At 42.2% G+C, this 60948-nt stretch overlaps 3 protein-coding genes across 6 annotated transcripts; 1 reads left to right on the plus strand and 2 right to left on the minus strand.

Annotated features, from left to right (window-relative positions):
* Positions 1-1538: 1538 nt before the first annotated feature.
* Positions 1539-18671, minus strand: LOC133610576 (G-protein coupled receptor 20). 3 transcript variants are annotated; one of them, XM_061966966.2, is made up of 6 exons: positions 18568-18671; positions 11532-11629; positions 2952-3123; positions 2622-2878; positions 2433-2565; positions 1539-2368 (listed from the first exon to the last, which is right to left on the minus strand). In XM_061966966.2, exons 3-6 carry the CDS (start codon positions 3111-3113, stop codon positions 1790-1792), a joined length of 1131 nt encoding a protein of 376 aa, XP_061822950.1. In that variant the 5' UTR covers positions 3114-3123; positions 11532-11629; positions 18568-18671; the 3' UTR covers positions 1539-1789. The 3 variants fall into 3 exon arrangements, with proteins under 3 accessions (XP_061822950.1, XP_061822949.1, XP_061822951.1); XM_061966965.2 differs by lacking the exon at positions 18568-18671 and adding an exon at positions 17170-17311; XM_061966967.2 differs by lacking the exons at positions 11532-11629; positions 18568-18671 and adding an exon at positions 11450-11505.
* Positions 18672-18764: 93 nt separating this feature from the next.
* Positions 18765-31053, minus strand: pogza (pogo transposable element derived with ZNF domain a). Of its 2 annotated transcripts, none has more exons than XM_072914111.1 (25): positions 30705-31053; positions 29928-30006; positions 29736-29842; positions 29582-29636; positions 29360-29485; positions 29139-29276; positions 27517-27593; positions 27303-27437; positions 26956-27224; positions 26728-26864; positions 26554-26654; positions 26293-26439; positions 24871-25005; positions 24722-24799; positions 23230-23321; positions 22849-23001; positions 22682-22741; positions 22491-22606; positions 20714-20762; positions 20425-20617; positions 20029-20340; positions 19650-19952; positions 19393-19590; positions 19192-19322; positions 18765-19101 (listed from the first exon to the last, which is right to left on the minus strand). In XM_072914111.1, the coding sequence occupies exons 2-25, from the start codon at positions 30001-30003 to the stop codon at positions 18885-18887; spliced, it is 3405 nt and encodes a 1134-aa protein (XP_072770212.1). In that variant the 5' UTR covers positions 30004-30006; positions 30705-31053; the 3' UTR covers positions 18765-18884. The 2 variants fall into 2 exon arrangements, with proteins under 2 accessions (XP_072770212.1, XP_072770213.1); XM_072914112.1 differs by having other exon boundaries at positions 20029-20337; positions 30705-31051.
* A 1057-nt stretch (positions 31054-32110) lies between these two features.
* On the plus strand, positions 32111-45858 carry vps45 (vacuolar protein sorting 45 homolog). Its single transcript, XM_061966963.2, has 15 exons — positions 32111-32346; positions 32469-32603; positions 32704-32764; positions 34206-34285; positions 34366-34434; positions 34499-34636; positions 34710-34820; positions 34902-35036; positions 35417-35530; positions 43943-44110; positions 44189-44347; positions 44479-44586; positions 44657-44778; positions 44855-44986; positions 45059-45858. Exons 1-15 carry the CDS (start codon positions 32254-32256, stop codon positions 45138-45140), a joined length of 1707 nt encoding a protein of 568 aa, XP_061822947.1. The 5' UTR covers positions 32111-32253; the 3' UTR covers positions 45141-45858.
* Positions 45859-60948: the final 15090 nt, after the last annotated feature.

A 60948-nucleotide genomic window follows, 5' to 3' on the forward strand; every position in this document is an offset into this window, starting at 1 on the left:
GGCGTTGAGGGGATCTGGTTTGGTGGCTGCAGGATTAGGTCTCTGCTTTTTGCAGATGATGTGGTCCTGATGGCTTCATCTGGCCAGGATCTTCAGCTCTCACTGGATCGGTTCGCAGCCGAGTGTGAAGCGACTGGGATGAGAATCAGCACCTCCAAGTCCGAGTCCATGGTTCTCGCTCGGAAAAGGGTGGAGTGCCATCTCCGGGTTGGGGAGGAGATTTTGCCCCAAGTGGAGAAGTTCAAGTACCTCGGAGTCTTGTTCACGAGTGGGGGAAGAGTGGATCGTGAGATCGACAGGCGGATCGGTGCGGCGTCTTCAGTAATGCGGACGCTGTATCGATCCGTTGTGGTGAAGAAGGAGTTGAGCCGGAAGGCAAAGCTCTCAATTTACCGGTCGATCTACGTTCCCATCCTCACCTATGGTCATGAGCTTTGGGTTATGACCGAAAGGACAAGATCACGGGTACAAGCGGCCGAAATGAGTTTCCTCCGCCGGGTGGCGGGGCTCTCCCTTAGAGATAGGGTGAGAAGCTCTGCCATCCGGGAGGAGCTCAAAGTAAAGCCGCTGCTCCTCCACATCGAGAGGAGCCAGATGAGGTGGTTCGGGCATCTGGTCAGGATGCCACCCGAACGCCTGTTTAGGGCACGTCCGACCGGTAGGAGGCCGCGGGGAAGACCCAGGACACGTTGGGAAGACTATGTCTCCCGGCTGGCCTGGGAACGCCTCGGGGTCCCCCGGGAGGAGCTGGACGAAGTGGCTGGGGAGAGGGAAGTCTGGGCTTCCCTGCTTAGGCTGCTGCCCCCGCGACCCGACCTCGGATAAGCGGAAGAAGATGGATGGATGGATATATATATATATATATATATATATACTATATTGCATACATATACAGTATATGGTCAAAGGTTTACATACACTTGTAAAGAACATAATGTCATGGCTGTCTTGAGTTTCTAATCATTTCTACAACTCTTATTTTTTTGTGATAGAGTGATTGGAGCACATACTTGTTGGTCACAAAAAACATTCATGAAGTTTGGTTCTTTTATGAATTTATTATGGGTCTACTGAAAATGTGACCAAATCTGCTGGGTCAAAAGTATACATACAGCAATGTTAATATTTGGTTACATGTCCCTTGGCAAGTTTCACTGCAATAAGGTGCTTTTGGTAGCCATCCACAAGCTTCTGGTAAGCTTCTGGTTGAATTTTTGACCACTCCTCTTGACAAAAGCAGTTGGGTGTTCCAACAGGACAATGACCCCAAACACACGTCAAAAGTGGTAAAGGAATGGCTAAATCAGGCTAGAATGAAAGTTTTAGAATGGCCGTCCCAAAGTCCTGACTTAAATGTGTGGACAATGCTGAAGAAACAAGTCCATGTCAGAAAACCAACACATTTAGCTGAACTGCACCAATTTTGTCAAGAAGAGTGGTCAAAACTTCAACCGGAAGCTTGTGGATGGCTACCAAAAAAAAGTGCCTTATTGCAGTGAAACTTGCCATATATATATATATATATATATATATATATATATATATATATATATCCAAATGGTCCCCAAATGCTTTATTTTCAGTATGCGGCCCTCAGTGGGAAAAAGTTTGGACACCCCTGACAAAGTACAATATATAATGGTATACTGCACTCTAATGGATGATCTTGGAACATGTTTCATTCTCATGGTCCTGTACTTTGAGACAGACCGTTCCTCAGTGCTCAGATGACTTTAGTGTGGAAGAAGCCCAGGAAACGCAGCAGGTGACCTTTGACCTCACTTCTGTGTTATTGGACAGTTCCCACAGACACACAATTGTGTGCATGTTTGTGATCCACGACGGCGGTATCGGGGGATGTGGGCGCGCTGGTCAGCGTGAGCGCAGCCACCCTGTGAGCAATCGCCACGGCCGCGCCCGCGCTCTTGCTAAGCCCCGCCTCCCCTCCTCTCCTGCGTGTTCTCCACACCCTCTTGAAGCTGTCCGTCACCAGGCAGTACACCACCGGATCCAGGCAGCTGTTCAGGCTGCTCAGCGTCACAGTAATGTGGTAAGCCAGCACGTGCCCCGTCGCCGGGAGACCCTCGGCTCCCACGCGGACGCCGGAGTACACCAGCACCTGGCGGACATGGAATGGCGTGAAGCAGACGGTGAAGACGAGGAGGACGGCGGTCAGCAGCTTGACGGCGCGCGCCTTTCTCGCCCTGCTGTGCTGGTGCGCCGTCAGACCCCCGCCGGTGGAGAGGAAGCAGGCCACGCGCAGGGTGAAGCCCACCACGGCCAGCAGGGGCAGCAGGAACTCCAGGATGGTGACGTACAAGAGAGCAGGAAGGACCACGCAGGAAGTGCTCAGCTCAAGCGCCGTTGTCTGTAACAGGGTTAACAATTATTGGAATCTTTATTGACTTGTGAGTGTGTTCGCGTGTGTTGACCTGGAAGGAGTAGGTGACCACCACTGCTAGCGTCCACACGACTACACTGACACACCTGGCCGCACCTGTGCTCCTCCACGGAAGTAGCGTGCACGACGCGTGCACCACGGCCAGGTAGCGATCGATGCAGATGCTGCCAGGAGACAGCGATGACGAGGCATGATGATACTGAGGTACGGTACCACCCACCTGGTGAGGAAGAGGATGCTGCAGTACATGTTGACAAAGTAGCTGAAGGCGTGCACGTAAGCGCAAGCCTCGCAGCGCCCGCCGCTGTGGTACAGGGCTATGCGGGCGGGCAGCGACAGCGCCACCAGCAGGTCGGCCACAGCTAAATTCACCGTGTACACCACCGACGCCGACTGCGCGTGGTGCGGGCCGCAGAAGACGTACAGAGCCAGGCCGTTGAGGACCACGCCCAGCACCAGCATCACGCCGTTGCACACCTGCCAGGTCAAATCATTATGTAAATATATGCAAATGAGCACACATTCATGTTTTGTTTCTCCATGGCCTCACCATGAGGGAGACCCACACAGCGTAGAAGTCGTAATACAGCTGCATGTCCAGGTGAGCTAACTTGTGCAGGTAGGGCGCCCCCCACCCGCTGCAGTTGGCAGTGTCAGAGGTCACGGGGGTCTCAGACATAGAGGTGGCGGCGGTGTCAAGAAGAAGCTCCATTGGGAGGGAGCTGAGGAGGAACACTTTATTAAGCGTAGTAGCTTAGTATATATTAGCTATTTACTACCTTTGTAAAATGAAGATCATTTCTTCAAGGCCTAAATGTATATCAAACAATAATGTAAAAATACCAATTTATAAGAATAATAAAAATGTTTTAAATAATGTGCGGTACTGAATAATTGTATCGCTTTATTAGGCATCAAACCATATTTTGTCATTTCTAAGATAGAGTTCACTTCATATGTACAAAATGTAAACATATCAAATAATTATAATAATATATGTTTAAAAAAAACAAGTACGGTGTTTATTCAGTACCTTTTTAAATTGCCGTTCACTTCTTCAAGCCAAAAACTATACCTCGTAATAATGTAAAAATATGAAATATTAAGAATAACAAAAAAATAAATAGTAATGTAGAATTGTAACACTTTATATTTGCTACCTTTTTTGAAATGTAGCTCACTTCTTTAAAGCCAAAATTATATCAAACAATAATGTAAAAATATCAAATAATAAGATTAATAAACATGTTTAAAAATGTACAGTATTGTATACTGCTATCACTTTTTTAACATGGTACCATATATAATAATAATAATAATGTAAAAATATCTAATAAGAGTATTAAACGTGTATAAAATCTACAGTATTGTATATTTTTATCATTTTATTAAGCATTGAAAGTGTATTTGGTTAAGAGCAAAATATATTTAATAATGTAAAATGTATAAATAATAATAAACATTTGTTTTTAAGTTGTATCACTTAATCAAGCATGGAACCATATTTGGTATCTTTTTAAAATGGCGTTCACTTCTTCGAGCCAAAAACTAAGCCTAATAATAATGTAAAAAATATTAAATGTTAAGAATAAAAATACAAATAAATAGTATTGTAGAATTGTAACACTTTATCGAGCATGGAACCATATTTGGCACATTTGGCGCTGACTTCTTTACAGCCAAAAATATATTTAATGATAATGTAGAAATATCAAATGAGATTAATAATCATGTTTGAAAAATGCACAGTATTATATAATGTTTTCACTTTTTTTAAGCATGGAACCATATTTGGTAAAGGCCAAAGTATATCTAATAATGTAAAAATAATAAATGATTATAATAATAATAAAAAAATATATGTTTAAAAAAAGAAATGTACAGTATTGTAGAACTGTGTCACTTGATCAAGCATGGAAGCATGTATGGTGCCTTATCGAGTAAAGCTCACGTCTAAACCATCAATATACATGATAATAATGAAAAAATACATAATAAAATATAAAATACTAATATAAAAATTCAATATACAATGTAACGTAATGTCAAATTTTAACTTTAACTGGCAGGGAATCAAAATTGGTAGATTTTTAAAATGTCCCTCACAACAGCATGCTTTTATTAGAACTATTTCATTTCATATATATATATATATATATATATATATATATATATATATATATATATATATATATATATATATATATATACACAGTATATGCCGTGAAACTCCAAACATGTGATTATCGTGCAATTCAACTTCAAATGTGACACATATATATATTGATATAAACTCATTACATGTAAAGTGAGATATGTCCAGTCTTTCTTTATTTTATTTTCATTTTGATGATTCTGTTTTACATTTATTTAAAACCCCAAATTTTCCAAGATTTTATGTTTTCATAAGCTGTAAGCCATAATTATCAAATTTATATAAAAAGAAGGCTTGAAATATCTTGAGTTGCATTGTATGAACCAACAGTGCAGGCGGAAAGTATCACAATGCTTTCCCTTTTCCACATTTTGTTATGTCATAGTCCTATTCCAAAATTTGATATATTTATTTTTGTCCTCAAACTTCTACACACAATACCCCCCAATGACAAAGTGAAATTTTTGCAAATTAATAAAAAAAAATAAAAAATAAGAAATCACGTGTACATAAGTTTTCATAGCCTTTGCTCAATACTTTGTTGATGCACCTTTGGCAGCAATTACGCCCTCAAGTCTTTTTGAATATGATACTACAAGCTTGGCACACCTATCTTTGGGCAGTTTCGACCATTCTTCTTTGCAGCACCTCTCAAGCTCCATCAGGTTGGACGGGAAGCGTCGGTGCGAAGCCATTTTCAGATCTCTCCAGTGATGTTCTATCTGATTTAAGTCAGGGCTCTGGCTGGGCCACTCAAGGATATTTACAGTTGTCCTAAAGCCATTCCTTTGATAACTTGGCTGTGTGCTTAGGGGGGTCATTGTCCTGCTGAAAGATGAACCGTCGCCCCAGCCTGAGTTCAAAAACGCTCTGGAGCAGGTTTTCATTCAGGATGTCTCTGTACATTGCTGCATTCGGCTTTCCCTCTATCCCGACTAGTCTGCCGGTTCCTGCCACTGAAAACATCCCCACAGCATGATGCTGCCACCACCTTGCTTCACTGTAGGGATGGTATTGACCTGGTGATAACCGGTGCCTGGTTTCCTCCGAACATGATGCCTGGCATTCACGCCAAAGAGTTCAATCTTTGTCTCATTAGACCAGAGAAGTTTGTTTCTCATGGTCTGAGAGTCTTTCAGGCGCATTTTGTCCTTCTGGAATGTTCTTTTCTCTCCACAGAGGAATGCTGTAGCTCTGACAGATGACCATCGGGTTCTTGGTCACCTCATAGGGCCCTTCTTCCACGTTCGCTCAGTTTGGACGGCCAGCTCTAGTAAGAGTCCTGGTGGTTCCAATTTTTCTCCATTTACGGATCATGAAGTCTACTAGTACTCATTGGGAACTTGAAGGCAGCAGATATTTAACAAAACATATATAAGTCGCACTGGAGTATAAGTCGCATTTTGGGGGAAATTTATTTGATAAAACCCAACACCAAGAATAGACATTTGAAAGGCAATTTATAATAAATAAAGAATAGTGAACAACAGGCTGAATAAGTGTACGTTATATGAGGCATAAATAACCAACTGAGAACGTGCCTGGTATGTTAACGTAACATATTATGGTAAGAGTCATTCAAATAACTATAACATATAGAACATGCTATACGTTTACCAAACAATCTGTCACTCCTAATCGCTAAATCCCATGAAATCTTATACGTCTAGTCTCTTACGTGAATGAGCTAAATAATATCATTTGATATTTTACGGTAATGTGTTAATAATTTCACACATAAGTCGCTCCAAGTATAAGTCGCACCCCCCGGCCAAACTATGAAAAAACTGCGACTTATGAAATATACGGTATGTGGTATTGTGTGTAGAATTTTGAGGACAAAAATGAATTTATTCAATTGTGAATACTTTCCTGATGCACTCTGTCATATATTAGTTTCACTACGTATATATATAATTGCTGTAATAAACCTTTGCACAATATTCTATTTTTTTTTTAGTTTCACCTATATAAGGAAAAACGTACATATTATAATCATTCAAGAATCACAAACATTTACTGTAAAATATCATGTTTATGTTTTGTTAGGATAGGCCAAAATTGGTCCCTCTAAAATGGAGCAGATGAACGCATTATTTTTTTTGGATACAAATAAATAGGAACATCATAAACAAAAAGTATTTGCATGATGAAAATAATAAAACATTCAAATCAAGTGTTAAGGGTTACACTTTTAACATTTTATAGGAACTAAAATGTATACGATTTAAAATGGAGGTAAAAACTATCCCCCCCCCAAAAAAAACCCTGAAAAAATACAATACTATATAAACACACCCCACTATACTATACTACAAGTAATATTAACAATAGTTAATGAGTCCTAATAGTTAAGATTAACCTTGAGTTGTGTTTCAAGTACTGTATAATATTATTATTCCCTAATATGAATTAATATGAGTGGCATAGCAATATACATCATGGCTAGAGAAAGAATAACATTGCACTGTCAGGTGCATGTTGGGTGCTCTGAACACTGCATGAATGCAGAGGCAGAGTGAAGTGAAGTGAAGTGAATTATATTTATATAGCGCTTTTTCTCTAATGACTCAAAGCGCTTTACATAGTGAAACCCAATATCTAAGTTACATTTACTGGGAGCAGGTGGGTAAAGTGTCTTGCCCAAGGACACAACGGCAGTGACTAGGATGGCAGAAGCGAGGATCGAACCTGCAACCCTCAAGTTGCTGGCACGGCCCCTCTACCAACCGAGCTATACCGCCCTGAGTGCATCAGATAGGGACGCAAAATTAAACTTTGACGAAATAAAAGCATGTTTTATGGTCAATTTATGTTAGATTATTAGATTAGATTAGATTAGATTATTTCAAAGGAGACAATGCGATTTCATAAAACACATGACTACACATGGTTAAAAAAGCCAGAATTAGCCAGAAGGCTAGTTTTCATCTGTAGTCCCCTGGCCATGATGTAGAAAAGGCAGTGAAATTACAATTTAAAAGAAAAAGAAAAGAGAGAGAGAGAAAAAGAAAACACAGCACACAACACATATACAACATGTTAAAAAATAAAATACAACATCACAACATAACATTTATCTTAGCATCAAAACAGGCTGGTCTTTTAGTGCAGGCAGCTGTAGGCATTGATAAGCCACATTTTGAATGTTTTTGTGAAGGCCTTGTAAATTGTGACCAGTTTAACCTCCTCAGGTACTGAGTTCCACACATTTGCACTCCTTGCTGATCAGGCCGACTCACTGAAAGTGCTCCTGCGCAGAGGAATATAACATTCGCCTCTGACAGAGCCTCCAGTGACACGCTCATGGCTGTTTCTTTGGCTGATGAACTCTGCCAGAGGATCTGGAGCCAATTCATGCAGTACTTTATAGGTCACTTTTAAGTCTGCAAATGTGTGAAGACTGTCCCAGTTTAAAATACTGTATTTTCTTTAAATGGCAGTGATGATAGCGCCTAGGTTTTGTATCCATAACCTTAATTGCTTGTTTTTACAAGATTTCTAATAGTGGTTTTTTTTTAACTCTGACCAGCCTGAGACCAGCTGGTAAGGCAATAGTTGAAGTGGCTGAAAATCATCGAATGCAAATACAATTTTGCAGCTTCAGTTGACTTTTCATTTCGAATTGCACGAAAGGATTAAACTTGATTATTTTACACAATTTGCCAATATGGGCTTTAAAGGAAAGCTCTGAATCAATTATTAACTCAAGATAGTTATATTGGCTGAAAATGTGTATTCTTTCTCCATTAATATATGTCAGATGATCCTTTTTTTGTTTTAGTTACATACATGCCCACAGTTTTAGAAAGGTTTAGCTGCAGACAGCACTCCTGCAACCAAGTTGTCATGTGAGCAAGTTTTAATGTTGTAAATGTGATGTTTTATGTATTTGTTTACTGTTTTTAATGTAACCTTGCTGCTGCCCTCTTGGCCAGGTCTTCCTTGGAAAAGAGATCTTTGATCTCAATGGGATTTTACCTGGTTAAATAAAGGCTAATAAATAATAAGTTGTAACATAGGACATTGTTTTAGGGAGTTTAGCAGCAACAATGTCTTTGGTGTGACCATGAAGGAAGAAAACCGAGTCGTCTGCATACATTAAGCATTCAGCTTCAGGACAAACAGTGGGCAAATCATTAATATAGAGGCTAAATAAAAGGGGGCCTAATATTGACCCCTGAGGGACTCCGGAGGTTAGCCTAAGAGAGTGAGATCTGCAGTTGTTAACTGATACAGATTGTGTTCGATCATGCAGATACGATTTAATCCAGTTTACAGCATTTTGAGAGAAGTTAAATTTTGAGAGCTTGGTAAGAAGAACAGAATGATTTACTGTATCAAATGCTTTCCTGAGGTCCAAAAACAACACCCCTTCAACTCCACCCTTAGCAAGAAATAATTGTGTTTTCTCAATAAGGAGGCATGTAGCCATTTCAGTGGAATGCTTGGATCTGAAACCAAACTGCATGGTGTGGAGGAAGGGGCAACTGCTGATTAAGTGATGGACAATCTGCTGTGCCATCGATTTTTCCGCTTATTAGGCGGTATTTATGCAGAGAAGTTGAGTCACCGGATATAAATACAGGGGTAACAATAGCAGATTTCCAGGTCTTTGGAAAAAATTGAAAGATTAATGATTGAGGCAATAGGAGTGGCAAGAGCTGAACCTAGATCTTTGAGCATGTTGGGGTCCATTCCAAAAACATAATTTGCTTAAGATGGTTTGAGTGATTAGTCTCAGTGATATTTGTAATGGTAAAGGACTGCGTTGCAGACAATGCAGGGTATTCACTCCTTTGCTTTAGTGTCAACTTATCAGACATTTCTGACACCGAGTCAATGAAGTAATTGTTGAAAGCATCAGCCATCACTTGAGGTTCTGTCAAGACATTTCCATTTAATTGAATTTGCATTAGTGTTGTTTTTTGGGGGAATTACCCAATAGTTTTTAATATAATTCCTGGTTATTTTAGAATTCCCCCTCGCACTGTTCAAGGCAGATATGAAAAAGTCAGCATTAGATTTTCTTATTTCTCTCACTACCCTATATATCAATGAAATAAATTGTTGTCTGTTGTGTCCTAGTTGGATTGACAACTTCAAAGAGTGATCTCGTTCTTTCATGAGTTTCAGAATAAATTCATTTAGCCAGCAAAGCCATTCTTTTTAGCTTTTAGTTTAATTATCCGTGCAAATTGTACAATAATTTATTGTATTTTGTTGGCCATATTAGAACAGTCCATATCTAAATGTTTGCCAGTGAGCAATTCATCCCAGTTTATTTCCTTGATTGAATCTTGGAAGTTTTGCTGTTCCTGTTTTGGTATCCTATAGAGTTCAGTAGCGGCCAAGGGTTTGAAGCGCTTTTTGTTTAATTTTCTTGTGACCATTATAAGACTGTGATCAGACATTCCTGTGAGCATATTGAATGACTTCAAGATCCTTTCTGGCCTATTAGTAAAAGTTAAATCAATCCGGGTGCTGGTGGAGTTTGTAATTCTTGAGTCATATCCATATCATTCATAACCTTTTTCAAACTTTTCCTAACATTGTTAACTTCCCAATTAACATTTAAGTCACCCATTATCATCACGTCTTTTGCAAGAATACGAAGGTCCTGAGTAGTCTTGGGTTCAATCCCGGGCTCGGGATCTTTCTGTGTGGAGTTTGCATGTTCTCCCCGTGAGTGCGTGGGTTTCCTCCGGGTACTCCGGCTTCCTCCCACCTCCAAAGGATAAGTTGATTGGCAACACTAAATTGGCCCTAGTGTATGAATGTGAGTGTGAATGTTGTCTGTCTATCTGTGTTGGCCCTGCGATGAGGTAGCAACTTGTCCAGGGTGTACCCCGCCTTCTGCCCGATTGTAGCTGAGATAGGCTCCAGCACCCCCCGCAACCCCAAAAGGGAATAAGCGGTAGAAAATGGATGGGTGGATGGAGTTGTTTCAATACAATTTCCAGCTTTTCAACAAAAAAAAAACACGTTTGAAGGAGGAGGCCTATAAATAACTACAATAATAAAAGACATTTGCTGTATGTTTAGTACTGCATTTAGATTTATTATCTCGGTTTATTTTGTCAGGCACTCTAACGTCAAAACGACAGCAATTGCATGCTTCCGGACACAGCCGCACACGTCCTTGGTAGCAAAGATGGCGACTCTCGTTTAGTTGGCCATACTCTGCTCTGGCAATTTAGTGTCTACAGTGCTCTCAGTGGTTAAATGAAGAAGAACACATCTATTCAGCATCCTTTCATACAATTGTTATTTCTTTTGAATTATTATAACTGTGATGATGCCAAAAAAGTAAATGACTGAGGAATGACCCCTCTTGTTTGAAAGGACTTCAGAGGGAAATAATCCAGACTGAGGAATTCTGAGATGTATAAACAATGTGCTCATCAATCTTTATGTGCTGGCTGAAAGGATGTGACACTTTAAACAACAGGAGGTACATTATGCATTACTTTAAACAGCACACGTACAGTCCTCAGAGTAAGAACCCCCATCCTCCACACTGCTGACTTAAGGAAGATGTTTGAAGTGCCAAACTATAAATAGGGCAATAAAAGTTTTGCCGTCGCCAAATACAGCAGGACAAGTTGCTTTCTTGCCGAAGTTGACACTATTAAAACGTATCTAACATTGTCCTGCACTGCATCATGCTCAGAAGTGTCACTCGTATTGTACATGCCTTATTTAGTTACCTTAGGCAAATTACATTAATAAACACATGAAAAATGAATTAAAAATGTTGAACATTTCTGCACAGGCACATTAATTTTGAAGTGTGTACAGTTACAGTACATAATAAAGTGGCCAAGCAGTGCACAGTAATTCTTAAAAAGTCAACAAAGTCCAGAAAAAGACCAAAACATGAAGTTTCTTACCCGACGGACAACTGAGAAAAGAATTAGTCAGACGGGATGTGAAGCACGTAGTCACATTGCTGAAAAGATGTAATGTACTCACCCCTCACTCTCTCCTCCTTTTCACTCCCCAAGCAAGCGAGTGTTAAGGTGACGTAAGACCAAATACAGCCTGGTATTGGCTCCCGACTCCCAGCAACCCTAACCAGAGAAAGTGGAATATAAATTAGATGGATGTAATGATCACATCACATTCTAGCCCTTAGCCCATGGTCAGCTGGGAGAGGCTTCACCTTCCTGGCGACCAAAAAGAAAAGAGCCATAGATATTGGATAACTGGAAAACAATCTGATTTAAACAAAAATAGAGTCCTTTGCTCAGTAGACTAGAACGGTTTCAGCTTGTGACCCTGAAGATAAGTGGTTTCTACAAATTTGATGGAAAAACCAAATTAAGTTGAAAACCTGCTGGGTTAGGCTCCAGTTTGTGGTTCTGAACCGGATTAGCAACATAGATAATAAATAGATGGAAAATGGGACATACAGTGCATCCGGAAAGTATTCACAGCGCTTCACTTTTTCCACATTTTGTTATGTTACAGCGATCCATTTTCTACCGCTTGTCCCTTTCGGGATGGCGGGTGGTGCTGGAGCCTATCTCAGCTGCATTCGGTCATTTTTGTCCTCAAAAAGTCTACACACAAGACCCCATAATGTGATTCTTTTATTTTATCTTTTTAGAAATGTTTGCACCAGGACTCTTCGTAGAGCTGACCGGCTTTCTAAACTGGACGATCGGGAAGAAAGAGCCGTAGTCAGGGAGGTGACCAAGAACCCGATGGTCACGCTGTCAAGAGTTACAGCATTCTTCTGTGGACAGAGGAGAACCTTCCAGAAAGACAACCATATCTGCAGCAATCCACCAATCAGGCCTGTATATGGTAAAGTGGTCAGACAGAAAAAAAACCTTAGTAAAAAAGCACATGGCAACCCGCCTAGAGTTTTCCAAAATACACCTGAAAGACTCTCAGACCATGAGAAACAAAACTCTGTGGTCTGATGAGACAAAGATTGAACTCTTTGGCGTGAAGACCAGGCATCATGTTTGGAGGAAACCAGGCACCGGTCCTCACCAGGCCAATACCGTCCCTAAAATGAAGCATGGTGGTGGCAGCATCATGCTGTGGGGATGTTTTTCAGCGACAGTAACTGAGAGACTAGTCAGGATAGAGAGAAAGATGACTGCAGTAATATACAGAGACATCCTGGATAAAACCTTCTCCCAAGCACTCTTCATCAATCAATCAATGTTTACTTATATAGCCCTAAATCACAAGTGTCTCGAAGGGCTGCACAAGCCACAACCACTGTAGATTAACTACGATCAAAGTATTGGACAGGACGTCGAAAATGTGTAATAAAGTTGTACTTTATATAAGAAAAAAATGGCATACAAAACGGTACAAAACGATCTCTATATCTTGTTATCTGTCATTCATTCATCACCCGTGGGCTCGTAATCCTCAATCTCAACAACCACAATGCACCTGCTCCCGGTCTTTTCTAACATCCGGTTTTGCCGCAATGCATTGTGGAACATGCAGTCTTTTAGTTAAACCTTTGTTAGGCTATTGAGTAGAAACAACTCAATTCAGTGTCAGTGTTTCTCAAATAATCAATATCAAATACATGTATAAATCAAATCAATTCCCTTTTAACTCTTTTTAGCTGTAAATAATAATAGATCAATTTATCAGCAATTAAATCAAATGATCATCACACATGAACTATATAACGCAAAAGTTACAACATCCTCCCCCCATGAACTACGTTCATCTAAATCTCAAGACAGTACAGTAACTGAATAGGTCTTCTTAACAAAGTCCCTGAGGGAGTGCGGACTATGCACGACCTGACAAGTCCATCTCTGCCGGTAAACAGTTCTGTGATTCTTCCCAGTTTCCAGGTTTGTCTGGGGGTGTTGTCCTCTCCAATGAGTACAACGTCACCCACTTTCAGTGGTGTGGGTGTCGGTGTGTCCCAGCGGTGCGCTGACTTCAAGTCCAGTAGGTAATCCTTGCGCCAGGCGGTCCAGAAGCTGGTTGTGAGTCTCCGTCTGTACTTCCATCTTCGAGTGATCTCTGCCTTGAAGAACTCGTCAGCAGTTAGTTCTCCTTTTTTCTTTGTTTTTGTTTGAGCATTGGCTATGAATCTCTTTACCCAGGCTGTCACTCTGAGGACTCTTTTCAGCTTGCTGTAGCTTTCCAGTTCTAACACTGGTTCAGTGGGGTCTGTGTCATTTGCAGCAAGCTGTACAGTGATCTGTTGGCTGGACCTTAGTTCTACATTCACCTTGTCTAGAACATTGTCATTTTCAGTCTCCTCTGACTGATCAGTTGATGTCAGAACGCTGGGCCCGTTCCACCATAGGTGGTTCTGTATCAGCCCTACAACACTTTGTCCTCTTGTGGGGAGGTCAGCTGGATTTATCTTCCCTGGGATGTGTGACCATCTCTCAGGGTTGGTCAGTGACTGGATCTCGGTCACTCTGTTTGCAACAAACTGTTTCCACTTCTGAACTGAGCTGCAAATCCAATGCAGTGTAATCATAGAGTCTGTCCACATTCTTATCTGATTTGGTTCCAGTTTTAGAGTCGTCATCAAGTTGTTGGCTAGTCTCGCTCCAATCACAGCTCCCATGAGCTCCAGGCGTGGCAGTGTCATTTTCTTGAGAGGAGCCACCCTTGATTTGGAAGCGACTAGGCTCATTATAGGTTCTCCGTCTGGCGATTCACCTTGTAGGTAGGCTGCAGCACTGTAAGCTCTTTCACTTGCGTCGCAGAACACATGTAGTGTTAGGGCATGTTTATTTTCTGGCTGCATGTCTGTTTGATACCACCTTGGTATGGCGAGCTGGTGTAGCTGGGGCAGTTCTGAACACCACTGTTGCCATTCTTGAGTCAGGTCAGGTGGTAGCTCTTCGTCCCAGGAGAGTCCTCTCTCCCACATTTCTTGAAACATGCACTTGATTCTGATTGTGAAAGGTGTCAGGAACCCGAGTGGGTCATAGATGCGTGCAGCTGACTGCAGAACACTTCTCTTTGTGTTCTTCTTTTCTTTTAAGATGCTCAATAGCGGTCTGAGGTCAAAGGTGAAGTCATCTGTTTCTGGTCTCCACATTAGGCCCAACACCTTGAGCACAGCTCCGTGTGTCTCCGATGCCAGTGTGTGGTCTGTTGTGCCCTCCTTCCATTTCTTCTCCAGCTCATGAGAGTTGGTCATCCACTTGCAGAGGTCCATGCCTGCGGTTGACAGCATTTGGGTTGCAGTTGCTGTCACATGGTAGGCCTCTTCAACACTGTGTGCGCTTGCAATAAAATCATCGACGTAAAGTGACTCTCTTAGTGTCTCTACAACCTGTGGTTGTTTTGTTTCATATTGTTTTAGGTGTTTTCTGATTGTAGCTGCGAGTAGGAATGGACTTGGGGAGGCCCCAAACACCACTCTGGTCATCCGCAGCACACGCAGCTCTCCATCCTCTTCTCCGCTTGGTGGGCCTGTGAGCCACAGAAATCTCACTGCGTCTCTGTCTTTCTCCACTATGGAGATCTGCAAGAAAGCCTTTTTTATGTCTGACATAAATGCGATTTCATTTTTTCTGAATTTAATGAGGACACTAAGGAGATCTGGATTCAGGTTTGGTCCTGTGAGCAGACAGTCATTGAGGGATGGACTGCCATCTTCATGAGATGACGCATCAAACACTACTCTCAGCTTCGTGGTCACTTTGTCTTCTCTGAGTACTGCGTGGTGAGGTAAGTAGTATTCCACGTTGTCTGTACTTGCGTTGTCTTTTGGCACATCCTCTGCAATGTTCTGCTGTAAATAGTCCTCCACTACTTCATTATATCTGCTGTAGAATGTAACATCCTTCTTCAGTCTTTTCTTCAGACCTTCAAATCGTTTTTTAGCAACTCTGTAGTTGTCTTGGAGCGCTGCTTTTTCTGGTTTCCATGGCAACTCCACGTGATATCGTCCATCTTTGAAAGTTGTTGTTCTCTCAAACATCTGCATAGCCATTTCTTCTGCTGGGTTCTGTGTGTTTTCACTTGTGATTCCCAGAGACTCAATTTCCCAGAATGCACTTAGTTGCTTGGAGACAAGTGTGTCCTCTTCAAGTGGAATGAACATGCAGGTTGCCTCAGCGACACTTGACATGCACACTGGTCCCTGCACAGACCATCCAAATGTGCTCTCCAGTGCAACTAATGTCTCTGTCAGTCGCTCCACTCTTCCTGAGACAATTTGCCAATAGTAGTCTGCTCCTATCAGGACAGATGGATCATCATCATTATCTGGGAAGTCTGCCAGTTGTAGTCCCTTTTTCTTGAGCTCATGTTGAATCTGGTCACCGGGAACTTTCATCACAGCTGAGCACACCTGAGGTGTTTCTAAGGCCTCAATTTCAATTCTTTGCTGGTTGTCCCAGACATTCTCCAATATGACTTTCACTGTGTTGCGTTGTGACATTGTGGGTACAGAGGAGCCAAACGTGTGAAGAGTGAGTGTCTCTTGTCTTATTACTGGTAAGTTCAGGCTCTTCACAAGGTTTTCATGGATGAAGCTTCTCTGACTCCCTCCATCGAGTAAACAGCGAGCCATTTTTCTGCCTAATGGGCCTCCTACCCATGCCTTAGCGGTTTGTAGCAGCACAGTGTTCTGTCCATCTTGTTTAATCTTCGCTGAGTAAGGAATGACTGAGGAAACAATAGCCTCTTCTTTAACATTGGGGGGCTGCACCTCACTTTTCTCACCGGTGCACACAGCAATGTGATGCCTCCTTCCACATTTTTTACATGATGCATCCTTCACTTTGCATGTTTTTGCAATGTGTTTCTGTCCCAGACACACGAAACATCTTCCCATTTTCTTGATCTTTTCTTTGCGTTCAGGAATGCTGTTAGTAGGGCAATGCTCAGATTTGTGTTCTGCACTGTCACAGAATATACAGTTATGTGTCTTCTGGCTGACTGTATGCAGTGCAGCAGCAGATTGCATGCTGGGTCTGTTCATTTTTGTGCCATTGGATGAGCATAACTGCTTCCATGGCTTACTTTCTGGTTTGTGTTCTTTCTGGGTGTATGACGTTGTCATTTGCAGTTCTCTTTCCCTGCTCTGAACCTCCTTCTGTAGGAATTTGACTATTTCATCAACCTTCCATTCATCATCATCTCCCCTCTGACGGCTATATTCAAGAGCTATGTCATCTGGAATCATCTTCATTAAAATTGGGCATAGTAGGCTTCCATAAGTGTCTGACACTACACCCAGTGACTCCAAGCTCCTAATTTGAATTTCACATTCATCATATAGCTGCCTTAATGCATGCACATCAGAGGATTTCTTCACAGGAGTTAGATTCAGCAGCCTTGACATGTGAGCACTGATCACCAGATCTTTCCTTCCAAATCTGCTTTTCAATAATGTGATAGCACTGTCATAATTAGCATCTGTGAGTATAAGTCCTGCTACTGCCTTTGCAGCTGTTCCTGTTAGGTACGTTTTCAGGTAGGTAAACTTCTCACGTTTGCACAATGCATCATTCGTGTGAATAGCTGTCTCATACTGGCTCCAAAACTCCTGCCATCTACTGACATCGCCATTGTATTTATCAATAATCAATTTCGGTAGCTTTACAGACTGTCTGTATGCTAATGAGTTGGCCGAGTTAGCGTCGCTCACCCTCTGCTGCGGTGATGCGTGTTGCTGCTGTTTTTCATCCTCTTTTTTCTTCACCATGCGCTGCGCGCGGCTCTACGAGATGACACGTTGTTTGTAGTCCTCCGTATTTTCGATCTCGTGTTCCAAGTCATCCAACGCCGTGAGCAGTTCAATTCCATTGTCCAACTCAAATAGACTGTCCTCCTTCGCGGACAACATGTCCAATAAAGTACTCAAATGATCAATGTCCGGATCTGGCTTGGTCATTTCTCCGTCTATCTGGTTCAAAAGACGTGTCGTAGTACCTCTGATTGCACCCCGTTTTCTTCTCATTCTTTCCATTTCGGTCCTACGTTCCTCTTCTGTCATCTGAGCAGCGGCTTTTGCTTCTCCCTCGCTCATCCTTTTCCGGGTTTTTCGGCACCAAAAAATGTAGATTAACTACGATCAAAGTATTGGACAGGACGTCGAAAATGTGTAATAAAGTTGTACTTTATATAAGAAAAAAATGGCATACAAAACGATCTCTATATCTTGTTATCTGTCATTCATTCATCACCCGTGGGCTCGTAATCCTCAATCTCAACAACCACAATGCACCTGCTCCCGGTCTTTTCTAACATCCGGTTTTGCCGCAATGCATTGTGGAACATGCAGTCTTTTAGTTAAACCTTTGTTAGGCTATTGAGTAGAAACAACTCAATTCAGTGTCAGTGTTTCTCAAATAATCAATATCAAATACATGTATAAATCAAATCAATTCCCTTTTAACTCTTTTTAGCTGTAAATAATAATAGATCAATTTATCAGCAATTAAATCAAATGATCATCACACATGAACTATATAACGCAAAAGTTACAACAACCACATCCTTGGCTCAGATCCCACATCAGGGCAAGGAAAAACTCAACCCATTGGGACAGTGAGAAACCTTGGAGGGGACCGCAGATGTGGGACCCCCCTCCCCCCCTGGCGACCGGTGCAATGGACGTCGAGTGGATCTAGCATAATATTGTGAGAGTCCAGTCCATAGTGGATCTAAAATAATAGTGAGAGTCCAGTCCATAGTGGATCTAACATAATAGTGAGAGTCCAGTCCATAGTGGGGCCAGCAGGAGACTATCCCGAGCGGAGACAGGTCAGCAGCGCAGAGACGTCCTCAACCGATGCACAGGCGAGCGGTCCACCCCGGGTCCCGACTTTGGACAGCCAGCCTGCTGTAAATGTTTATGTACATGGGATTATTTTTACTTTTAATAAGTTTGCAAAAAGCTTTAAAAACCTTTTTTCTGTCAGTATGGGGTATTGTGTGTAGAATTTTGAGGACAAAAATGAATTTATTCCATTTTGGAATAAGGCTGTAACATAACAAAATGTGGAAAAAGTGAAGCGCTGCAAAATAGAAGTATTTTACTTACAATAAACTTCAACTCCAACTCTCCCTGTTCATACCCGCAATTTTTTTTCCAGGTCTTGACTGAAGTACACCAACAATATGTGCCACCTTGAAAGATGGTTTTAATACACATTTCTGTCAAGTTGAGGGATTTGGAAGAGCCCTATATTTAGACCCAGCTGACATGTTAATTCCAAGTAGTAACATTGATCAAAGTGATGACATTAAACATTCTCTTTATTTGCTGCAACATAAAAGCAAACATTAATTCTCAGAATTAACATGAAGTCCATAATCGAACAATAACAAGAGACCACCAGGTGTCGCCATAGTGACAGTTTAGGTCTTCATTTGTTGGTTAGAGTTGGCATCACCATGGTCCAGTTGTGACTTGTGGTTCTGGTGCAGGCTTTGGTTTTGGTCTTGTAGAACCAGCACCAGCTGCACTGATTGAGGAGAAGGAATAAGAGGCTGGACGAGCTTGCTAGTCAGGATTTGAATCATCACGTCGGCGTCCTTATGCTCCTTCTGCAGGTGACACACCGAGGCGAAAGACCTGAGGGGTTACCAGGGAAACACACGATAAGGACCAGAGAGGCTGAAGCAAAGAGTCAGATAGAGTGGAGCGCTCTCCTGCTCTACAAACCTTCTCAAGATGTTTGCGTCTGAGCTCAGAGTGGACGACATCTCGCTGAGCCAGCAAGTCAAAGTCAGAGCCAGCTGGTTCAGACTCAGACCCTCCAAACCCCCTTGAAAGACCAAACTATTCCAGCGGGACTGTAGGAGCAGAAGCAGACTACATTCAACCCTTGGAAGTTCCAAAAGTTTCAAGCTATTTTGTGTGTACCTGCAAGAAGTTGTGCAGAACGGGCTTCACGCACACATCCAGAGGCTGCAGGCGGGAGCAGCACCCCGCGGGAATGAAGACGGGGTCTGTGGAGGCGGCGCTAAGGTCGCTCTTAAACTCATCTGTCATGTGACCTCGATAGACATCCAGCATCAGCAGGGACTTGGACTTTTTGGACGGCGGGCGGTGATGCCACACCTGCAGAAAGAGGCAGCGTAATGACATCACAGCGAGTTTACCACCAAAAGACGGCGCACCTTTTGGATCCATGTGTGGAGGCGCAAGGTGTCAGTGAAGCCGCCGGGCCGCGCCTCCAGCAGCACGTTGTCTGGGAATTCTGCCGGGATGTCCATCGGCTCTCCTCGATAGAAGAGCATGGGCGTGAGGGAGGTTCCGTCGGACATGGCGGACAGAACCACGTCAAAGAGCCGAATCTCGCCAGGCAAGCCCAGCAGACTGAAGGCTGCTGGGTTCTGTTTGGAGAACTTGTCCACGTTCACGTAGATGGTAAGTTCGTCCATGAAACCCACGCAGTGAGGAAGAAGAGCTGCGCTCTGGATCTGATGGTCACAGGATGACAAGTCACATGACAAGCTGCTATGCTGTGCTGTGGTGTCTCTCAATGTCTGCACTAACTTGTGAGCAAAGAGACAGGATGAAGGTGCGGCTCTTCTCCATGACCTCCAACAACAGCTTCCTGGGCAGGTGGCCATGTTTGTTGGTCGGGTGAGGGTCATGCAACAGGAAGTCCACGACGCGCCGGTAACTCTCTGCCGCACGAGCGTTGCCCCGTGCCGCGATTTGGCCGGTGTGCAGCAGCACCTCCTTGCTGACCTGCAGCTGCTGCTCGCGCCGAGTCAGCACCCACATGGCCACACGCCACTCCCACTCATCGTAAGACAGGAGTTGCTCTTGCAGCAAAGGCGGTGTCACGGCCGAAGGCTTCTGCTAAGAGACCATGTGTCAATCATTATCTCTCTTGTCGGCAGCTTAAAAAGGGTGGCTGCGTTTGTTGTGAAGACCTTAACTTACCGCCTCCTGTTTTTTCTCCGTCACCTCTTCAGGCGGTGGGCGGGGCCCCATGAACTTGATCGTCATGGCGGCAGGAGAGGACAAGGCGTAGGGGGCGGTGAGAGCCTTGATTGACAACTGGTGGTTGGGCTGATGGGACGACAGAAGGTGGACGGGGACGAAGGCTTTTCCTACATCTCTTGATAATGCCACACTTAAAAAAAAAAAAAAAATCCAAAAAGGAACAGAAAACAATTAGTTAAAGTGCTGATGATGCTGAAACAGCAAACAGATAAGTGACAGAAGTTACCTGTCAGAATTCTGCATTGGTGAATTGTCATCAGCATTTAGAATGGTTTCTGAAACATCACAACATCTCATGACTTCATCTCCAAGTCACAACAACAGCAACAGAAGAAAATTTGTGTAGAAATAGTGTGTGAAATTTGAAGAGCAGAAGCTGAACTGAAATGATGCATGAAAAATTTAACAAATTGGAAAACAATAGCCTGAATGTTTTATATGAGCTGAATATTTTCATGTTGGAATGGTTTTAGTCTTTTGAGAAATGTGGAATTTACAGCACAGTGGTACCTCAACTTTTGAGCACTTTAACTTACAAGTATTCTCTCGTTTGCTATAAAGCACTGTTTCTTAGAGCCGCAAAAAAAAAAAAGTTTATCAGCTGTGGTATGTATGGGCCCCAGCAGTACTCAATTGTAATACACTTTTACAGCATTTGTGGCAGTAATGACATATCAAACAAATAGAAACTAAAGTCAGAGAAGTTTCTTAAGTGCAAACAGTTTGACTTAAATGGTGAAGCTGTATTTTCATTTGCACTTGAATTTTATTGACATTTTATTTAAGAAACATATTCATTATAAATGTAATTTATTTCAGCACTACATAATTGTTATACATTTATTTTTTGTCAGTTATTTAGAAGTCCCTTCTTATGCAATGTATTTGGTTAGTGCTTATATTTGTAATGAGCCTTACCTAAGCCTAAGGTTTATGTGATAAATAAATAAAAACACATAAAACTGTTTAACAGTTGTTAAACTGTAAGTATGTTAGATATAATTATTGAACACTATTAGGATCAAGAGTGCGATTACTAATTCAGTGTTAAAATTTGAGCAGGCTGCTCTGTAGTGGAAAAGTTGGGCCCTGAGGTCAAAAAGGTTAAGAACAGCTCCTTTAATGGGGCTATTTGCAAATTGCTCACAGTTACATTTTTAAAAAAAATACAAGAACACCGTTTACTAGGTTATGTTACCATTAGTGGTTTAACAAAACACATGTGTTATACAATTGTCTATATTATTTACAATGACTATGTTTATTTATCAAAAAATTTCACCGGCTCGAATAAAATGATTGGTGTTTACGGCGGTCACACGCCCTGTCTCGTCAACACGTGCACACATACAAAAGCAGTCCAAGAGAAGCAACGAAAAATGTGCAGTCATGTTGTTGTTATGATACCGCACATTCAATAATTGCTTAGACTAACTATCCAAATTATTAGCTGACACCCAAAGCTAATTGCGCACACAAGTGTTACGGGTTGGTTCTGATTTCAATCCTAGTACATAATGATGTAGTGACGTCATTATGTACTAGAAGCCATGTGAGAGCAAGATATACTGTATAAAATACATTGGAAAGTTAGCGCCCTCTAGGCATCTGTGTAAATGTTGCAAACAGCTCCTTAAACTGCAAGCATAATTTGAGGTATTTTTTAGGAAAGTGTTTATCAATCATAATGTCCCAAAAGAGATTAACATTTTTGCTGGTTCTGAGGAATACAGCAATAGTTTAGCCTAAACACTTACAGTATAATGTTATATAGAATAATTTTGGAGCAGGATAACGTGTGTGAACGCTCTTTAGCACACAATAAGCAACAATTCAGTTAGCACCACCCGTTGGTTGAATTAGTTTTGGCATAACAAACATAACTGAATAACTGAAAAGAATGTTCTCACATTATATACAGAATGAAAAATAATTTCTTTCATAGCAGATATTAATCTTAAAATAAACCTCCATAAACAAATGTGTGTAGTAGTCTGTCTTACTCGAGTGTGTTGACATGACACACAGGTGTTCTGGTTGCTCAATCAGGTGAGCGGCCATCTTGTCTCCTATGTGGGTGACGTACGAACACGACAAGCACTTCAACTTCTCCTGCAGCCTGACACACATACACAGGTGGAATGAGCATAGTGTCTTCTTTGACTAAAAGAAGAATGCGGATTGGCTGGCTGACCGTGTGTGAATCTGAAAGATGCTGTAGTAGTGAGGCCTCTTCTTGGAGACGGTGTGTTCTCTGTCAGGACAACAAAAAAACATGCAGATGACTTAAGGCCTAAAACAATTGTACGGTGTTTGTGTGTGAGTGTGTGTGTGATTGAGTGAAAAAGATGACATGCTTACCTAATCATGTGGTTGGCATAGGCATTGGAACAGCACGTGGTAAACGTGCACAACGAGCAGCAGACCATAGACGGGAAGTGAGCGGTGAACTTCTCGATGGACTTCAGACACTCCACACAACGACGGGAAGGACAGCAGTCGTCATCTTCATCGCTGAGACAATAAGGAAAAACAAAATTAAATGTTGGAACGCAACAACAATCTTACAATGATAAATAAACAAAAGTATTGGGGCCACTACACACACACAATTGTCCAAAATGTCTTGTTCAGATAAAGAAGATTTAGGGAATAAGGACTGCAGTTAAACCTGATTGATTCATTCATTGAAAATTAACTAAATTTGGTATATTTGGTTTACTTGAATGTTTGTGTGTGTACCTGCTGAGGTTGCACAACAAGTGGCTCAAACTCTCCCTCGGTTTCTTCTTGGAACTTTCCTGAGAGGGCAGGGCCTCCCCAACTTCTACCACCTGCAGCACAGGGGAGCAAAGACACTTTACTGAGCAAGAGAAACAGCCCGTTATTTAAAGGGGAACATTATCACAATTTCAGAATTGTTAAAACCATTAAAAATCAGTTCCCAGTGGCTCATTATATTTTTCGAAGTTTTTTTCAAAATTTTACCCATCACGCAATATCCCTAAAAAAAGCTTCAAAGTGCCTGATTTTAACCACCCGTCCATATTCCTGTGACGTCACATAGTGAAGCCAACACAAACAAACATGGCGGAAAGAACAGCAAGGTATAGCGACATTAGCTCGGATTCAGACTCGGATTTCAGCGGCTTAAGCGATTCAACAGATTACGAATGTATTGAAACGGATGGTTGTAGTGTGGAGGCAGGTAGCGAAAACGAAATTGAAGAAGAAACTGAAGCTATTGAGCCATATCGGTTTGAACCGTATGCAAAAGAAACCGACGAAAACGACACGACAGCCAGCGACACGGGAGAAAGCGAGGACGAATTTGGCGATCGCCTTCTAACCAACGATTGGTAAGTGTTTGTTTGGCATTAAAGGAAACTAACAACTATGAACTAGGTTTACAGCATATGAAATACATTTGGCAACAACATGCACTTTGAGAGTGCAGACAGTCCAATTTTCATCAATTAATATATTCTGTAGACTTATCCTCATCCGCGCTCTTTTCCTGAAAGCTGATCTGTCCAGTTTTGGAGTTGATGTCAGCAGGCCAGGAAAGCTAGGGTCGATGTGAGCCAAGACATCCAGGGGGTTTAGCTCGCTCGTCTGCGGGAACAAATTGCCGCCATTGCTTGCCGTGCTACAGAGGTCCTTTGTCCCTGAATTGCTCACACACTCCGGCAGATTCAATGGGGGTCTGGCAGCAGATTTCTTTGACTTTATCGTTGGAAATGCATCTGCTTTGAGTGTCGCAGGATATCCACACATTCTTGCCATCTCTGTCGTAGCATAGCTTTCGTCAGTAAAGTGTGCGGAACAAACGTCCAATTTCTTGCCACTTTCGCATCTTTGGGCCACTGGTGCAACTTGAATCCATCCCTGTTCGTGTTGTTACACCCTCCGACAACACACCGACGAGGCATGATGTCTCCAAGGTACGGAAAACAGTCGAAAAAACGGAAAATAACAGAGCTGATTTGACTCGGTGTTTGAGAAAATGGCGGATTGCTACCCGATGTGACGCTACGTTGTGACGTCATCGCTCCGAGAGCGAATATTAGAAAGGCGTTTAATTCGCCAAAATTCACCCATTTAGAGTTCAGAAATCGGTTAAAAAATATATGGTCTTTTTTCTGCAACATCAAGGTATATATTGACGCTTACATAGGTCTGGTGATAATGTTCCCCTTTAAGAGTTGGAAAACGAGATAGTCTTCACACTAACCTTACAAGGGACAAGTGTTTTGGAGTGAACATCCTCACCCAGTGCTCCTGCAAGTGCCGAGTACATCCTGACAGTCACCTACACCCACACAAACACACTTAAAAAATGTTGTGCCGGTCTTCACATGATTAAAAAAGTACCAGGAGTACCTTGGTTCCAGGTTTGAGTCCTTTGAGTTGTGTAGGTGTGATGTGTGTGCAGTGGTGCTCCCGTTTGTGCTGCAGGCGCTCTTTGACGTACAGGAAGTGAAGACGACACTTATCACAGCCAAATACAATTTTTTCCTGCGAAGACACACACCATAAACAGAAGGTTGAAATATGTGGTGGCTAGGGCTGGGTGATATGGCCTAAAATATAAATTGCAATATATATTGCAGCCTCCTGAAATAACACTATACATCATGATATATGATTTTTGGTATGTAATGATAATAGAATACTTTCAAAATTGGTTACAAAGGCTATTAATTTAACTCCTGATGAATGCGGTAACATATTGCATAATTTCTGGTTGTTACTTTCTCAAAACCATTATTAATCTACTTGCTAATTTACTGTTACTTTTTGTTGTAACATGGTTCTATCTACACTACTGTTTAAAATGTAATGAGCACTTATTATTTTGTTGTTTGGATACTTTACATTAGTTTTGGGCGATACTTCCAATTTGGATATTGATTAAAGTAGTTACAGGGAAAGTATTGGTCAAATCAATGCTGATACTGATCCTTTACATTTTGTAGATTATTAAATGAATACATTTATCACAATTATGATCAGACAAAAACAAAGGATGGTGGTTTAAGAAAATCAATTAAGTATCACAAATATTTCCTAATATTGGCTCTGATTTCAATCCTTTGGTTTTTGCTCAATAAAGTCCTCCTTTGTCGAGGGACTTATTTCCTGAGTTTGTAAACGATAACAAAACGACAAAATATTTGTTTCATCATAAAGAATATTTATATAACCACTGTAGTATAGAGCACAAACTAATACCATACTTGGTATCATTACAGTTGATATTTGTATCGATCCGCCCACCTTTGTTTAAGTTCAAAAGCTCTAGCTCAGCAGTCAGCATACGGTGTGTAGTGTAGCATGTTTAACCATTCCTCTTTCTACGGTGATGACACTTGTAAAGAAACATACTTACGGTAATTTGCCACCATGGAGGCAAGGATTGCTGACTTAAAAGTGGCTTTGCACTGTGGAGGGACATTAGCCGGTAGCAAGGACGCTACATTGCATTGAGGAATTGTTCTTTTGCTTGTTGCTGTCAAATTTGCAGACAGCTAGAATGTGTCAACATTATTTATCACAATATAATGATAGCAATAAACTCTATTGTGGGACAAATATGTATAATTTATATTGTATATCGTCTATACCGTTTAACCCTCAGGGTGGCATTAAAATTGTATTCATGATGTAGAGTATGGAAGCATATCATAAACATAAATCACTTCATAAATGTTTTCATCACAGCACTTAATGAAAGAAAGTTTGCTTAAATCACTTTTGTGTACAAACAGTGTGAGATGTGATGCAGCTGAGGCGTGTGTATACCTGATGTCTGGCAAAGTGCTGCTGGTAGCAGGAACTGCTCTTTAGGACTCTCAGACAGTAAGGACACATCAGGTTTTTGGTGTCAGCGTGAACTTCCTCAAAGTGATTCCACACGTCTGAGTAAAACGACGACCTGAAGTCACACACCTAAAATACACAGGGGTCAACAACACATGCACATTGAAGAGAGTGCTCTTTCAGACATGTGACTTGTTTGTGTGTGTCTGTGTGTGTGTGTGTGTGTGTGTGTGTGTGTCACACCTGGCAGATGTAGGGCATCTCTCCTACTTTATGAGTGGTCTTCAAATGCATCAGCAAGGATGGTTCACTGACAAAATCCAGCTCACAGATCTTACACTTTGCTGCAACACAAACACAGGATTGTTTGCTTGTTGCATACTAGTTTGTGCGTCTGTGAGAGAGAGAGAGACTAACCAGTGGACTCGTACTGAGTGTGGACTGCATCCATGTGGCGCTGCAGCATCAACAGAGAGCTGAAGTGACGGAAACAGTGAGGACAAGAGGACACATCGTCCATCTTGGTGGCGTGCAGTTTCATGTGCGACATCAACCTGAAAAATGATGCGGAGCAAAGAGGATCCAGTTACAGAATGTTGAAGAGTAAAGACATCGCTGGGGATTTCAAGTGTGTGTGTATCTGACTTGATGTTGTTGAGTAGTGTCTCATGACAGTGGATGCAGCGATAAGGTCCCACGTGTCTGGCTCCATGCAAGTGGTCTGCCAAGTGGCGCCTTCCCACGTCACATCCGTAGTAGAAGTCATCCACCATGATGAAAAGCTTGCCAGGATGGGCTTCTGGTTCTTCCTGGATGAGCCTGGGGGTGCTGGGAGGGGAGGGGCTTGACAACTGCTCTGGGAGCACATCATCAGAGAGGAAGGACGTCTTGTGGAGCGGCGAGGTAACGTCAACCTGAGGAACAAAGACATCATGTGGCCGATATCTTAAAACAAGTTTGTACCTTGAGATGTTCATGGCAAACACACTGACAGAGGACGAGGTGACTTTGTGAGTCCTGGAAACTTTGTTGGCCTTCTCCTTGTGCCTCTTGTGTTTCTTCCTCCTTTGCTGTTGCTGTTTTTTCTTCAGCTTCTGCAGACTCTCTGTGATGATTGGGCTGCACAGCTGGGAAGGCGGGGGAGACAGTAGGTTCATGTGATGTCTGTTTCTCTTGTACCACTCAGTGATCTCAGCTTAGACTTACACATGTGAACCCTCGCAGCTCTACACTCAGTTTGTACTGAGAGGTGCACACCGGACATTTGAGAGGACGGACGGTACCTGAAAATACACACACAAACCCACCCACACACAATATATGTCAAAAACAAGAACAGCTACATGATAAATTGGTCATAGACAATAAATGGTGAAAAATATAATTTTATGTTCCTAACAGACATCTTGAAGCAATGGAAGCTTAATAGTATTGACCACCAGAGGGTGAAATCAATCCAGGCTCAACTACTGATTAGAGAGCCTGCCACAGTAATTTAAATAAATGCCATGTTTACACTGCACACCAAATCTGATTTTGTTGCCCTTAAGTGACACAGATCTGATTTTTTTCCTTCAAACCTGATCTTTTCACATTAGATTTACGCCACATCAAAAGGTAGTCCTCAATCCGATTAGAATCTGATCTTTCAAATGTAACTTCAGTCTAAACGCAATGCAACCGTTTTGTGGTTTTTTTCGTCAGCTTTGGGCGAGCTATGTCACTCATGTGCGCCGGGAAAGACGCAGTCACCAGTGGAAGTGGATATTTCATCACAACATCCAGTTTCAGTGGGCAAAGTCTATTTAAGACGACCAAATTTGTGGTGCATCCCTTGTCAATAGTGCGCAAATAATAGGCTACATGTAATCCATTCATATATACTTTGATTCTGAGAAATAGCGATTGTTGAAGGACCGGAATTGACGCTGTGGCGCATTTGCTTACATGTGAGTTGAAAAATAAAGCTCACATAGATCCACGCTGATGTCCGTGTCTCCTGTACTAAACAACCATAAAAAGATTAGAACCCCACCAAATATGTAACACTATATACATCCATGCATACATTATATTACTTTAATTTATTTTCGCGTGAAAAAACACACATTTTTAAGGTGTGACGACTTATATTTTAGTTTGTAGTAGTAGCAGTGACTTCCTCTCGGTCAACTTCCTTTGTTTTCATTTTATTTGCAGAGTAAACAGTCAGTTGGAAAAAAAACGGATTAAAAAAAATCTGATTTGGGCCACTTTGGCCTGCAGTGTAAACGTAGTCAAAAGGAACAAGAATGAGACATTTAGGGAGTACAGTCGTCCCTCGCCACATTGCGCTTCACTACATTGCATATTTTTGTTTTGTTTATTTTTAGTAAATTCTATAATATTTTGCCCTAAATTAAGCATTTTCAAGAATAAAAATGGATAAATGAACCAAAAATATCAACACTACAGTAATATTGGCCACGAGATGAGACCAAATCAATCAGAGAATGCTGTTCAGAACTGTGGCCACTGATTGGCTCAGCTTCAAACAGCATTACTGTATTGAAATAAAAACATTTAAATGTGACAAAAGGGTGGTATTTTATGGCTAGAGGGCACTCATGATGTTGAAAAATGTTTTAAGAAGGTAATAAACAGTTATATAATGCTCGAGCTATGAAAATATTAGATTTATAATAAATGATTCCTACATTGCAGGAATTATTTTATCGCGGTCAGGCCTGTAACCAATTAACAGCGTTGAATGCAAGATTACTGTAATTACAGAGTAATAAAAATAAAGTTTTCCACCAGTTGAAAAAAAGGAAAATGTTGAGACAAACCTCTGGGTATAACTTTTTTGGAAGCTGCAGGTCTGCTAGTGATGTTGGCAGGAGAGGAATTGAGCTGAGGCTTCTGGGTAATGTTGTTGAACTTGTGTTCATTAAGAACTTTTTGAGCAGCTTCACCCGAGACCACACCTGGACCACAAACACACACGACAGCTTGGTCATACAGACGTTGTTGTGCCGATGCTCATGAATATGGACAACGACAGGCGTACCTGTGATGATGAGGGTGGGATCAGACGGAGGTGGCGCGATAGCGGCAGAAGGCATCACGTGAACTGTGACGAAGCCGCTGCATGTCCCGCCAGGATGAAAGTGCAGCTTCAACTTTGTAGTGCCCCCTGTAGGAGAGCGGTACACTTATTTACACGCAGCCTATACAAGATGTCACGTTTGACAGGAAGTTAACCAGCAACCAATGGCTGATGTTCACTAACCCGCATGGGGGACATGGCAACCATTGACGAAGAAGCTGAGAAGAGCGTCTGATGACTGAAACACATGAAATAAAAAACACAGAAGAGGAAGGTGACAAGATAATGGACAAATGTGCTGAAGGCAGAGTGTGTGAAGTTACAAAAGCAAAGTCACCTTTACTGTGTTGTTGAGTGTGGGGGGGCTGCAGCTGTTGACCGACAGCACTGGGATGGGGATGACTCTTATTGGCGGGGGGGCCTCTTCCACATCTACATTCTCCTCTGCAGGAACACAAACTGGCTGATAAGTATGCTGCTGACATTTTTAGAACACCTGCAGCGTGACCAGCTGACCCAAAATGTTCACCTTTGTCAAGCAACTCTGTCTTTTCTTCCTCATCATATTCCATCAGTGAGTCGAAATCACAGACCATGGACTCCATCGTCTGCCCATCAAAGATGTAATATAGATATGTGTCATCAGAAAATCAATATTGATCAGCACCAGAGCTCAATATACTAAATTAATTTTACTAAATTAATATAATCTGTCAATGACTTGACAGTATTTCAGTCTGAAAATATATAATCGAATATATTGATAAAATGTAAAGTTCCAGCAATAAAACTAGCATACATTTAAAAAAATATGTTTTTATCTATGCCTTAAACAATTCCTTAGTAAATTGTTCCACAATGTATTATTATTTTACGCTTTATTATTAAATATATTAGTGTCCATGAATACTAATGTATGTTGTTATTGGCTTGCTAAAACTAATACTGTAAATACTTCACCCCGTAACGTAAAAGAGTGCTTTAGCTCAAGCTAATGAAAGATAATACATTAAAGTTACTAAGCTAAGCTAGGTGGCTAAAATGTTACAAAGTTAACTACAGTGCGGTCAACAAACAATGTGTGCCAAATAAATGTGATTAATGAATGTTAATTTGCGTTCTATTACATTTTTTCAAAAGGGAGCCACTGTAAACAAGCTGTGCCAATAATGTGTCTGCCCCCCCTCCCCTTCTCAACCGGCTGCCTATGCTAACAGGCTAACCAGCTAGCACAGCATCTAAATGGACCACTGCTACAACTCTTGGAAAATGATCGTTTAAAAAAGTGAAACACAATTTTGCTTACCTTTTCTTCAGCTTTAAAGTTCGGAATAAAGTCTTATTTGAGTGAGATTCTTACTGCAAAGTGGCGTATTTTCCACAAACAAGGCAAAAAACTGAGCTTTGACAAGTAGCTAGCGGCTAGCAGTTAGCAGCAGACACGCTGGCTGAGGCTATTATGGCTGCTGGCTCTGTTCTTCCGCTCCTTCTTGTGCTGGGCGGAGCTATAAATGCCCATGGTGCTAGGCTAACAGCTAAACACCATTTACATCTGTTTTAACGGATTAAAACACATATTTTGAGTGGCATTAACACGTGTCTGCGGGGTGAAGAAAATGTATAAAAGAGTACTGCGGTACACTATACACAATGTCAGCGTCTCGACCCGTATCAGTGCCAATATTGAATCCTAGTTTATACAATGAGCTAACTGTGATTAGCATGTAAACATCCATCCTATAAAACTACATTATACAGTGACTCCGACTAAAAGCTGCCATTGGTTTTTAACGTTATTTCCCTTATTATGACAGTGAGTTCACATCAAAAATACATGCAAGTTGAAGACTTGTCTGTAAAATGTGGATATTATCCATACCAAGTAAATACAGGTATAGCATTGCCACTATAGATGCTGATATAATACTTTTCGTTTGACATTTTTGAGACAATTTAACTATGTTGTCATTTTAATTTGTGGTCGTATTCATAATAATAAAACATAACTCTAGGCAAATATTCGGTTGAACTTCCATTTTAGATTGTTTAAGGTCCGCTAAGGCAAAATAGAACTCTAAAAACAAGGTGAACAATTTTGAGCACGCATTTTTTATAATAAAAAACATGTTATTCTTGAGAACTTTGCAATGGAAAAAGGAACCAAAACCTAATTTAAAAAGTTACTTGAATATCATTTCATTGCTTGCGTAGCAGTCAGTCTTTGGAAATTCATTATTTATTGTAAATTATGATTGAACCTGTATTTTGATGCACAAAGTTGATTTGTTTGTAGCCTAGTGACTTAATTAGCATCTCTAATGTTAACAACGAAATATCTTACTATGTGTAATAGTAAAGCAGAACAGAACAACATAAAGACGAATTTGTTTCCAAAATCACTAAGAGTTCAATGTGGTGATTATTCGATCAAACTCGAAAGAGCAACTTATTTGCTAGCTCATAAAAGCCCATAAAAATAGGTTACACTATGCTAGTTAAGCTAGCAGTGCTAGACAGTTCTGCGCGGCGTTGTTAAAGCCTGTGTGATCATAACGTAAAACACACATCTATAAAAAAAATGTGGGTGAAACAAAACAAATACAAAATAAAGCACTTGCAGCGCTATAGGGGATACTTTTGAGTACATTCGATTTTACTTCGAGTTAGCCGGCTATGCTAGCGGGCACCAGTCACGTGACTACGTGGCGACGCACAAGTTGACGTCATCGTCAACACGGAAGTAGTCGGGTGGCGTCGTCTTAACAGCATACTGGAGGCTTTGTAGGCGAATTAACGGCTTTTGTTCGTTTTACACTTTTCCTTTCAGCGGTTGTTGTCGAACCAGTGTGGAAGCCATGAACGTGACGCTGGCGGTGAAACAATACATCTCCAAGATGATCGAGGACAGCGGGGCAGGGATGAAAGTGCTGCTCATGGACAAGGAGACGGTGGGGCACAATCACCCTAAATCTAAATTATATTTTGAATTTCATTTGCATGCTCATTTCAACATAACAATATTTACATACAAGATGGTCCTCATGTTGACTCTGCGTGTGTTTGTGTGTAGACCAGCATAGTGAGTATGGTGTACACACAATCTGAGATCCTGCAGAAGGAGGTCTACCTCTTTGAGCGCATTGACTCTCAAAACAGAGAAAGTATGAAACACTTAAAGGCCATCTGCTTCCTCAGACCGACTAAGGTACGCCTTAGCATTATTGCAACAACAGTACTGCACTGTAATAATATTCATAGTATTAACATTGACAACAAGACTAACAGGAGACGTGTTTGCATTGCAGGAGAACGTGGAACATCTCATTCAGGAGCTGAGGAGACCAAAGTACAGTGTCTACTTCATCTGTAAGAACACGCACATCTGTACGCTGTTCACGAGGGGTGTAACGATTGATCGAGACGTCGATAGATTGGTTTATATTCCTAAATTTCGAGTATATCGATCAGTGCTCGGCAAGTTTGCTTTCCAAGAGATAGGTATCAATCCAAGATCGTTTTAAAAGGGAATCGATCAATTTTATCAATACTAGAAAAAGGAAAATATTGGATTTAAGAATGGCAGGCTTTGCATGAAGTTCAGCACTTGTGACAATAAAGATTTTAAACGTTAAGTCTATTTTACCATCTGTGGCATCATCAAAACAAAATGTCTACGGTGGCCGAAAAAGGTTACAACAAACACAAACGCCACAAGAGAATAGTGTAATATCTGTGACATGTGTGTCTGTGTGCCTTTAAGAGGTGGTGCTGTTGTGTGTGACTTGTGCGAGAGTGGCAGACTAGTTTACTGTGTCCCGCAAGAGTTTGAGTGTTTGTCGCCTGAGTTTCACAACGTGAGTTGTGACGAACAGCAGCTTTTGTGTATATGTGAGTTTTGACTCCCTAAGTTTGTTACCGCTTGTTCCGACTGTCTGTCCTTCTCCTCTTACAATATCATAACTTTCAGCAACAGCACAATTGCAAAAGCCACAACAAATACAAAAGACACAACACAATGATAAAGCCGCAACACAACTTTAAACCACAGAAGACGTGGCCGACAAAATGGAATTGACAGTGGTGCAAGTTACCGCGACGCACCGACTCTCGGAACACAAGGAGAAGTCATTTCATGAGAAATAAATAAATACTAGAGATGGATCAAGGAGGCAATGGAAATTAGGAAGCGAGGGACCAACGCCATCAAATGAGATGAGGGAGCATACATGCTACCACACACCTGAGACATTGTCTGTCATCGGCGGCGTGTGCGTGTAGAACAAATACTATATTGGGGGTTGGGGAACTTTATTTAGCAGGTAAATCTACTATTAAAATGTTGGTTATTGTATTTTTATTGAAAAGTGCTTGAATGTTGAAAATGTGAGCAAAACGTGTTTCCTCTTGTTAATTCGACTTTAAGTGTTAGTTGCGCTTTGATGAAATAAGATGTGAATGCATTGGCCCTTAATTGTTGTTTACTTGCTTGTTTGTATAAACAATTCATTCATACATAATTCACTTACAAGAAATAACAGGAGTATGGTATGCTTCACATGCAGTGTCCAGTATCAAGTATTTATTTCACAGTACTACTGCTTGAGTTGTTTTGCAAAAAAATCACTGTATCGATTTCAACTTACTGAATCATTTCGCATCGTATCGTTCTAAAAACAATACCATACCTTCCCTGAATCGTATCGGCAACCACAAGTATTGTACCGAATCATTGTTAAAACGAATCGTTACACCCCGACTGTGTGCTCTTCACACTCTCACTTGTGTGTGGTTTGTGTGTGTGTGTCAGACTTCAGTAATGTGATCAGTAAAAGTGAGATCAAAGCTCTCGCTGAGGCTGACGAACAGGAAGTGGTCGCTGAAGTGCAGGTGAGTCAAACCCCATGTTTGTTTCATGTCCATCGACATGGCGCTAACCTGTGTGTGTGAATGAATGTGTGCGTCCACAGGAGTTTTACGGAGACTTCATTGCTGTCAATCCTCACCTGTTCTCCCTCAACCTGCAGGGCGTGGCCAGGGTAAGCGCACTAGTAGAATACTGTGTCTAATGCATGTGCTCAAGTGTTTGTGTTTGTGTGACAGGGGCGGAGCTGGGAGCCTTCCATGTTGTCCCGCTGCACGCAGGGCCTGACCTCTGTCCTACTGGCCCTTAAGAAATGTCCTATGATCCGCTACCAGCTGTCCTCCGACATGTCCAAACGTCTGGCCGAGAGCGTTAAGGTTTTCCTCAGCATCCTCTTTCCCCCACTTACCTCACCCTGACCATTGACATTTCCCCTCTTTGGCTGTGCAGCAAATCATCACCAAGGAGTACGAGTTGTTCGACTTCAGGAAGACTGAAGTCCCGCCCCTGTTGCTCATCCTGGACCGCAGTGATGACGCCATCACGCCACTGCTCAACCAGGTGATGCACTGCTACACGCAATTACCTCAGCCCAGCACTGCTCACCTGACACTTTTGTGTTTGTGACCCCCCACACTACAGTGGACCTACCAGGCCATGGTGCACGAGCTGCTGGGTATTAACAACAACCGCATCGACCTGTCCAGAGTTCCCGGCATCAGCAAAGACCTGCGTGAGGTGGTCCTGTCCGCCGAGAATGATGAGTTCTACGCTAACGTGAGTCTCCACAAAGTCTGACTTGAGTTACAGTACCTCCAGTGAGTTAGGTTTCAGTGAAAGCAAATGACTTTACACCTTCAATGTTGTCCCTATTCTAAAGAGCACTTTTTTTTGATGACCTGTCCACTTTTTTAAGGCCCTCGGGTGTTACTCTTTAACCTTTTTTTGGCTGTACGGTTGTATTTGAATGTAACTATTTTGTCACTTGTGACGATCAATGTTATTGTTCAACAACTACAGTGTTCTGTTTAAATCCAAAATAATAATAAGGCCCCGCAAGTCTTTTATAAATTGGTATATAGCAAAAATACAATTGAATTAATTGTTAATTAGTTATATTTGAATGTTAAAGGGACACGATTGTTTTTTTTTTCAAGAACCTGTACTTGAACTTTGGCGAGATTGGCACCAACATCAAGAACCTGATGGAGGACTTTCAGAAGAAAAGACCAAAAGGCCAGCAGAAGCTGGAGTCTATCTCTGACATGAAGGTACTTTAAGAAGAACTGCACTTTTTGGAATTTTGCCTATCGTTCACAATCATTATGAATAACAAGACGACAAATGTATTAAAAAAAAAAAGCATTTTAACTAAAATATAAACGCAAATAAAAGTCAGCTTACAATGGAACCAATGAGAGGTACTTTATCCCGCCCATAAAACCCAATAAATAACCATCCAAAAACCGCCAACAGTACACCATTTAATTTTGTAACTTAAATATTAATGAAGTATTAGTGATATTGTTATTATAAGCGCTAACGCAGACAGACTACATATATATATATATATACATACATACATACATACATATATATATATATACACACACACACACACACACATATATATATATATAGCATATATATATATATATATGTGTGTGTATATATATATATATATATATATGTATATATATATATATATATATATATATATATATATATATATATATGTATATATATATATATATATATATATATATATATATATATGTGTGTGTGTGTGTGTGTGTATATATATATATATATATATATGTATGTATGTATGGCTTATACACATACATTATATATATATATGGTATATATATATATATATATGTGTGTGTGTGTATATATATATATATATATATATATATATGTGTGTGTGTGTATATATATATATATATATATATATGTATGTATGTATGGCTTATACACATACATTATATATATATATATATATATATATATATATATATATATATATATATATATATATATATATATATATATATATATATATAATGTATGTGTATAAGCCATACATACATACATATATATATATATATATATGTATGTATACACATACATTATATATATATATATATATATATATAATGTATGTGTATAAGCCATATATAGAAATGTGTGTGTGTGTGTGTATATATATATATATATATATACATATATATATATATATATATATATATATATATATATATAACATTAGCATATATGTATGTATACATATATATAACATTAGCAGACACAGTATGTGATAACTTTGAATGAATGACGAGTTTTTGATCCCATTCGAGATGGAAATAACTCACCACCAGAATCAGAATCAGAATCAGCTTTATTGTCATTACGCAAGGTAACGAGATTGAGGCCATTCCATACAGTGCGATGTGTGCATGCTAGAAAAACAATGTGCAAATATATAAAAATATAAAAAATGTAGAAGTGCAATGAATATGGTGTGAAATGAATATATACATGAAAAAAAACAAACAAACAAACAAAAAAAAACAGGGTGGTGGTGGAATGGGTTATTGCACCGTAGAGAAGGCAGTTATGAGGGACAATGGGGCAGTCCGTTCAGGATGGTTATGGCCCTGGGGAAGAAGCTGTTCTTTAGCCTGTTTGTTTTGGTTTTAATGCACCTGTAGCGCTTCCCAGAGGGCAGCAGGTGGAACAGGTCAGAGCCAGGGTGGGTGCTGTCCTTGATGATGGCACTGGCTCTGTTGAGGCAGCGGGAGGTGTAGATGTCCGTCAGAGAGGGGAGAGGGCGGCCGATGATCTTCTGAGCCGTCTTGACCACTCTTTGCAGCCTCTCCCTGTCTGCTGCAGTGCAGCTGCCGTACCATACCGTAATACAGTAGGTCAGCAGGCTCTCGATGGACGAGCGGTAGAAGGTCAGCAGCAGGTCAGGCTTCAGGTTGTACTTCCCGAGGACTCTAAGGAAGTGTAGCCGCTGCTGAGCCTTCTTGATGATTGATGTGGTGTTGACTGTCCAGGAGAAGTCATTAGAGATGTGGACTCCAAGGTACCTGAAGGTGTGGACCCTCTCTACACGCTCGCCGTTGATGTAGAGGGGGGCAGGGTCGGTGCTGCTCCTCCTGAAGTCGACGATGATCTCTCTGGTCTTGCTGGTGTTGAGAGCGAGGTTGTTCTCCGAAGACCAGGCCGTCAGCTTCAGGACCTCCTCTCTGTAGGCAGCCTCGTCACCCCTGGAGATGAGCCCGACCACTGTGGTATCGTCGGCGAACTTGACGGTAAGGTTGTCACTGTGGGCCGGACTGCAGTCATGGGTGTAAAGGCAGTAGAGGAGGGGGCTCAGCACACAGCCCTGTGGGGAGCCGATGCTCAGCGTGCGGGAGGATGAGAGGTGCGGGCCAAGTCTCACATTCTGGGGTCGGTCCGTTAGGAAGTCCCTTATCCAGGCGTTTGTGAGAGGGGGGAGGCCAAGAGTGTCCAGTTTATTGCAGAGTCTGTCTGGGATTATTGTATTGAAGGCAGAGCTATAGTCCACAGAGAGCATCCGGACGTAGCTCTGCTGCTGCTCCAGGTGGTTCAGAGCAGAGTGGAGAGCAACAGCGATGGCGTCCTCTGTGGACCTGTTCGCCCGGTATGCGAACTGGTGGGGGTCGAAGTCTGGAGGGATATGGTCCTTGATGTGCTGGAGAACAAGTCGCTCGAAGCACTTCATGATTGCCGGAGTGAGGGCCACTGGTCGGTAATCATTCAGGCTGGTGATGGGAGACTTCTTCGGCACCGGGATTATTGTAGATGACTTCAGGCAGGATGGGATGACTGCCTGAGCCAGGGAGAGGTTGAAGATCCTGGTGAGGGGGGGAGCGAGCTGGTGGGCGCACGTCCTGAGCACCTTTCCAGGTACTCCGTCTGGTCCGGTAGCCTTCCTGGGGTTCACAGCCAGGAGCACTCGTCTGACACTGTGCTCCTGTACAGTGAGTGGAGTGGCGCCGGAGCCCGGTGGGGGCGGGGGCAGGGCTGGAGCAGATGAGTGTCGCTGGGGGGTTTCGAAACGGGCAAAGAAACAGTTAAGCTCCTCTGCCAGTGTCGCACTCTGATCCGCAGTTGTCATTTGCAGCCTCTGAAGTTCGTGATGTCATGAATGCCCCGCCACACCTCCCGTGAGTTTTTGCTGGACAGATGGGACTCTATGCACCTCCTGTGGTCTGCCTTTGCTTTTTTAATCCCTCTCTTCAGGTCGGCTCTAGCAACACTGTACAGTGCCCTGTTCCCTGACCTGAAGGCTGCGTCGCGGGCCCTGAGGAGTGTGTGGACCTGGCTGGTCATCCAGGGTTTCTTGTTGGGGTAAACCCGGATGGTTTTTTCCACAGTCACATTCCCGATGCAGAACTTTATGTAGTCCAGCACCGTTCCTGTGGCTGTCTCCAGCTCCTGTTGTTGGAAGAGGTCCCAGTCTGTGTGTTGGAAGCAGTCCTGAAGTTTGGGGAGTGCATCGTCAGGCCAGGTCATAACAGTCTTTGTGATAGGCCTGGCCTGGCGTCTGATGGGGGTGTAGGTAGGAGAGAGCAGGAGGGAAAGATGGTCTGACTGTCCAAGCTGGGGGAGGGGTGTAGCTCTGTACGCGTGCTTTATGTTGGTATACACGTGGTCCAGGGTGTTCTTGCCCCTTGTAGAACACTTCACGTGCTGGTAGAACTTAGGGAGTACAGTCTTCAGATTGGCCTTATTAAAATCCCCTGCTATGATATGAACACCGTCGGGGTGGGCCCGCTGCTGTTCGTTGACGGTGTTCAGCAGAAGAGAGAGCGCTGTGTTTACTTTGGCGTCCGGTGGAATATACACAGCCGTGATGATAACAACAGACGGCTCTCTCGGGAGAAAAAAAGGCCGACATCTAACAGACATGTACTCCACGTCCGGGCAACCGTGCTGTTCAGTGATTATCCCGTTGTTGCACCAGTTCTCATGCACGTAGATACAGAGCCCCCCTCCTCTGCTCTTACCGGAGTCCTTAGTTCTGTCCCGGCGGAGCAGAGTGCGTCCGGCTAGCTGCATGCTAGCATCGGGTATTTCCGGGTGAAGCCAGGTTTCGGTGATAATCATAGCACAACAGTCCCGAACATAGCGGTTTCCAGCAAGTTGTAACTCCAGGTCGTCCATCTTCTGTACAAGGGATCTGGCATTAGAGAGGAACAGGCTCGGTAGAGGTGGCTTGTGGGGTTGTTTCCTAAGCCTGAGCAAGACGCCGGACCTGCGGCCACGCTTCTGCTTCCTCTCCCTCCTCCGTCTGCGCCGTCTCCCAGACCCGACAACAAACCACGGAGAGCCCTGTGCTCTCGCTATGTCATCTGGGATGTTGTGCTCGTGGTGAAAGTCGCTCGAAACAGATATCTGGTGCGAGTTACCGATATCCAAGAGTGACTGGCGGGTGTACCGGGTGTTTGCAGTACAGGTGGTGCACAAAAGGAAAAAAAACATGAAGAAAAGAAGGAAGAAAGAGCACTGAAATGGAGAGCCGTAAGCCGCTGCGTCTGTGCGCGCCGCCATCTTGGAAGTCGGCAAGTCGTCTGTTGTTAATACTGCAGGTAACTAATAAACTAACACTGTTAAAACATGCTATTATTAACTGTAAACGTGAAATAAATGTTTCTCATGCATGACATGACGAAACGGCGTCTGACCTGCAGTCTGCACGCCTTTTTGAGAGGTATTCGCCACAGCTAGAGACACTGTGATTAGTCGGAAATATTGTGTATACCAGGGGTCGGCAACCCGCGGCTCCGGAGCCGCATGCGGCTCTTTGATCACTCTGTTGCGGCTCAGCAGCTTACATGCTGAACCCCCCAATTTTCCCGTGAAACTTCCGGATTTAAGTGCCTCTCGCAGAAAACTCCCGGGATTAATATTCACCGATTTTCACCCTTACGGCTATAATAAGGGCCTATAATAAGGGCGTGCCATGATGGTACAACATTTGGCGCCCCCTACAATCTGTATTAACAGCGTGCCAGCCTATCACTTTAATACAATATACATCTTCTGCTTGCACACGTACGTGACAGCAATGCATACTTGCTCAACAGCCACACAGGTTACACTGACGGTGGTCATATAAATTAACTTTAACACTCTTACTAATAATGCGCCACACTTTGAACCAAAACCAAACAAGAATGACAAACACATATCGGCAGAACATCTGCACCTTAACACAACATAAACACAACAGAACAAACACCCAGAATCCCATGCAGCCCTGACTCTTCCCTGCCCCCCCCCTCTGTGCGTTGGTTGAGGTGGGCGGGGTTTGGTAGCGGAAGAGTTAGGGCTGCATGGGATTCTGGGTATTTGTCCTGTTGTGTTTATGTTGTGTTACGGTGCAGATGTTCTCCCGAAATTTGTTTGTCATTCTTGTTTGGTGTGGGTTCACAGTGTGGCGCATTATTAGTAAGAGTGTTAAAGTTTTTTTTTATACCACCACCGTCAGTGTGACCTGTGTGGTTGTTGACCAAGTATGCCTTGCTGTTGCCTACGTGAGTAAGCGGAAGCCCCATACAACGTGTGGCTGATCGGGCCCGCTGACTGTAGTGTGTGCTATATGCTGTACCATCACGGCACGCATGACGCTGACAAGCGCCATTCATTTAAAACCCGTGTGCCGCACCAGCTTTCAAATACCACATAAAGGTGTGGGCAGCGTGTCTGAGACCCCTGGTTATACATAGCACAAAGCAAAAAAAAAAACTTAGTATGCAGTGTTATTTCATTTAAAATTTCAAAAAAATTTTGCGGCTCCCTTTGTTTACTATAATTTGTGAAACTGGTCAAAATGACTCTTTGACTGGTAAAGGCTGCCGACCCCTGGTGTATACTTAAAAAAACAGATATGTTTAATTTTCTGCAAAATATTGGTTAATTTCTTCATAGTTGATGGTTGAAAATGCACAGTGTACAGTTCTACTTGACTTAACTTGCTTGTCTTTGGCTGATGTAGTCATACTTGCTCTAGGCGCTCAGCATATACAGTATACTGTATATACAATTTAAAAATATATATTTTCATTTCTGTTTGAAAAAATGTAAACTTGTTACTGAACATTTTTGTGTAATTTTGATTTGTCTCAAAATAATTTATGTTGTATTTGGTTAGTACTAAAGTAGAATATTTATTGTATTATAATATCAAAGTTATTTTCAAAACATAATGTTTTTTTCTAACACCCCATCAGGCTGTGGGTCTTTTCGGACCTCACTCTTGTGTACTAATTTTTTCGATAAATCGAATCGATAAATAACCGAACCGTTAAGCAGACTTGCAAATGGAATTGGAATCGTAAAAATCTTATCAATTTCCATTCCTAATTGCTGCATAAAGAGAAAGTGTTGCGTTGTTGTTGTTGTTGTTGTGGCTACTGGCCAGCGGTGTTGGGGTCTGCTTTTGACGTGTTAAAGTCGGCAATAAAGTTTAAAAAGAGCGTCCGACTATGATTCTGTTGGGACGCTACATTACTTACAAGATGTTACTTGCACAAAGTCTTCTGATGTCTGATGAAAAATAAATGTACATACAATTATTATGCAGTACTAAAATAAATACATTCTAACAAAATTATTAGTATGTGTTTCTTAAATAAACTGTCAATAAAATTGAAGTGCAAATGATAATACAGCTTCACCACTTCAGTCCTAATTTTTGCACTTAAGAAACTTCTCTATGACTTTAGTAGAGAAAGATTAGTAGACATAATCAACAATAAAAAATTATATTTTACTTACATGTTTTGTTTGGTAAATATAAGCACCTAAATGGTTAAGCAGGCTGCTAAATTTAAAATATTAGGCATGTGCGTATCAATCCAAAGTACTAACAGCAATAGTATAGACACCTAGTAAGTATAGTGTCAGTAGGCAAGGCAAGGCACATTTATTAGTAGAGCACAATTCGAACACAAGGCAATTCAAAGTGCTTTACAGAAAATTAAAAGAGGGCAAAAATAAAAATATAAAATCATAATTAAAATTAAAATCAGAAAGTAGTCATAAAAACAATCATTATCAAAATTAAAACCTATCAAATACTGTAAATAAAATACTTTCAGTTGTCATATGCACAATTAATTAAAAGGGTTTTCAGGCTGGTATTGAACATTGCTAACGTTGAGGCCTGTTTCACATCTTCAGGAAGACTATTCTAGATTTTAGTAGCATTAAACTGAAATGCAGTTTCACAATTGTTGGTCCTGACTCGAGGCACCAGAAGGAGACCACTCCCTGACGTTCTCAAGAGCTCGAGATGGTTATGTGGCTCTAACAAGTCAGAAATGTACTTCGGTACAAGACCATGAAATAACTTGTACACAAGCAAAGCTGTTTTAAAGTGTACGTATTCTCTGAGCAACAGGAAGCCAGTGCAGTGACCTAAGCACTGGGCTAATATGGTCATATTTCCTGTTTCTAGTCATGACTTGAGCAGCAACATTTTGAATGAACTGCAGCTGTTACAGTAGTCTAACCTGCTGGAGACAAAGGCATTGATTAGTCTTTCTAAGTATGATTTAGACATTATTCCTCCTATTTTGGCAATGTTTTTCAGGTGGTTAAAAAGCTGCTGATGTTATTGACTTAATTTTGCTGCTAAAGTTGAAGTCTGAGTCCACTAATAATAGTTTATCTTTGCCTCTGTGGGCCAAAGACAATGGTTTTGGTTTTGTCTGTTTAGCTGAAGAAAATTGTTTTGCATCCACCCACTAATCTGTTGATTTGTTAATATTTTTCTTATTACCGGTATTACTACAAAATCATTTGTTTACAAAAAGTAATGGTACCACCAATACTGCCCCTATAACTACTTGTTACTGTATTGATAACCAAATTTGTAGTATCCCCCATTACATTTAAATATAAGATTTGTTCATCTTTACACTTCTGTTTCTTGTGGTAAATATTCGTAACAAAAGCAGGCTGCTAATGTTTTGACTATAATAAGTAATGTTAATGTTTGCGTCTTTATTCCTTTATATAAATAATAGCATGTAGCTTAATCATCTTAGCTGACCGTACGGGATGAAAACTGTTTTAATAGAATAGTGCGTAATATTAGTTTTATAATTTCTGATACTACTTTTTGGTAAGTAAATCTGCACTGCAACTTTGGAATTTCCCCATTGTGGGATGGATAAAAGTCTATCTGAATTTTTTTTTTTTGCACTGAATGTTTACAATTTACAGGACAACTTGTGTCTTTACCTTTATTTCTCTGTGGTAACATACTTAAGTAAATCAAAACCATAGGTAAGTAGATCATTTATGTTTCATTTGTTACAATTTACTATCATACCTGAGTAGTGATGGACACTTACCACACACAATCGTCGCCATCTTGGCTACGTAGCAGAGGAGGAGGAACTAACTTGAAATAATGGCGGCTGAGGAGCAACACGTGGCAGTGAAGAAGATCTACCGGTAGTATATATTGTGTCAACAACAATAATAGGTTTGGGACAGCCCTACACTGTCAGAGCTGTCAAACATAGTACACAGTGTCAACAGACTACTTATTGAAATCTACCAATGGAAGTATTCAATTTGAGACGCAGACCAAGTCTTTATCCGCTGACCCCTCCCCTTCCACTTCTTTCCGTTAGGCGTTCGTGGACAATTACCCCCAATTTAAGAAGATGTCAGGCACCGTGTCCAAACACGTGACGGTGGTGGGCGAGCTGTCCCGCCTGGTGTCAGAGCGTCACCTGATGGAGGTGTCTGAGGTGGAGCAGGAGCTGGCAGGTCAGAACGACCACTCCAGCGCTCAGCAGGTGACCGCTGAAACGCCTCCTCGCACGCAGGAAGCTTTTTTCTTCTCAAATTAAAAAGTATATGTTGGGTTTTTTCAGAGCGTGCGTCGCCTGCTTCAGAACCCCCGCGTATCTGAGCTGGACGCCGTTCGTTTGGTCATGCTCTACGCTCTCAGGTACGAGCGCCACAGCAGCAGCATTCTTCCCGCTCTCATAGAGGAGCTGAGCCGAAGGGGCGTGTCAGATCGCCACCGCAAGGTGATGATATCATCGCTGTAGTGTGCGTGTGTGTGTGAGAGAGAAAGTGACTTCAAAAACACTGAACATTTCCTAAAACAGTACTTTTACCCTTGTATGATGTCACTCAAGTGTGTGTGCGTGTGTGTCAGATGGTGTCATGTATGGTGGAGTACGGCGGGAAGCGTGTGAGAGGAAGTGACCTCATCACGCCAACAGATGCTGTGGCCATCACCAAGCAGTTTTTCAAAGGCCTCAAGGTTAGGCCCGCTGTCACCATAGCAAATGTGTTCTGTGTGTCATGTGACACCTGTGTGTGTGTGTGCGCAGGGTGTGGAGAACGTGTACACACAACATCAGCCTCTTCTTCACGACACTTTGGATCAGCTGGTTAAAGGACGCCTAAAAGACAGTCAGTTTCCTTATCTTGGAGCCAGCAGCCTCAGAGACAGGTGACTGTCCTCATTTGGTGTCACATGACTCTGCGTCACATGACTCAACGTATGTGTGTGCGTGTGACACCCCCAGACCCCAGGACATAGTGGTGTTTGTGATCGGAGGTGCCACTTACGAAGAAGCTCTGACTGTTTACAACATGAACCGCAGCACGCCGGGTGTACGCATGGTGCTGGGAGGAAGCAGTGTGCTCAACACTAAGAGGTATACACACTTAGAGTAAAAACCTGTCTGATGGCGGTCCAAACTCCTCTTACTCCTTTCTCCTCTTCTCAGTTTCCTGGAGGAAGTGATGTCCGCGATGAGTAGCAGCGGCGACAAAGCCTATGGCGGCGGTCGCCGTAGCAACCGACACTGAACACCCACAAACACAAAAGCGACATTCCTCCTCGTTGTCGTGAAATAGTGTCTCTAATGACTGAAAAGCAAATATTCTTCTTGTATTTATCTTTTTTGTGTTGATTTAATGTGAATCAATGACAAAATTTCACATCGTTGAAGTGCAATGTATAGGTGATTTTATTTGTATTTTTAGGGCTGTCATAATTAACGCAGTAATAACAATGTAAAAAAAATTCCTCTAACGGCACTTTTTTTTTTTTCATAGATACGTATATCAATTGAAAATTATAGAACGGAACACAATTTCTGGCAGGCTGAAATGATATGTATATTCCCCTTATAACATGTTTTGGTTAATAATCCTCCAAAAAGAGTGTTTAACAGGCTGATCGCATTGCTGTATTACTGCAGCAATATGAATGCCATTAACCAATACAACGCATAACATACAGAATATCAAAAGCATTTATTTAGGTACAATATCACAGATTACATAATCCCCATTTTGTGTTGTTAATGCGCCAAAATGGCATGTAAACACAGAAGTGTAGCTCCACCCCTTTAATGCAAGCGCTCTAGCAGCCGGGGATACAAAATCTGGCACGACACCGGGGCACCGCAGATAATATTGTTTATCTTCAGTTAAAAAGTGTTTGTGTCAATTTTGTGTTGACCTGTTTTTAAAAAGCATAATGTTTAATAAACATTTCAATAAAGCAAACAAATTGTCTTCACCCATGTTCATAGTATTAAAACTTGACCATTATCTGGCTAGGGCAAACTTATTAAAGATTAAAAAGATCTATCTGAAATTAATCACGATTAATTGCTGAGGAAAATGTGATTCATGGCTATTAAACATTTTAATTGTTTGACAGCTCTAGATTTTTGTTTGAGCAGGCTTAAAGTATAACTTTTGTTGTACATCCGCATTGAACATAGTGCTGTTAAACCGTTTTTTAAAACCAGATTAATCACACCTTTGTTTTTTGATTAATCAGGATTTATCACAGGTTATAACAGTTGTTTTCAGTTGCCTTTTGTCCAACCAGTTGTCACATTTTCAAAACTCTAAACATGTGTAGCACAGCATCGGTCTTTAGTGGCCATACCATGCCCACATTTCATGTCATTTTCACACAATATGCAGTCAGTGAACACATTTCCACAATGCTTACATTTTTTAACAGACAAGCTATGCCTGCCAACAAAATTATGGAATGATTTTGTATTGTTTACAAATATTAACACACAACATCCCACAATAGCAAACACAATATTCCAAACCTTAGATATAGTAGAAAAACCTATGTTTCTGCAATGATATCAGTCCAAAAACATATTTCAGCTGATAATAAACAATTGAATAATTGACACACAGCTCATTTATGTTGGGTAAATTGCCTCAGTGGCAGTGGTCAGGAGGACTTTGAAGAGTGATGTTTTTGGAAAAAGACAAACACTGCAATGTCTGGCCGAGGAAGAGTAAGAACAAATGGCCCAGGGAGAAGCGCAGGCCCAAGGAGAGTGTACGGTAACAGTGTAAGAATGCATGGTGGTGGCATTCCAAGGGCTGCAAGAACAGTATTCCATGAGAACATTCACGCCACTATCATTGACCCTGTAATCAACCACAGTCTTTCACTAAAAGAGGCTGGCAAAAGAGTGCAGCCCAATCTGCGGGGGTCAACGGTTACCTCTGTTATAACGAATCTTTCAACAAACCAACAGTTAAGTACATGGATTGTTTCTATTCTCACTTGAGATGTCAATCAGGCCATGCAGCATTGCACATGTGGATGTTTTTCTCTCTCCAAAGAATGCTTCTCATGAGCTGCGTTTCCATTGCAGTTTTTCACAAAATAAAAGCGATATTTCTAAAACTTCGATAAAGTACTTTTGCGACTGTAAGTGTTTCCGTTAAAGGGTGTTTTTTTGCGTCATGAGCCGTAATTTTCATAAAATCTCATCCTGTGAGGAGATTCCACTTTGAGAAAGATATTGCAGCCACTGCTGTTGCTGTGATGTCAATAGAAGACGAAGACAGCGAGTGATCGCTCAAAGGCAACGTCCTTTCGGCCCACTTGAGACTTGTTCGGGTATGTGGGTCTGTCCGAGCCTGCGGGTCGGCCTCGATTGCCGGGAAGGGACCAGCGAAATGGCCCTGCCGACCGATTGGAAGCAAGACCAAGAACACCCGTCTGCCCTGTCCTCATAGATGCACTGCTGGTTCGGTGTTTAGGTGCCTTTTAAATGTGAAAAAAGTGTTTCCATCATGCTTTTGAAAAAAACTTCAATATTTTAACAACTCAAAAACCACCTCAAAAGAGCGCGAAAAAAGTTTTAGTGATACTTACTTTCGAAATATGACTGTTTCCATTACCAGTTTCTTATTGCGATACTCCGTAATATCGCTAAAATTCGTTCTATTTTATCCACTAGCGACGTTGAGATCATTATTCATGCGTTCGTTACGTCTCGTCTCGATTACTGTAACGTATTATTTTCGGGTCTCCCTATGTCTAGCATTAAAATATTACAATTGGTACAAAATGCGGCTGCTAGACTTTTGACAAGAACAAGAAAGTTTGATCATATTACGCCTATACTGGCTCACCTACACTGGCTTCCTGTGCACTTAAGATGTGACTTCAAGGTTTTACTACTTACGTATAAAATACTACACGGTCTAGCTCCAGCCTATCTTGTCGATTGTATTGTACCATATGTCCCGGCAAGAAATCTGCGTTCAAAGAACTCCGGCTTATTAGTGATTCCCAGAGCCCAAAAAAAGTCTGCGGGTTATAGAGCGTTTTCTATTCGGGCTCCAGTACTATGGAATGCCCTCCCGGTAACAATTAGAGATACTACCTCAGTAGAAGCATTTAAGTCCCATCTTAAAACTCATTTGTATACTTTAGCCTTTAAATAGACCCCCTTTTTAGACCAGTTGATCTGCCGTTTCTTTTCTTTTCTCCTCTGCTCCCCTCTCCCTTGTGGAGGGGGGGGGGCACAGGTCCGGTGGCCATGGAAGAAGTGCCGGCTGTCCAGAGTCGGGACCCGGGGTGGACCGCTCGCCTGTGCATCGGTTGGGAACATCTCTGCGCTGCTGACTCGTCTCCGCTCGGGATGGTCTCCTGCTGGCCCCACTATGGACTGGACTCTTACTATTATGTTGGATCCACTATGGACTGGACTCTCACAATATTATGTCAGACCCACTCGACATCCATTGCATTCGGTCTCGCCTAGAGGGGGGTGGGGGGTTACCCACATATGCGGTCCTCTCCAAGGTTTCTCATAGTCATTCACATCGACGTCCCACTGGGGTGAGTTTTTCCTTGCCCTTATGTGGGCTCTGTACCGAGGATGTCGTTGTGGCTTGTGCAGCCCTTTGAGACACTTGTGATTTAGGGATATATACATAAACATTGATTGATTGATTGATTGATTGATATTTAGGTTTTGCACATTTCCAGGGGTAATGGAAACGCAGCTATTAATGTTCAAGAGCTTGCCATTGTAGAAATGCATGGTTGTTGCAAATAATGCAGTAAAACTCCAAAACAAGAATTGGGGAGGACCATGAGATATTTGGCATTATCGATAATCGATAGTATCAGCCTCACAACCATTACGCAGACATTGTCCAAACAGAGTGCTGATGAAGCAGCTGTATACTTTTCCCTTTGAAAGGTACAGTGAGAGAGTCAAGGAGCTATGATGACAATATATTATATATTCAATTCAATGTCCAGTTCTATAAGCTTTGCATGCACTTTGCAAGTAGATAACCTACACAGTAATGTGTTACAGTACAGTATGGTATACAGTGATGAGATTTACATAAACTTGTCATGATCCGTGGCCGGATCATGTTTTGTTTAGTTATGTTCTGTTAGTTTTGGACTCCTTTAGTTCCTGTTTGTGCACCGCTCAGTTGGTTACCATGGCTACCTATTATTTTTACCTGCCTCTTGTGTTCGGGACGCTCACCTGCTGCTAAGTGTTAGCTCTAGCATCCAGTGCAATCGGCACTTTCTTCCTTCGTCTTGTTTTTCTGTTTTTGGTGCTTCGTTGATTTTCGAAGATTAAATCATGTTCCTACCTGCAAGTCCTGTCCGGAGTCGTCCATTTGCATCCCTGGAGAATGAACCGCGCAACAAGCTGCAACCAAACCGTAACAAAACTTTGTCTCAGAGAGTTATGAATTTGGAGGCCAACCAGGCCCCTCATGAATTAATGTACATAGATGAGGCAGGATAATCTGGCCAAAAGGTGTGGACGTGGACGAAATAGAAATAGAAAAAGGACCACAGTTGATGTGCCAGGACAGAGAGGGGCAATTATTGTGCAGCAATTGCTAATATTAGCCCAAGACTGGCACGTCCTTCCACCCTGTTCACCTTTCCTCAACACCATTGAGCTGTTATTTTCTGCATGGAGGTGGAAGGCTTATGAACATCAGCCACATGACCAGATGTCCCTCCTTGAAGCCATGGATGCTGGCTGCAGGGACATCAAAGTTGATGATTGCCAAGGGTGGATCTGTCATATCCAAGCGATGTCCTGGGCTTTTTGCTGTTGTTTTTTGTTCAAAATGCTCTTATGTGTTTCATGGATATTTTGTTCACTGTAAGCATGTCTCTGTTCTATCACATTGTAAACAGTATTTCTACTGTACCCCCTGTAGTAAACAGTAAATGATTAAAATTGTATTTGCTTTTTACTTGAATGTTTTGACTGTGAACCTGGCCTGTGGACATACAGTACGACCAAAACATGTTTTACTTGAATGCACATCATTCATTTGCTCAAAACTTGTAAATAGTGTGATTAATCTGTGTTTATACATGATTAATGCGATCACTTTTTGTGATGAATCGCATTACCTCAATATTTTTGACAGCTCTAATATAACTTAAAATGCAAATCACTATAAAGTAAAAGTACAAGCTAAAATTTATTTTAAAAAAACTTTTTTTTACACACTTAGGTCACCATAACATGCCAAAGATGCATGCTACATATTAACAAATTCAAAATAAAGTGCTGAAAAGTTTATTTTTTTATGTCAGCATGTTTACAACCCCAACTGATTCTGTCATGACTGTGAGGTCATTCATGGATGACCTCACAGTCATGACAGAATCAGTCCCAGGCTGCCGTTGGATTCTGAAGGGACTTGAAGAGTTGGTGGAGTGGGCCCGAATGCGTTTCAAACCCGCCAAATCCAGATCAATGGTGCTGAAGAAGGGTAAGGTGGAGGACAAGTTCAGGTTTAACATCTCAGGCACGGCCATTCCAACTATCTCAGAGAAGCCAGTCAAGAGCTTGGGCAAGGTTTTTGACTGCTCTTTGAGAGACACAACATCCATCCAGTCGACATGCGCTGAGTTGGATGGCTGGCTGAAATCCGTGGACAAGTCAGGCTTACCTGGGAAGTTTAAAGCCTGGATTTACCAGCATGGCATTCTTCCCAGGATCCTGTGGCCCCTCCTCATCTACTCGTTCCCCATCTCGACAGTTGAGATCCTAGAGCGGAGGGTCAGCAACCACCTCCGGAGATGGCTGGGACTACCTAAGAGCCTGAGTAGCATTGCACTCTACGGGAACAGCAACAAACTGCAGTTGCCTTTCAAATCCTTGGAGGAGGAATTTAAGGTAACTAGAGCCAGAGAAGTGGTACAGTACAGGGACTCAAGTGATCCGAAGGTGGCCAAAGCAGGGATCCAAGTGAGGACTGGCAGGAAATGGAGGGCAGAGGAAGCAGTTCAAGAGGCAGATGCAAGGCTGCGACACAGGAGCCTGGTTGGAGCAGTTACACGGGGTCGAGCTGGGCTAGGGTCCTTTCCAACTCCCCAACTGAACACTAGGGGGAAGGAAGGCCGACGTCTTGTTCAGGATGAGGTGAGAGCGGCAGTGGAGGAGACAAGAACCTGCAAGGCTGTTGGAATGAAGCAACAGGGAGCTTGGACAAGATGGGAGAATGCGGTTGAGAGGAGAGTGACCTGGGCTGAGCTTTGGAAAGCCGAGCCGCAACGCATTAAATTTCTCATCCAGGCAGTATATGATGTGCTCCCAAGCCCTTCAAACCTGCACACATGGGGCATAGCAGAGACATCAGCATGCCCACTGTGCTCCAAGCGAGGAACCCTGGAACACATCCTCAGTTGCTGTACAAAGGCACTTGGAGATGGAAGGTACAGGTGGAGGCATGACCAAGTCCTGAAGACCATCGCTGAAGCCATTAGCACAGGACTGGCATGGGCAAAACAGTTCCACCCCTCCAAGAAAACCATCGCCTTTGTCAGAGCTGGGGACACGCCAACTCCTGCTAGGAAAACATCAGCAGGCATCCTGACGTCTGCAAAAGACTGGCAGTTGTTGGTGGACCTTGAAAACCAGCTGAAGTTCCCCAGCCATATTGCAGTCACCACCCTGCGACCAGACATTGTCCTTGTGTCTGAGTCCACCAAACAAGCTGTGCTGCTGGAGCTGACAGTCCCGTGGGAAGATCGCCTGGAAGAAGCCTTCGAGAGGAAGCTCTCCAAGTATGCAGGACTGGTCAGCGACTGTCAGCAGGCTGGTTGGAGAGCAAGGTGTTTCCCTGTGGAGGTTGGATGTAGAGGATTTGCAGCCCGTTCCTTGGTCAGAGCCTTCAGCAGTTTGGGCATCGATGGAGAGAGAAAGAGGAGAGCCATCCGCAGTACCACCGAAGCGGCGGAAAGGGCCTCGAGATGGTTGTGGCTCAAAAGAGGAGATCCTTGGAGTCATGGTAGCTAGCGAGCCGTCTGGACACAAGCCGGGGGATTTGATCACCCCCGGTTGGGTCGCTTGGAGGAGGGCGTATGACCAGTTGAGAGACCCGAAACGCCCGGTGAATCCAAGAGGTCACTGAGGATGTGTCCAGACTAAGCATCAGTAGATGTATGTACACAGCTAAGCATCAGTAGATGTATGTACACAACAACCCCAACAGACCAAGTTTATGTCGGAAAAAAATATTAAGTCACATTTCCTCATCAACAAAATAACATTGAATTTGAACCCAAGGAAATGTCCTGCAACCCAACATTTCTGGGTGTAATAAGATGAGAAAATTAACTGGAAATCTGTTATAAAAATATACAACATAAACTGGCAAGAAATATTTCAATAATGAATGAAGTAAAGTATGAACTGGACAAAAAAATCACTCCATATTCTTTTTCTGCTCGCGAGTGTTACCATATCTTATTGTGTATACATTTGGGGAAATAACTACAAAATTAAAAGTAGTTATAAACAAGAGTCGTGAGTGTGACTATGTTGGCCCTGCGATGAGGTGGCGACTTGTCCAGGCTGGGAAAGACTCCAGCCCTCCCGCGACCCCAAAAAGGGATAAGCAGTAGAAAATATAGATGGATGTATAGTAATCATCCACATCTTTTAGGGGGGGGACAGCGAGGGGTCGAGTGGGAGGGGGGTGTCGTCGGAAAGGGGGCGTGGCCCAAATAAACCACTTGTTCAGGGTGGTCAGTAGAAATGAGGTCACAGTAGTGGCTATGGCCTAAACCGGAACTAATGCGTATGTAGGTGTCCATCAAATCTGGCCGCCATTTAGTTTTGTAGTTCTAAAAAGACATCCACCATTTTAGTTGTAGTCTATTCGTCATAATGATTTATGACTCCTACCGGCAGAGTTCGGTATTGCAACTTGTAGTTTTTAAAGTTTTCTACCATCTTTTAATCTTTTAATTTTATCGCAGGTAAATAGTGCTTTTACACCACTATGTTATAGCATTTTAACCAAATTACAAAAGTTTATATCTGTGCTAGGGCAAACCCATATATTATCTAATTTTAGGGAATATCGTCACTCATTTTTCTATTACCAAGGCTGTTTTGTAATAATAGGCTTATAATCTTGCGAGGTGACTGCCGTTTTTAACTGTCCCCTTGCATTTTTGGACAACCGTAACTTAAAATAGTATTGGATTTACTTAATTTTAAATAATGCCCAGCATCCCATTCTCTGGAACTGTAAGAACACTATCACCTACTATCACCAGCTGATGATAATCCATCCAGCCATCCGTTTCCTACCGCTTGTCCCTTTTGGAAAATGTAAATGATGTTCAACAAATCAACAAGTCTTCTTTTATACTACTTTGCTTTATTTTCTGTTTTTGTCTTAAACAAAAGTTTTCAAATTCTTTTAAAAGTATAATTTTATCCTAAATAAATGTTTATTTACTATTTTTCTTTCTTAAAAAGTATTGTATTGTAAAAAAAAAAAAGCTGTTTTATCTTCAATAAAAGTTTATGAATTATTACATTTTTTATTTCTAAAAGGATAATTTTGTATACTCTTGCCTTAAAGAAAATTGTATTCATTTTTGTGCCATAGCAAACCAATATATTATTTTATTTTATGGATTTAAGTTTTGTTTGAGCCGCCTTGTATTGCCAACGTTGTTTTTGTAACTGTTGCTAACAGATTTGTGTTATAATAGATATGCATCACTTAAAATAACTTAAGTAAAAGTTTATATACAATTATCCTTATTTTAAAAGTATAATTTTGAATACTTGCATTTTAAATACAAGTTTACTATATTTTCTCTATGTATAATTTTATATTTGGGCAGTTTTTGTCTTAAATAAAAGTTTATTAATTATTTTCCCTCTATTAAAAGCATTATATTGTCTTAAAGTTGTGTTTTACTTGAAATATGTCTATTTGATTTGTAAGTCTTAATCCATTCTTCTTAAAGTATTAATCAATTTGTATTTCTTAATGTTCTCTTAAAGATCTTATTCATTTTGAGTTAATAAATGTATATTTCTTAGGAGAATACAAATTTGTCAAGTATTAGTTCATGTACAATTTTCTTATTTCAAAAGTATTATTTAGTCAATTTAGCTCAAATAAAAATGTACACGTTATTTTTAACTGTGCACTATTAACTATAAGTCTAATGAAACAATTTACACATTATTTGTATTTTGTCTACTATTAGCCATTAACTTAAATGACATGAAGTCACAGACCATGCAAAAATATAAATACATACTTAAACTGGATGGTGTATTTGGTTGAATTGAATTTTAGTGTTATCTCTCCTCTTATTCTCCCCTCCACTGTCTTCACCTTCCAGAAATACCACACATGCTAGAACACCCCACCCACAGCCGCACCCACCACCTTTCTCTCACACACACACACACACACACACACACACACACACATGCATACATGCACAATGCCCTTACATCACAGGTTTAAACAAGTGTAAATGTCTACTTTTTTTATTATAGTCTATTTTTTATCTAGTCTTGTTTAATACACATTATTTTAAGTATAGAGGAATGCTGTAGCTCTGACAGAGTGACCACCGGGTTCTTGGTCACCCCCCTGACTAGACTAGGCTCCGAGTTACGAAACCAGTTGTTATGAAGCTGGCTGTGGCTCGTTCTTTCTGACTTCAATTCCTCTCCGAACTCAGTTTGTAAACAATCAATGAGTGCATACAAAGCTAAGGGCCGGAGATTCAAGAAGTACGGCGCACTTACCCGTGTAAGAAATTATCCAAGGAGAGGAACCTTAAACAACGAGTTATCCGGCTTAATGTAGACAGGGCCTATTGATGAATGCAGCAATGTACAGAGACATCCTGGATGAAAACCAATCCCATCAGATAATTCTTGAGAGGTGCTACAAAGAGCAATGGGCGAAACTGCCCAAAGACAGGTGTGCCAAGCTTGTGGCATTGTATTCAAAAATACTTTGAGGCTGTATTTGCTGACAAAGGTCCATCAACAAAGTATTGAGCAAAGGCTGTGAATACATATGTGATTTTTAATTTTTTTAATTTTTGATCAATTTTAAAAATTAAAAGACACATTTCACATTGGGGTTTTGTATGTGGAATTTTGAGGGCAAAAATGAATGGCTTCCATTTTGGAATAAGGCTGTAACATAACAAAATGTGGAAAAAGTGAATCGTTGTGAATACTTTCTGGATACACTGTAGTTTCAAGCTGAATGCCAAAAAATCAGCCACTACATTGACTGCACTTTCAAATATCCCTATTATTTATTTTTGATCGACTACGGTCACAATCACACCCTTTTATGTTTCAGTTTCATTTTTAATTTTCAAACACAAAAAAATAACAAATATAGCATCTCTAATACAAATATTGTCATCTGAAAAAAACTAAACTAATATTAAAAGAAAATAAAAATAAGAAAATAAAATGGTTTGTGTCCAAAAAAGGAGCAGGAAAAGGCAAAATCTAATAATGTCCTGCCCCATCACTCACATATAATAATAATAATAATAATAATAATAATAATAATAATAATAATAATAATAATAATAATAATCTGATGCTTTATCAACAATACAATACATATTGACCTTTTATACTTTTATATGACATTATATAATATAATATATATTATTAGGTACTACTCAATTACACATTTGTATATATATATATATATATATATATATATATATATATTAGGGGTGTGGGAAAAAAATCGATTCAAATTCAAATCGCGATTCTCACGTTGTGCGATTCAGTATCGATTCTCATTTTTCAAAAATCGTTTTCTTTTTTTTTTCTTTTTTTTTTTTAATTTTTAATTTTTTTTTTATTAATCAATCCAACAAAACAATACACACAGCAATACCATAACAATGCAATCCAATTCCAAAACCAAACCCGGCCCAGCAACACTCAGAACTGCAATAAACAGAGCAATTGAGAGGAGACACAAACACGACACAGAACAATCCAAAAGTAGTGAAACAAAAATGAATATTATCAACAACAGTATCAATATTAGTTACAATTTCAACATAGCAGTGATTAAAGATCCCTCATTGACATTATCATTAGACATTTATAAAAATCTCTGAGCTGCCACCTTACCGTGGTAGAGGAGTTTGCGTGTCCCAATGATCCTAGGAGCTATGTTGTCCGGGGGTTTCTATGCCCCCTGGTAGGGTCTCCCAAGGCAAATTGGTCCTAGGTGAGGGATCAGACAAAGAGCAGCTCGAAGACCTCTATGAAGAACACTAACAAAGGACCCAGATTTCCCTCGCCCGGACGCGGGTCACCGGGGCCCCCCTGGTGGCCGGGCCTGTCCCCATGGGGCCCGGCCGGGCACAGCCCGAAGAGGCAACGTGGGTCCCCCCTCCAATGGGCTCACCACCCATAGCAGGGGCCATAGAGGTCGGGTGCAGTGTGAGCTGGGCGGCAGCCGAAGGCAGGGCACTTGGCGGTCCGATCCTCGGCTACATAAGCTGGCTCTTGGGACGTGGAACATCACCTCGCTGGGGGGGAAGGAGCCTGAGCTAGTGCGTGAGGTGGAGAAGTTCCGGCTAGATATAGTCGGACTCACTTCGACGCACAGCAAGGGCTCTGGAACCACTTCTCTTGAGAGGGGCTGGACTCTCTTCCACTCTGGCGTTGCCGGCAGTGAGAGGCGACGGGCTGGGGTGGAAATTCTTGTTGCCCCTCGGCTCAAAGCCTGCACGTTGGAGTTCAACCCGGTGGACGAGAGGGTAGCTTCCCTCCGCCTTCGGGTGGGGGGATGGGTACTGACTGTTGTTTGCGTTTACGCGCCAAACGGCAGCTCAGAGTACCCACCCTTTTTAGATTCACTCGAGGGAGTACTGGAGAGTGCTCCCCCGGGTGATTCCCTCGTTCTACTGGGGGACTTCAACGCTCATGTTGGCAGCGACAGTGAAACCTGGAGAGGTGTGATTGGGAAGAATGGCCGCCCGGATCTGAACCCGAGTGGTGTTCTGTTATTGGACTTTTGTGCTCTTCACAGATTGTCGATAACAAACACCATGTTCAAACATAAGGGTGTCCATATGTGCACTTGGCACCAGGACACCCTAGGCCGCAGTTCCATGATCGACTTTGTAGTTGTGTCATCGGATTTGCGGTCTCATGTTTTGGACACTCGGGTGAAGAGAGGGGCGGAGCTTTCTACCGATCACCACCTGGTGGTGAGTTGGCTGCGATGGTGGGGGAGGATGCCGGACAGACCTCGCAGGCCCAAACGCATTGTGAGGGTTTGCTGGGAACGCCTGGCAGAGTCTCCTGTCAGAGAGAGTTTCAATTCCCACCTCCGGAAGAACTTTGAACATGTCACGAGGGAGGCGCTGGACATTGAGTCCGAGTGGACGATGTTCCGTGCCTCTGTTGTCGAGGTGGCCGATTGGAGCTGTGGCCGCAAGGTGGTTGGTGCCTGTCGTGGCGGTAATCCTAGAACCCGTTGGTGGACGCCGGCGGTGAGGGATGCCGTCAGGCTGAAGAAAGAGTCCTATCGGGTTCTTTTGGCTCATGGGACTCCTGAGGCAGCAGACAGGTACCGACAGGCCAAGCGGTGTGCGGCTTCAGCGGTCGCGGAGGCTAAAACTCGGACATGGGAGGAGTTCGGGGAGGCCATGGAAAAAGACTGCCGGATGGCTTCGAAGCAATTCTGGACCACCATCCGCCGCCTCAGGAAGGGGAAGCAGTGCAGTGTCAACACCGTGTATGGTGGGGATGGTGCTCTGCTGACCTCGACTGCGGATGTTGTGGATCGGTGGGGAGAATACTTCGAAGACCTCCTCAATCCTACCAGCACGTCTTCCCATGAGGAAGCAGGGCCTGGGGAGTCTGTGGTGGGCTCTCCTATTTCTGGGGCTGAGGTTGCCGAGGTAGTTAAAAAGCTCCTCGGTGGCAAGGACCCGGGGGTGGATGAGACCCGCCCGGAGTTCCTTAAGGCTGTCTTGGTTGACAAGACTCTGCAACATCGCGTGGACATCGGGGGCGGTACCTCTGGATTGGCAGACCGGGGTGGTGGTTCCTCTCTTTAAGAAGGGGAACCGGAGGGTGTGTTCCAACTATCGTGGGATCACACTCCTCAGCCTTCCCGGTAAGGTCAATCCAGGTGTACTGGAGAGGAGGCTACGCCGGATAGTCGAACCTCGGATTCAGGAGGAACAGTGTGGTTTTCGTCCTGGTCGTGGAACTGTGGACCAGCTCTATACTCTCGGCAGGGTCCTTGAGGGTGCATGGGAGTTTGCCCAACCAGTCTACATGTGCTTTGTGGACTTGGAGAAGGCATTCGACCGTGTACCCCGGGAAGTCCTGTGGGGAGTGCTCAGAGAGTATGGGGTAACGGACTGTCTTATTGTGGCAGTTCGCTCCCTGTATAATCAGTGTCAGAGCTTGGTCCGCATTGCCGGCAGTAAGTCGGACACGTTTCCAGTGAGGGTTGGACTCCGCCAAGGCTGCCCTTTGTCACCGATTCTGTTCATAACCTTTATGGACAGAATTTCTAGGCGCAGTCAGGGCGTTGAGGGGATCTGGTTTGGTGGCTGCAGGATTAGGTCTCTGCTATTTGCAGATGATGTGGTCCTGATGGCTTCCTCCGGCCAAGATCTTCAGCTCTCACTGGATCGGTTCGCAGCCGAGTGTGAAGCGACTGGGATGGGAATCAGCACCTCCAAGTCCGAGTCCATGGTTCTCTCCAAGAAAAGGGTGGAGTGCCATCTCCGAGTTGGGGGGAAGATCTTGCCCCAAGTGGAGGAGTTCAAGTACCTCGGAGTCTTGTTCACGAGTGGGGGAAGAGTGGATCGTGAGATCGACAGGCGGATCGGTGCGGCGTCTTCAGTAATGCGGACGCTGTATCGATCCGTTGTGGTGAAGAAGGAGCTGAGCCGGAAGGCAAAGCTCTCGATTTACCGGTCGATCTACGTTCCCATCCTCACCTATGGTCATGAGCTTTGGGTCATGACCGAAAGAACAAGATCACGGGTACAAGCGGCCGAAATTAGTTTCCTCCGCCGAGTGGCGGGGCTCTCCCTTAGAGATAGGGTGAGAAGCTCTGTCATTCGGGGGGAGCTCAAAGTAAAGCCGCTGCTCCTCCACATCGAGAGGAGCCAGATGAGGTGGTTCGGGCATCTGGTCAGGATGCCACCCGAACGCCTCCCTAGGAAAGTGTTTCGGGCACGTCCGACCGGTAGGAGGCCACGGGGAAGACCCAGGACACGCTGGGAAGACTATCTCTCCCGGCTGGCCTGGGAACGCCTCGGAATCCCCCGGGAGGAGCTGGACGAAGTGGCTGGGGAGAGGGAAGTCTGGGCTTCCCTGCTTAAGCTGCTGCCCCCGCGACCCGACCTCGGATAAGCGGAAGAAGATGAATGGATGGATGGATGGATGGATGGAAAAATGAACAATAGTGTCACAGTGGCTTACACTTGCATCGCATCTCACACTGTGTCCAATATTTTCACAAAGGTAAAATAAGTCATATTTTTGGTTCATTTAATACATTATTGCAATCAGTTGATAAAACATTGTCCTTTACAATTATAAAAGCTTTTTACAAAAATCTACTACTCTGCTTGCATGTCAGCAGACTGGGGTAGATCCTGCTGAAATCCTATGTATTGAATGAATAGAGAATCGTTTTGAATCGGAAAAATATCGTTTTTGAATCGAGAATCGCGTTGAATCGAAAAAAAAAAATAGATTTATACTCGAATCAGGACCCCAAGAATCGATATTGAATCGAATCGTGGGACACCCAAAGATTCGCAGCCCTAATATATATCCATCCATCCATATATATATATATATATATATATATACATATTGTATATACATATATATATATATATATACTTATATATATATATATATATATATATATATATATATATATATATATACATATATATCAGTGACGTGCGGTGAGGTTGATGACTGGTGAGGCACTGACTTCATCACAGTCAGATTTACAAACATATGGGGGTTATTAAATCACCAAAAATTATTCCCGGGCGCGGCGCCGCTGCTGCCCACTGCTCCCCTCACCTCCCAGGGGGTGATCAAGGGGATGGGTCAAATGCAGAGGACAAATTTCATTACACCTAGTGTGTGTGTGACAATCATTGGTACTTTAACTTAACTTTAACTTTACACATACAAACTGTAGCACACAAAAAAGCACATTTAATAAAAAAAACTTTATTATGGTCTTACCTTTACATATAAAATAAATCCTTGAGCCGCTATTGTGCTGGATTAATGCAATCCCTGACGAGTGTTATATCAACTAAAGCCCTCACTTAAACTTTCCATGTGCAAGATTGAATCTATTTTAAAAAGTGTAACCGAAGGTTTATAAAAGTCGCCTATACTGTATGAAACTACAAAATAACAAACACGGAGGCTCCAGTTTACACGAGGACCACTTTATTTACCTTCTTTCAAAAACTTCCGCTCCACTCCAACGTGTCGTCACTTCCGCTCTTAGCGCCTTCAAAATAAGAGCTCAAGGCATATGCTGTATAACAGCGCATAACAGGAACTTAACATCACAAAGAGGAAAGCCCATAAAAATAGGTTACAAAAGGTATTTAATAAGAAGCCAAAAAGTGCAAAAACAATAATGTTGTGAATTAGGTACACCTGCAGTTTGCAGGTGTACCTAATGTTGTGGCCCTGCAGTCATTCACAACTCCTCCAACACGAACATTATTGTTTTTGCACTTTTTGGCTTCTTATGAAATAACTTTTTTAAATAGATTCAATCTTGCACGTGGAAAGTTTAAGTGTGGGCTTTAGTTGATATAACACTCCCGTCAGGGGTTGCCATGCATTCTATGGCGGGGGTGCAGGAGGCGAGCCTCACACAGTGCGTCTTTTGCAGCCGTTTTATGATCGCTCAGCACAATAAATACTTTACACACATACAGTTGTTGACAAAATACACTGTACATTATATACTTCAGCTAACTAAACTATGGAAATGTATAATA

This window comes from Nerophis lumbriciformis, linkage group LG11 (genome assembly GCF_033978685.3).
Source record: "Nerophis lumbriciformis linkage group LG11, RoL_Nlum_v2.1, whole genome shotgun sequence".
Lineage (NCBI taxonomy): Eukaryota > Metazoa > Chordata > Actinopteri > Syngnathiformes > Syngnathidae > Nerophis > Nerophis lumbriciformis.

Excerpts from the sequence above, each read along its gene's own strand:
- LOC133610576 (XM_061966966.2), bottom strand. The coding sequence starts at position 3,113 with ATGGAGCTTCTTCTTGACACCGCCGCCACCTCTATGTCTGAGACCCCC. Across the intron at positions 2,566-2,621 it reads AGCATCCTCTTCCTCACCAG|CATCTGCATCGATCGCTACC; the intron begins GTGGGTGGTACC and ends GTCTCCTGGCAG. Across the intron at positions 2,369-2,432 it reads TGGTCACCTACTCCTTCCAG|ACAACGGCGCTTGAGCTGAG; the intron begins GTCAACACACGC and ends ACCCTGTTACAG.
- pogza (XM_072914111.1), bottom strand. The coding sequence starts at position 30,003 with ATGGAGTCCATGGTCTGTGATTTCGACTCACTGATGGAATATGATGAG. Across the intron at positions 23,002-23,229 it reads TTGTTGTGCAACCTCAGCAG|CGATGAAGATGACGACTGCT; the intron begins GTACACACACAA and ends TTATTGTCTCAG. Across the intron at positions 22,742-22,848 it reads TATGCCAACCACATGATTAG|AGAACACACCGTCTCCAAGA; the intron begins GTAAGCATGTCA and ends TTGTCCTGACAG.
- vps45 (XM_061966963.2), top strand. The coding sequence starts at position 32,254 with ATGAACGTGACGCTGGCGGTGAAACAATACATCTCCAAGATGATCGAG. Across the intron at positions 32,765-34,205 it reads GTACAGTGTCTACTTCATCT|ACTTCAGTAATGTGATCAGT; the intron begins GTAAGAACACGC and ends TGTGTGTGTCAG. Across the intron at positions 34,286-34,365 it reads AAGTGGTCGCTGAAGTGCAG|GAGTTTTACGGAGACTTCAT; the intron begins GTGAGTCAAACC and ends GTGCGTCCACAG.